The sequence below is a fragment of the Tachyglossus aculeatus genome, chromosome 4 (assembly GCF_015852505.1).
Source record: "Tachyglossus aculeatus isolate mTacAcu1 chromosome 4, mTacAcu1.pri, whole genome shotgun sequence".
NCBI classification, from domain to species: domain Eukaryota; kingdom Metazoa; phylum Chordata; class Mammalia; order Monotremata; family Tachyglossidae; genus Tachyglossus; species Tachyglossus aculeatus.
The window spans coordinates 74,355,491-74,427,579 of record NC_052069.1 but is presented as its reverse complement, the minus strand read 5'-3'; the positions used below and the strand labels follow the sequence as shown (position 1 = coordinate 74,427,579).

At 42.3% G+C, this 72,089-nt stretch overlaps 1 protein-coding gene across 1 annotated transcript; it reads right to left on the bottom strand.

Annotated features, from left to right (window-relative positions):
- Positions 1-35,785: 35,785 nt before the first annotated feature.
- Positions 35,786-50,187, bottom strand: LOC119927091 (protein S100-A6-like). The gene is given in 5 exon segments (XM_038745632.1): positions 35,786-35,914; positions 37,478-37,542; positions 37,545-37,614; positions 46,567-46,683; positions 50,143-50,187. Coding segments are annotated over 5 exon segments (426 nt in total).
- Positions 50,188-72,089: the final 21,902 nt, after the last annotated feature.

Here is a 72,089-nt window from a genome sequence, read left to right as displayed (position 1 = left end):
GGGACAACCTGATTACCTTGTAACCTCCCCAGCACTTAGAACAGTGCTTTGCACATAGTAAGCACTTAATAAATGCCATTATTATTATTATATTATTATTATTATCATCTTTTAGATTTTGAATTCCGGGTGGAACAGAGGCTGTGTCCAATCTTCCCCAGCAGAAAAAGGACTTAAATACCATGATTACGTTAAAAAAAAATACATTGAGAGAGTAAAATAAAATGAGACACAGTCCTTTCCCTAAAAGTAATTTGCAATTTAATAGTGGAGCAGATAGACATAAACTGCAAACGAGACCATTGGTAAGAGCAGGAGTATGAGAAAATGAATAAATAAATAGACTACATGTAGAAATCAATATATTAAGTGTAAAGGGTGCCAGTATAAATAGTATTGCTATTGGGTGCCTGTTTGAAATGGATGATCAGAAGTGATGGGTTACTTCGTAGGGGAAGAGGTTTTACTTGGTAGAGGAAAAGGTTTTTCATCCCCGAGTTCCCTCGCTAATGGTGATGGGCTTTTCCCAAACTATTATTAAAATTTGTTACAAGTGCTTGTCTTTGAAATTTGGATAAGAAAGTGTGTCAATTTTCAGAAAGAAAATTGCAAAGACATAGGTGTGTGGCTTTGGAGCACTCTTTTTCATTTCAATTCTGGAAATAAAGGCTTTAAGGAAGAAAAATGAATAGTTGATAGGATTTTCATTATTAGCTTAATCACAGGCACTAAAGGTGCCTCTTGGGTTTAAGCCCCAAGTGTAATAAAATTAAGAGTACATTGTTCCACTTGAATGGATTCTAATCTGGGCTATTTGTTCCCTTAGTCCATACACTGAAGTAGAATCATTTTCTTAGCCCAGTAATTGCTATTATTGTTTCATCTACAAAGGTGTCCATTTCACCTGCACAGTGGGGACAGTCACCCTAACAGCTTTCAGAGCTGGTCTCAGTCTTCCTCTTCCCTCATCTTTCACAAGAAGTGATTGTTTCCCGTCAGGGCTGAAAAGACCCAAAATGGTGTCCCCTAACAGTTCTCAGCCCTTCCTGAAATGCCTGGCCCCTAAACACCACTAATTTCAAAATGAAATATTGGCATCTCCATTTAACTCTAAATAATATCAAGTCATTTGTTCCTACAGTGAAATATTAGGGAATGTTCTTCCGATAACATGACTCAATGGCAATTCAGTCATTTCTGCTACAATGTACATTGGATAATAATAATAATAATAACAATAATAATAATAATAAAAATAATAATAATAGCATTTATTAAATACTTACTATCTTCTAAACCCTGTACTACATGCTGGGGTACTTACAAGATAATCAGGTGTGACACAGTTCCAGACCCACATGAGGCTCACCATCTATCAAGCGCTTAGTACAGTGTTTTGCACACAGTAAGCACTCAATAAGTACAATTGAATGAATGAATGAATAAAAAGAAGGGACAACAGTGCAATGCACTGCACACAGTAATTGCTCAATAAAACCACTGATTGATCACACTTAATTCTTACTGAGTCAGTGATTACAATGAACATATTTTTCCCCATAACATGAAATTCTTCAATAATGCACCCCCTTATTATAGCAGAAATGACTGAATTTAATAACAATGATGATAATTATGGTACTTGTTAAGTTCTTACTATGTTATATAATCATTCATTCAATTGTATTTATTGAGTGCTTACTGTGTGCAGAGCACTGTACTAAGCACTTGGGAAGTACAAGCTGGCAACATATAAAGATGGTCCCTACCCAAAAACGGGCTCACAGGCTAGAAGGGGGAGACAGACAACAAAACATGTAGACAAGTGTCAAAGTCATCAGAATAAACAGACTTAAAGCTATATGCACATTATTAAAAAAAAATAGAATAGTAAATATGTGCCAATAAAATAGAGTAATAAATCTGTACAAATATCTATACCAGTGCTGTGGGGAGGGGAAGGAGGTAGGGTGTGGGGTGGGGAGGAGGATAGGAAAAAGGGGGCTTAGTCTGGGAAGGCCTCTTGGAGGAGGTGAGCTCTCAGTAGGGCTTTGAAGGAAGGAAGAAAGCTAGCTTGGTGGATGTGTGGAGAGCAGGCATTCCAGGCCAGGGGAAGGATGTGGGCCGGGGCTCGACAGTGGGACAGGTGAGAGCAAGGTACAGTGAGGAGGTTAGCGGCAGAGGAGTGGAGGGTGCGGGCTGGGCTGTAGAAGGAGAGAAGGGAGGTGAGGTAGGAGGGGGGGCAAGGTGATGAACAGCCTTGAAGCCGAGAGTGAGGAGTTTTTGCTTGATGCGTAGGTTGACAGGCAGCCACTGGAGATTTTTGAGGAGGGGAGTAGCATGCCCAGAGCGTTTCTGCACAAAGATGATCTGGGCAGCAGCGTGAAGTATAGACTGAAGTGGGGAGAGACAGGAGGATGGGAGATCAGAGAGGAGGATGATACAGTAATCCATTCAGGATAGGATGAGAGATTGAACCAGTAAGGTAGCGGTTTGGATGGCGAGGAAAGGGCGGATCTTGGCAATGTTGTGGAGGTGAGATAGGCAGGTTTTGGTGACGGATTGGATGTGTGGGGTGAACGAGAGAGTGGAGTTGAGGATGACACCAAGGTTGCGGGCTTGTGAGACGGGAAGGATGGTAGTGCCGTCTACAATGATGGGGAAAGTCAGGGAGGGGGCAGGGTTTGGGAGGGAAGATAAGGAGTTCAGTCTTGGACATATTGAGTTTTTAGATGGCGGGCAGACATCCAGATGGAGATGTCCTGAAGGCAGGAGGAAACACGAGCCTGAAGGGAGGGAGAGAGAGCAGGGGCAGAGATGTAGATTTGGATATGATTATGATTTATATAATAAATCATTTGATTTATTTGTATCATAGAGTTATGATACTTGTTAAGTGCTCAATACGATGGAAAGAATGAATGAATAAGAAGAAGGGAGAACAGGTATTAATCCCCATTTTACAGGTGAGGAAACAGAGGCACAGAGTTAAGTGACTTGCCCAACGTCACATAACACGGGAGTGTGACAACAACAGAAGTCAAGTGTTCTGACTCCAAGGTCTACGCTCTATCCACTAAGCAATGCTGCTTATATAGGACAATATGGATGTGATAACAATGGAAGTGTTGGGCAACACTCTTGTTGGCACACCAGTGGGTTGTGGAATAACAATTTACAAACTGGTGAAAGTAGATTCAACGTAGGATGAAATGATTGTGTAGATGTGCCTGGCTTGGTCAGGACGTAAAAGGGCTACATTTTCCGGATTCTGCCTTGATCACACTGTACGAAATCATGTAATGTGTTCGTGTTTTTGCAACTTTACATTATTATAATCAAATAAGAATGTGTGGGAAGGATGTAAAGCTTAAAATAGGAATTTGTATTGAAAAAATGTCAGTCATGGTGGTATGTTTGTACTGTCTACCTCAAAACATGTTCCGGATGAGCTTCCCACTGTACTCTTCCTCTTGTTCCTCAACCCCAACTTCTCCACCCCATCTCGCCCACTCATCACCTTGGGCACATGCTTGATCTCATCATCTCTAGTTACTGTAGTACATCTAACCTCACCGGCTCTGAAATCTCTCTGTCCGACCACAAACTTCTCACCTGTCTTGTCTCCCGCACACCCCCTCCATGAAATCTCTCCTGTTCCCCCACAGAGACCTCTGATCTTTTGACCCCTTCCAATATTCCAACTCCCTCTCGGGGTTCCACCTGGTGAGTTTCCAGTACTCTACCAGTCTTGACTATCGGAGGGAGAATCAAGCAGAGGCCTGCCTATTCCTAGCTTGGGCAGTGGCTAATGAGTGGAAGACAATCTGCTACAAGTCAAAATGCACCCATGCTGGGCAGCAGTGGCATGGGAGAGAGTCGAGGGCAGAGATCGAGTTTACTGTGCGGAAGTAAGGAACTGTAAACCATTTCCATATTTTTACCAAGAAAACTCTATGGATACACTACCAGAATGATTGCAGATGGAGCTGGTGTGTGTCGCTATGGATCGGAGATGACTCGGCGGCATAAGACGACAGTGTTCTAACTCAATCATGTCCCATTTGGTCTCCATGTCGAACCTATCACCTCTTGAAAAATCCATGCTCTTTCCACCTTTAAAACCCCCCTAAAATTCTACCTCCTCCAAAAGACCTTCTCTAACTAAACCCTCATTTTCTCTATCTGCCCTACCCTATCAACTATGCACTTGGCTGTCTACCCTGTAAACACTCTGATTCTCACCCCAAACCCAGTGTAAATATCCTTATACTTAACTGTTTCCCCTGTTTGTAATTTATTTTAATGCCTGTTTCCTCTCATAGACTTAGTTTCTTATGGGCCAGAATCGTGTCTATAATTTCTACTACATTGTACTCTCCAAATTGTTTAGTACAGTGCACTACACATAGTAATTGTTCAATAAAACCATTGATTTTGATATTAATTCTTACTGAGTCAACAAATACTATTAACATGTTTCCCCATAACATGAAGTTCTTCAAGAATACACCCCCTTCATTATAGCAGAAACTGCTGTAGTGAATTTAATAATAATAATAATAATAATTGTGGTATTTTTAAGCTCTTACTATGTGCTAAGCACTGGGGGTAGATACAGGCTGAGCAAATTGTATTAAGTCCCTGTCCCACATGAGGCTCACAGTCTTAATTCCCAATTTACAGAGAGGTAACTGAGGCCCAGAGAACTTGAGTGACTTGCCCAAGGTCACACAGCAGACATGTGGTGGAGTCAAGATTAGAACTCATGTCCATCTGACTCCCAAGCCTGTTCTCTATCCACTTAGCCACGCTGCTTCTTACCAGATGAATGATTCTAAACAGTAAAAAAAAAAAAAAAAGCTATTAGGTGATGTTAAAATCTGGGTTCTCAATAAAGATTTTAAAGACCAGGATAGCTGGAAATGAGTTCTGTGCATTTAAGGATGAAAACCAAAAATTTGAAAGAAAGTCAACAGTACATGCCTCGAGTGACAATTCAGCAAAAGGCAGGGATAATGCAAATTGCTGCATTTGAAGAGAGAAATCATCTAAATGTGCTAAGTCATTATAAAAGAACACATAAAGGTCAGGCCATTTTACAGCCCAGTGTTTATGGCTGAATGGAAGGAGCCTAGTCCTGAAGCTTTCATTTCAGAATTATTCAACCCTTTGAAACAATAAGTTTCCTAGTATGAATAATCTCCTGGTTCTGGCAAACTCCATGATGAAACCCCATTGCTATGAACCATTCTGCTGAGGGGAAGCATCAACAATATGGCAGCAGAATGGTTTCCTCACTCATGTAAAATAAATGAAGCATCTTTCAACATTTCCTTATTGTGAAAGATCTGCTTGACCTCCACCCAAATCCCCACTGCCAGAATCCAACAGCCTGGAACCTGGAAATACAGCCTGGAAATACAGGCCAAGGATTATCTCAGAATAAATCGCAAAGAATTCTGGCAAGTATAAGTGTTTCACATTTGTAGCCAGGAGAAAAAAAAAACCTCACATAGACAATATAAATGTAAAGTTAGTGACCTGCTATAAGGCATCATTCCTTCCTGTCTCTTTTGCTTGACAGAGATGCATGGAGATGAATAAAGTGATTTCTCTATTCTACCAATAATAGCTGCAGTTTGGGTAAGTTTGAATTTGATCAAGGCAACCATGCTACTCATGCTGTGTACTGGAAAAGTATTTATTTGCAGAAGGAGAGATAATATTATTTCTGAAGACCGAGCCTCCCCTGACAAAATTATGTGCATTATCGAAGCAATTTTCATTCAAGGGCTTTGAATCCTTTCCCTATCAGAGGGAAAGATGGAGAGGTGAGCTGAGCAAAGGAAAGTGAAGAATGGTAGAATGGAGTTGGGTAGATTTGCCTTCAAGGTCCAGAATTAATAAGAAAATCCTTTCATTTAGATTACTCTTTGTGGAACAGTGCCAGGACATCCACATTTCCTTAGTAGTCACGAAAATATAGGGAAATGCAAGCCCATTCCAAAGCAAAACCAATCATTTTGTAGCAGGATGCCATTGTGTGTCCCACTAAGAGGAGGATCACATAAAGTACTAATTTTGTACCAACCCCAGCCATGAAACCAGAGAAGTGTATGAAGGTTTTTCAAGAATAGCATTGAACTTAATACCCTGTCGTGACAATATGTGGTCTTGCAGAGAAGCTAAAAAAATCTACAGCCCCTCAACATGATTTACCTGCTGCTAAATTTATTTCAGCTCTTCTCAGACTCATCACTGCCAGAGAAAAGACTTCTGATACAAATGGCTATCAGTAATTTTTAAAAGTGACATTGTTACTCAGCTTCCATGGAGAGAGAGAAAGATGTCCCATATCTGTATTTTGTTGGCTCATCATATAAAACCAGATATCTCTAGGAATGAAGTATCACAGTATTTCTTTCTCAGCATGTACAAAGACAGGGAGAAAAAGACTTTAAAAGCAGAGGTTTCAAAGAAGCAAATATACACTGGTGCTGTTAGCATTTGGTGACTCAGATGTCTGCAGACTCTCCCACTAGTGCTGCTGTGATAGACTAAACCGGTGGAATCGAAGAAAAGGTAAGCAACATTGCCCTATGAAAAGACCACTAGACTGGGAATCAGAGAACCTGGGGTCCAATCCTACCTCTGCCACTTGCCTGCTGTGGGTAAGTCACTTAACTTCTCTGAGATAATAATAATAATGATAATGATAATGATGGCATTTGTTAAGCACTTACTATGTGCAAAGCACTGTTCTAAGTGCAGGGGAGGATACAAGGTGATCAAGTTGTCCCACTTGGGACTCACAGTCTTCATCCCCATTTTACAGATGAGGGAACTGAGGTACAGAGAAGTGAAGTGACTTGCCCAAAGCCACACAGATGACAAGCCGCATAGCCGGGATTTGAACCCGTGACCTCTAACACCCAAGTCCGTGCTCTTTCCACTGAGCCACACTGCTTCTCTGTAGTAATGGTATTTGTTATGTGCTTACTATGTGCCAAGCACTGTTCTAAGCACTAGGGGAGATACAAGGTAATCAAGTTGTCCCATGTGGGGTTCACCATCTTAATCCCCATTTTACAGATGAGGTAACTGAGGCACAGCAAAGTTAAGTGACTTGCCCAAGGTCACACAGCAGATATGTGACAGAGCGGGATTAGAACCCATGACCTTCTGACTCCCAGGCCTGTGCTCTATCCACTATGCCATGCTGCTTGTCTTATAATAATGATGGTATTTGTTGAGCACTTACTATATGCCAAGCACTGTTCTAAACGCTGGGGTAGATACAAGATCATCCGGTTGTCCCACATGGGGGTCTTCATCCCCATTTTACAGATGTGGGAACTGAGGCACAGAGAAGTAAAGTGGCTTGCCCAGAATCACACAGCTGACAAGTGGTGGCAGCAGGGTTAGAACCCACGACCTCTGACTCCCAAGCCTGGGCTCTTTCCACTGAGCCACGCTACTTCTCTAAGAGTTTCCTCTTTTGTTAAGTGGGGATAAAATACCTTTCTTTCTCTCCCTTAGACTGTGAAATCTATGTTGGACAGGGATTATGTCTGACCTAATTATCCTGCACTTCCCCCAGTGATTAGCACAGTACTTGGTATTAAGTAAATTCCTAAGTATTATTGTAAGTTATATCATTATCATAATTGTCACCAATAATAATGATAACAAAGCCTTTGTGCTGTCAATGATAGGACTAAATGTGGCTTAACCTGATTTCAGTCAAGAAAAACAAAACCCATTGACTTTCAGAAACTGGGCATTACTATAATCCACCACAAATCTCTTTTCCGATTCTCAGTGTACAACCTATTCCTAGACCTCCTGAAAAGGAAAGCAATTGACCACAACTTCAAAGAAGTGGTGCTTAGTGGGACAGCCAAGTCTAAGATTCTGCTGTCCCTCTTTGAAGTGTGGCCTTGGTCTTGGTGAGACTGGAGTCCATCAGCACCTGCCCCAGGGTTAATCTGGAGCTGAATCAGGTGATTTTTCTGCAAATGCTCATCACACTTCAAGGACAGGGGGTTGGAGGGTGAGGGTAGTCTTGACCACCCTCTAGATTGTAAACGCCTTACATGCGGGCATGTGTCTGCCAACTCTGTTGTACTCTCCCAAACACTTAGAACAGTGCTTTGCACACAGTAAATGCTCAGTAAATACCATTAATTGATTGATTGATTTCTCCTTGGAGTTTTAAGAGCATGGCATTATTCTCTGACTACAGTTCTATGGTAATGCAGTTTCAATTGGGAGCGGGACATGGGAGCTCATCTTAACCTCTAGGGTCTTCTAGACTGTGTTTTCCCTAATGTATCTTGTTTCATCATAATTTTGGTCACCGTGGGTGACTCAGTCTCCAAAAATGAGCTATCGTGCTTCCAGGGGTAGTAGTAGGAATAGCAGCTGCAGTGGCATTAACTGAGTGTCCACTTGGTGTAGTGCCCTGGCTTAGTGGCAAGAGCATAGGCTTGGGAGTTAGAGGATGTAGGTTCTAATTCTGTCTCTGTCACTTGTCTGCTGTGTGACCTTGGGCAAGTTACTTAACTTCTCTGTGCCTCGGTTCCCTCATCTGTAAAATGGGGATTAAGACTGTGAGCCTCATGTGGTACAACCTGATTACTTTGTATGTACCCAAGTGTGTAGAACAGTGCTTGGAAAATAGTAAGTGCTTAACAAGTGCCATAACTATTATTATTACTAGGTGCTTGGAAAATGCAAATCCAAGGGACACGTTTCCAGTCTTCAAGATGTTCATCTGTATACAATTGATGCCTGCCAGGCTCCTATATTAGATTGCAAATTCCTTGAGAGCAGGTACCAAGTCTTTTACTCTCTTTCAAATGCCTAGCACAGTTCACTGGACCCAGTAGGTACTCAACATGTATTATTGAATTCACTACTGAGTGGTTAAACTATCATATCTTAAATTCTAACCTTCCCAGCTAATCACTGTTGTAGATGGCAGAGTCTGATTATGCCAGACCTTCTTTGCCAACAAGAAGTCAGCTTGGACAGGGTTGTGCGATGTTTTCTTGTTCATTGAATAAAAGAACAAGTTTCCCTGCATTCCTGTGAGTGACACTTTCATGACATCAGTTAAATATGTCAGTGGAAGGTAGGGTGGTCCTGCAAATTCTTGGCAAGCTCTGTTCATGAAAATAGCCTGTGAATCTGCAGAGTCAAAGTGTTATTTTCCTTAATGGAAATGGGAAGAGTACCACAGTTCTAATACTGGTCCTCCACTTGCCTGCTGGGTGACCTTGGAAATTTATTTAATTTCTCTGTGCCTCAGCTTTTTCACTGTAAAATGGGGATTCATTACCTGTTCTCCCTCCTACTTAGATGCTTTAGCCCCATATGATGTATGACCTCATTATCTTGTACCTGAACACTGGTACATTAATAATAATAATAATAATAATGGTATTTGTTAAGTGCTTACTATGTGCAAAGCACTGTTCTAAGCGCTGGGGCAGGTACAAGGTGATCAGGTTGTCTCACGTGGGGCTCACAGTCTTAATCCCCATTTTACAGATGAGGTAACTGAGGCTCGGAGAAGTTAAGTGACTTGCCCAAGGTCACACAGCAGACATGTGGCAGAGCTGGGATTAGAACTCGTGACCTCTGACTCCCAAGCCCGTGCTCTTTACACTGAGCCACGGTTAGTATTATTATTGCTATCAGTGCTAGATACTGTCACTCATGGATCTTTAGAATGGCAGCTCTGTCAGCTGTCTTTCTTTGTAGCTCAAAAGTATTAATAGACTTCTGTACTGCATTTCAGAAATACAAAGTGAGTTGTGGTGAATTTTTCCAGTACCTTTTATAACTAACTCAAATACATATTTGCATTAACAGAAGGGATTTTCAGTTTTACAAACAAAACATCTCTCAATTTGTTTATGCACATATGATTAATCCAAGTAAAACTTGCTATTTTCATAAATGTTGTTTGCTTCTACGACTTCATAACCTGGGTAAAAAATGAACTGCAGGCATTTCAATTAAAATCATTTCAATAAAATAATTATTATAGTAACATGTTTCATGAAGGAAAGGAAAAAGACAGGCATTCCTTGGAGAGATAATGTGCATATTATGCATTAAAGATACTCTTGCTAATAACCATAGGGAAAGAGGAGGTGAAACATAGGCAATAAAGGAGACAGTAATTACCTATTTCATTATTCAAGCAGTTCCTTGCTCTGATCACAGGAGAGCACTGTTTATCTATGAAACAAGGTTTAAAGCTGTAGACTTTGTGATACAGAAGAGGTTTGATATAGCAAATTATTTAGAATCTATTACAGAATCATGTCCATAAAAGACTATAATGCATTATCGTTACAGAAAAATTGATATACATGTATAAAATATTGTAAATCTTACAGGTACTGCAATCCATGTTAATCTGTATATATTGATGAAAAGACTTTGACAATCTCAAGAAAGTATCATGTTTTGTATTTGCTTTCTTTCTTGGGAAGGACATGAAATAATGTAGACATATTGGAACAATAAATTTTTATGTAAAAACTGATCACAGTAAGTTTCAATCTAGTGAAGATTAACGTACGATAAGAAAATAGGAAACACTTCCATGGGCATCAGCGTGTTTCTAATTTAGTGAGGACAAATTGTTTAAATGCAAATAGCCCTATGTATTACAGAGACAAAGGGATTGAATGGAGTCATGGTAATGTACTACTCAAATATGTGTAGTGCTTTATCTAAACTCGAGAAACTCAGAGAAGGGAATTTATAAGTTTCATTCATGTAATTTATATGTAACCAGTCATATATTTGTTTTTCATTTTCCAAACTGCAGATTGTGTCACAGTAGATAGCAAAAACTTTCTATTAGAGCAGGGCTGGGCAAAATTTTGCATAAAAACAATACAATCATAGATTTTGAATCCTACCTACTGACTGTGTCTCATTCTCATCTCTCACTGCTGACTCCTTACTCACACCTCCCTCCTGCCTAGAGCTCCCTCCGCACTGATCATTCCACTTTTTCTTTGGAATCACACCTCCTCCAAGACAATTTCCTTGATTAATCACTCTTCCCCCCCGTCAACTCTACATCTCAACATATCTCCAGAGAAGCAAAATGGCCTAGTGGATAGAGCACAGACCTGGGAACAGTTTTAATTCCAGCTCTGACACTTCTCTGTGCCTCAGTTATCTCACCTACAAAATGGGGATTAAGGCTATGAGTCCCATCAGCCTCCTCTCTGATCTCCCATCCTCCCATTTCTCCCTACTTCATTCAATACTTCACTATTCTGCTCGGATTATCTCTGTACAGAAACGCTCTGGGCATTTCATTTCCTTCCTCAAAAATCTCTGGTGGTTGCCTGTCAACCTACGAATCAAGCAAAAACTCCTCACTCTCGGCTTCAAGGCTCTCCAACACCTCACCCCCTCCTACCTCACCTCCCTTCTCTCCTTCTACAGCCCAGGCTGCACCCTCTGCTCCTCTGTTGCTAACCTCCTCACTGTGCCTCATTTTCGCCTGTCCCACGTCGACCCCCAGCCCACGTCCTTCCCCTGGCCTGGAATGCCTTCCCTCCACACATCTACCAAGCTAGCTCTCTTCCTCTCTTCAAAGCCTTACTGAGAGCTCACCTCCTCCAGGGGGCCTTCCCAGACTGAGCCTCCTTTTTTCTCTCCTCCTCCCCATCCCCCACTTTGGCCTACCTCCTTCCCCTCCCCACAACACTTGTATATATTTGTACAGATTTATTACCCTATTTATTTGACATACATATTTACTATTCTATTTATTTTGTTAATGATGTGCATCGAGAAGCAGCATGGCTCAGAGGAAAGAGCATGGGCTTGGGAGTCAGAGGTCATGGGTTCTAATCCCGGCTCCACCACATGTCTGCTGCGTGATGTTGGGTAAGTCACTTAACTTCCCTGAGCCTCAGTTACCTCATCTATAAAATGGGGATTAAGACTGTGAGCCCCACATGGGACAACCTGATCACCCTGTATCCCCCCCAGTGCTTAGAACAGTGCTTTGCATGTAGTAAGCACTTAACAAATACCATCATTATTATACAGCTATAATTCTATTTGTTCTGATGATTTGACACCTGTTTACATGTTTTGTTTTGTTGTCTGCCTCCCCCTTCTAGACTGTGAGACCGTTGTTGGGTAGGGACTGTCTCTATATGTTGCCGACTTGTACTTCCCAAGCACTTAGTACAGTGCTCTGCACACAATAAGCGATTTATAAATACAATTGAATAAATGAATGAATATGGGACATGGACTGTGCCCAATATGATTAGCTTGTACCTACCCCAGTACTTAGTACAGTGCTTGGCACATAGTATGCGCTTACCGAGAGAAAACGAAAAGTTCTGTATTGGATATATTGAGTTTTAGGGATTGGTGGGACAATCAAGAGAAAATATCCTCAAGGTAAGGGGGAGTGTGGATAGATTGGAAGATGGGAATGGAAGTGGAAAGGGCCCATATGATCCTTTCTCTATAACAATGTACAGCAGAAATAAAGCAGGACTAGGTATTTTGTACATCTAGTCTGTGAAGCCATTCTTGTAAATGCAACAAGGAATGATGATGACGGTGATGATGATGGTATTTGTTAAGGGCTTACTACGTGCCAAGTATTGTTCTAAGTGCTGGAGTAGATACAAGGTAATCAGGTTGTCCCACATGGGGAAGTTAGTCCCAAAATATGATTCTGATACTCTGAAGGACTTTTTGACAGTTTCAGAGCATCATTAGTAGCTCTTGAATTAATCATACTAGAACTTATATATGCAGCTGAGTCTGCAAAAGAACACCATTCACTCTCAAAGATGCGAATGATTATGAATGTGCCTACCATTGCTTACACTGTACTTTCCCAAGCACTTAGTACAGTGCTCTACACATAATAAGCACTCAATAAATATGATTGACTGATCGATGTGCTCACAGTGCAAAGTTAGCAGATTCTTTTAGATTGATAATCAGCCTGAAGCTGGCAAAGGTCATGAATTACCCTACCCTGGCATACTCTATGCACACTCTTTCTTTTCTTCCCTCTTATATTTGTTAAGCACTTACTATGTGCCAGACACTGTGCTAAGCATTGGGGTAGATGCAAGCTAATCAGCTTGGACAAAGTCTATGTCCTACACAGGGCTCACAGTCTTTATCCCATTTTACAGATGAGGTAACTGAGGCACAGAGAAGTTAAGTGACTTGCCCAAAGTCACACTGCGGACAAGTGGCAGAACCGGCATTAGAACCCTCACACTAGGATATGTCCAGTGCCTAATTGGTTCTCAGTTATCACTCCCACTAGGTAACAGGAGATGTGACTGGCAGAAGCATTATGTGTTCTACACACCACTATTATGACACCAGATACAACCCAGCTTATACATTTTTTCTTCTCACACCAACCTACTTGATCTAATCTCTCTCACTATGGATGCCTTGCTACACCTGCCCTCTCTCCTGCCTGGAACTGCCTCCCCCTTCATAGCTCCATCTTCAAAACCCTAATAAAATCATATTTCCTCCAGGAAACATTCCCTGATTAACTTCTCATTTCCCCATCCCTTTTCCCCTCCAGTCTGCATTGCCTATTCGCATCCATTCATATGCAGAGCTCTTTGATATATCACCCTGTCCCATCTCCAGAGCACTTACACACATATCATACTCTGCTTCATCCCATATCTGTCTGTAATTTGTTGCCTACCTTCCTACATTAGATTGTAAGCTCCTTGAAGACATGGTTCATATCTCAAACACTAAGTATGGTACTCTGCGTACAATAATAGATGACACTGATTGATAAGAAGCACATGTGCAAGCTGATTCATTGTCAACAAGAACTAATAATGACTATTTTCTTATTCCAAGCAGGACGTTCAGCCAGCCATGTTACTCTCACTTATTTTACCTCAGGTCAATATTCTATATCCCTGTCGGAACTGAGAGTCCCTTGAAGGAGATTAGTATGGTTGGAATTGAATAAGCTTAAGAAACCTACTCTGTATTTAAAAAAAAATCACAGCTCTGGGGAACCAATTATTATAAAAGGAAAGGTAAAGAAGAGTGATTCTATTTGTTTTTTTGAAGTTTTTTTTATCTCTAAGATCTACATATGATTTGCAAGAAACACCAGGCTTTCTTTTTCTGCAGTGATAATCATGGATGAAATTATTCCTTTCCAGAGAGACTTATTTAGATGACAAACTATTATGCTGATTCATATTTTGCCTGCATTTCATGCTGGTGAAGAATGTTCTTTACGATACTGACTGCCCTTCTTGAAAATCTGAGCTCTCACATAGAAGTGACTTGACTGTTGACATTTCCTCTATTTTTTTTCCCTCTTTTTGACTTTACCATATCACGATTTTCAAAGGCAACTGAAATAAGGTCTGTTGTTTTTAAATGTAACTGGGAGTTCATAAGAGGTGTCTGAGTGACAGGAGATCCACTAAAATTATTTTTTCCCCCAAAAACTAGAATGGCAAATCTATGCAAGTTTATTTGTTAACCCTACTCTTCTTATTTGGAGTGAGGGGAATACTCCTTTGTCTTGATATTTCTTTCCTGTTCGAGCCTTGTAATAATGTCAAAGATTTCTATGGGCTTTAGGACATATTACCACTGGGCAGAAATCCACTTTTAATCATAATCAGATTGGAATGGCTGGGACCCCCAATTAATCCAAAAATATTTCCAACAATGCTAATCCTTTTATGTTAAAGCATAAGTTACTAAAGTTAAGTTACTAAAACATTCGTCTGGACAAAATGGGCTGAAAAGAGCATATTTCATCTCTGAGGGAAAAAAAAACCAGAAAGGAACTGAAAAATTGAAGAGATTAGAGACTTTGACGACAGACCAGGTTGAAGGGTTTTACAGGGAAAAAAATAGATGTATCATCAGTTGTTTTTGTTCTGTAAAGAAAAATTTAGTAGTCTTTAGATTGACCTAACTAGGTGTTGGAGTAAAGGTAGTTACTGTCCTCCACAGTAAGGATAGTTCACTTTCCTTAGGATTGATTTCTCAGTACTTTAAGCTTTACATCCTCCGTGGGATTTTCAGACACTGGGCCTGAATCTCACCTGTTATTTCTATTATACTTGCATTTACTGAGTGTTTACACTGAGCTGAACTCAGGACTGAACTCAGATATGGTTCCTGTCTCACAGTGGACTCAGAATATTAATGGGAGAGGTTATCCCCTCAGAGAAGAGGAATACATTATAAACAGTAATGCATTATGAAACTTACTAAAATTACAATAAGAAAAAAATGAAACAATTCAGAAGTTATAAAGTCACATTAAGTAGCTAAAATGGGGTTGGGAGGTGTTGACCTCAGGTCTTTCACATGGTCACTGGTCACAAAGTGCCGTGATCATCACAGAATCGAGAAAGTTATGATTGTTTCAGGCTTTACTTCTACAGTCTCAGACAGAAGAGGGAAAGGTTCCCCAGGCATCATGAAACTGCCACCAGAGACCACAGCTTACAGGGGGAGAAGGAAGAAAGAAGTAGTTTGTATAATATCATTCACTATTTACTGAATACCTGCTTTGGGTAGAAGAAGATATTAAGTGCTTGAGAGCATATAATAAAAGTAGTAGTTCCCTCCCTCCAGGAATTTACAATCCAGTGTTCATATTGGCATACCTGCAGCCTTGATGATGGTGCTAGCCATGGACAAATTGAACCTCAGCTAATGAGCATTTTTGGCCCAATATTTACACTAGTTCAGTCATAAAATACTCAGTTCTAAGGAACACATAGCTGGGGAACTTGGGGTGGGAAAAGTGCAGGAGGGAGTTAGGATTAAACTTGTATCCGTGTATAAACTCTACACTTATTGAATCGATCAGCAAGTCTGTGGACCACCGCAAGTGCTGACAGAAGACTGAGCACACCATGAGTAACTTGAACAGTAAATTCTGATAAACTGAAACTCCATTTACCAATAATGGGTTTGACTCATAGATTCTCTCAGAAAATCAATGTAATACTGATTTATCAGACAAAATGCGTTTTGCAGGCTGTCCTGAGTATGTCAGCATGGACCAGTTCTCTCTTCTCAGCTGGGCTTTAAAAACTTGTGGTAGATTCTTTGCTGAATCAAACATTTTTGAGCTGTGGAATGAGAATCTCTAACCTTGCTTTCCCTTGCAGCAAATGATTCAAAAAAGGCTCCAGTATCTATTTGAAACATCTAGGCTGTTTCCTTTTGTCTTTTTCAGCATGCTATTTTTAGTACTAGCCTTTCAAACAAATAGCTGTGGAATGCTTTCAGATTCAGGACTTAAACTTTCACAGATCACTACAGTAACACTCCATGCTCTGCACACAGTAAGCTCGCAATAAATGCGATTGAATGAATATAGATAACATCTCATATTCTGAATAGACAGACAGAAAAATGTCAACACTCATGCTTATATAGCCACCCTTAGCACTTAGGTGAACACTACATTAGATTCATTTATTTTATTTTTTCATACTCTTCCTCCTATCCTAATAGATTTCCTCCTGTTCATACTGCATATTCACCACTTACTATGTCTGCCTGTCTCTCCCGACAGCTAGTAATGGATACTGATTTATATTCAGATATGTTTAAGAATTAGCTTAGTACACAGTAAGCACTCAATAAATACGATTGAATGAATTAGCGTACAGCCTATCTCACAATTTGCCTTCTGCCATTTTTAGATATGGCTGCTCTGTCTTCACTGTGCCTTAGAAACTTGATTTTGCATAAAGAATAACTGGATCCACTGTATGGATGGCATCCAAATGAGATAAAATTTGTCAGATAATTTTAATTATGGTATTGAGCATTTATGATGTGCCAAGCACTGTGGGGTTGACACAAGATAATCAGATCAGATATAGTCCCTGTCCCACATGGAGCTCAGGGAGAGAGATGAACTGGATATGTAGTGTAGGCCATGGTTTAAATTGATTGTTTACTAGGTTTACTCTTAATCACTGTCATTTTCTCCAATGATCTGTGAATCTATTTAAATCTGTAGCTGAGATATATTCAAATATATACTTAAAAATCTATTTTTAAAATAATCAAATCATCAATTATCAAATTTGATGATTGTGTTGATTGAACAGATTTAGTTTCCCCTTACAGTTGTTTGGAGAGTGTCTACTTTTATTGTCTTAAATTATTTGACTGCACTCTTTCCAAATAAATCATTTTCTGGTCCATGCAATTCCTATGCATGTTCAATTGTTCTCAGATGAACTTAAAAGCTCTTCTAGCATTACCCTGCCTTTTAATGGTTTTTCCAGGTCTCAATCACAGGTCTTTTTCCTATTTATTTTTTATGGCATTTGTTAAGTACTTACTAGGTGGCATGTACAATCCTAAATGCTGGGAGAAATAATAATAATAATAATGATGACATTTGAGTAGGAGCAAGCTAATCAGGTTAGACACAGTCCATGTCTCACATGGAGCTCAGTCTTAATCCCCATTTTACAGATGAGGTAAGTGAGCACAGAGAAGTTAAATGACTTGCCCAAGGTCATATAGCAGGCAAGTGGCGGAGCAGGGATTAGAAGCAAGGTCCTTCTGACTCCCTGGAACATGCTCTATCCACTAGGATACACTGCTTCCTAGTTATTTCAATACAATCACTTCCCCCGCAGTGTGCCTTGTGGAAAGAGCATGGTCTGGGGAGTCAGAGGACATGGGTTCTAATCCCAGCTCCATCACTTGTTGCTGTGTGACCTTGAGCAAGCCGCTTAACTTCTATGTGCCTCAGTTACCTCATCTGTAAAATGGGGATTAAGACTGTGAACCTCAGGACTTGTATTCATTCATTCATTCAATCGTACTTATTGAGCACTTACTGTGTGCAGAGCACTGTACTAAGCGCTCAGGAAGTACGAGTCGGCAACATATAGAGACGGTCACTACCCAACAACCGGCTCACAGTCTAGAAGGGGGAGACAGACAACAAAACAAAACATGTAGACTTCATCCCTCCCACAAAGCACTGAAACGTTCACCCCACATCAATCAGTTATAAATTTTACTCAGAATCTTCTCTTACTCTACCACGGTGCTTAGAACAGTGCTTGGCACGTAGTAAGTGCCTAACAAAATACCACAATTGTTATTATTATTAACTACAGATTTGGGGCAGAACACTCTTGGGAATTAGGAATTCTTCCTCCAGGCACAAATATTTAATCCATCTGGGAAGATTATAATACCAGGTCAGAAGAAAGAATAGTGTACATGTGTGAAGGCTGGGTCAAGGCATGCATTCTGTAAAGGGATTGTTCCTCTATTTGGGGTTATTCAGGCATATAAATCCCGTCACTGTATATGACAGGCGTATCCCGTCACTGTAAACGGCACTACAATCCTTCCCGTCTCACAAGCCTACAACCGTGGTGTCATCCTCGACTCTGCTCCCTCGTTCACCCCACACATCCAATCGGTGACCAAAATCTGCCGGTCTCACCTCTGCAACATCGCCAAGATCTGCCCTTTCCTGTCCATCCAAACCACTACCTTGCTGGTTCAATCTCTCATCCTATCCCGACTGCATCAGCCTCCTCTCTGATCTCCCATCCTCCTGTCTCTCCCCGCTTCAGTCTATACTTCATGCTGCTGCCCAGATCATCTTTGTGCAGAAATGCTCTGGGCATGTCATTTCCTGCCTCAAAAATCTCCAGTGTTTTCCTGTCAACCTACAAATCAAGCAAAAACTCCTCATTCTCAGCTTCAAGGCTCTCCATCACCTCGCCCCCTCCTACCTCACCTCCCTTCTCTCCTTCTTCAGCCCAGCCCACACCCTCCACTCCTCTGCCACTAACCTCCTCACTGTACCTCATTCTCACCTGTTCCACTGTCAACCCCCGGCCCTGTCCAACTGTCAACCCCCGGCCCACGTCCTCCGCACATCCGCCAAGCTAGCTCTCTTCCTCCCTTCAAAGCCCTACTGAGAGCTCACCTCCTCCAGAAGCCCTTCCCAGACTGAGCCCCCTTTTCCCTCTCCTCCTCCCCATCCCCCCATCCTACCTCCTTCCCCTCCCCACAGTACCTGCATATGTGTTTGTACAGATTTTTTTATTACTCTATTTATTTTATTTGTACATATTTACTATTCTATTTATTTTGTTAATGATGTGCATCTAGCTTTACTTCTGTTCATTCTGATGACTTGACACCTGTCCACATGTTTTTGTTTGTTGTCTGTCTTCTCCTTCTAGACTGTGAGCCCGTTGTTGGGTAGGGACCATCTCTATATGTTGCCAACTTGTACTTCCCAAGCGCTTAGTACAGTGCTCTGCACACAGTAAGCGCTCAATAAATACGATTGAATGAATGAATGAATATAAATCCTTGTTATCTGAAAACTGGCTACTACATAACACTCAGTTTCTGGACATGAGCACATGCACATAAATGCTTCTTTGAGTCAACACTAGCTATTTCCCCAGCAAATCACTCTGTTCCCTCACTAGGCTTATATCCTTTGCAATCACTTATCCCAGCAAATTGTGTTATTTATCTTTGAAATTTGCTTGTGATCTGTCTGATATAGAGAGTATATTCGTTGGCCCCATGATATTGAAAAGGCTATCTAAGTCACTAGAACTCTTACTTAGTTTTCATATATTTTTGACATGCCCTTGATTAACCCCCACTTTCACAATATTCTCATCCCATTATCACTGTCACCATTGGCATTGTTATCATTTATTGATAGCCATTTTAGCAGCACCCATGCTTTTATATTTTCGTTATTTAATTGCTTCTTTATTTTTGTATCACATATCTGTCCTCTTAGTTTCTTACCTTATATGATATTTATGTCCACTTGTCTCTCTTATTAAATTGTAAGACTCTGGGGAGGGGACCCTACTCTGTGCCTCAGTTTCCTCATCTGTAAAATGGGGGTGAAATGCCTAATCTCTGTGCCACTTAATCTTTTGAATAATAATGATGGCATTTATTAAGCGCTTACTATGTGCAAAGCACTGTTCTAAGCGCTAGGGTGGTTACAAGGTGATCAGGCTGTCCCACAGGGGGCTCACAGTCTTAATCCCCATTTTACAGATGAGGTAACTGAGGCCCACAGAAGTTAAGTGACTTGCCCAAAGTCACACAGCTGACAATTGGCAGAGTCGGGATTTGAACCCATGAACTCTGACTCCAAAGCCCGGGCTCTTTCCACTGACTCACGCTGCTTTTGAAGCCCTTGTGGAAAAAGAAGCATCTTTATCTAATTGCTGTCATACTATCTCAGGGTTTATCACAGTGGTTGGCATATTCTTAATGCTTAATCATTAAATCAATCATATTTATTGAGCCCTTCTGTCCAGACCACTATACTAAGTATTCGGGAGAGTAGAGAAGCAGTGTGGCTCAGTGGAAAGAGCACGGGCTTTGGAGTCAGAGGTCAGGGGTTCAAATCCTGGCTCCACCAATTGTCAGCTGTGTGACTTTGGGCAAGTCACTTCACTTCTCTGTGCCTCAGTTCCCTCATCTGTAGTATGGGGATTAAAACCGTGAGCCCCCCGTGGGACAACCTGATCACCTTGTATCCCCTCAGCACTTAGAACAGTGCTTTGTACATAGTAAGTGCTTAACAAATACCATCATTATTATTATAATATAACAGAGTTGGTAGACACATTCCCTGCCCACAGTGAGCTTAGAGGAAGAGACAGACACTGATACAAATAAATAAATTACTGATATGTACATAAGTGCTATGGAGCTGAGGGTGGGCTGAATAAAGGATGCAAATCCAAGTGCAAGGGTGATAGAGAAGGGAATGAGAGACGAGGAAATTAGGGCTTAGTTGAGGAAGGCTTCTTTTAGGAGATGTGCTATTAAGAAGGCTTTGAAGGTAAGGAGAGTGATCATCTGTTGACTATGAAGGGGGAAGGAGTTCCAGGTCAGAGTCAAAATGTGGGCAAGGGATTGGCAGTGAAGATAGATGAGATCAAGGTCCAGTGAGTAGGTTGGTGTTAGACAACTTGGGGATTCCCCTCTACATCTGGAAGCTACTGAGTCATCCCTTACAAGAAGAACTTGCCACAGCTCACTGAGTCAGCAGATGAGCTGCTGCAACTCAGGACTTTCTTTCTCTTAAACCCTAGCCCCACCATGTGCCTTCAGTCCCCTTCTTCTGATCTCCCCTTCCCTGTCCCTCATGCCCAGAACCCCTGCTTAACCTCCTCCCTATAGGCCAGCTCTCCTTAGGGCACTCCCACCCTACCACTGAGGCACCCCCATCTCTCTCTCCTGCCCCACCCCTGTCATCCTGTACCAGTGCCTTTCCTCATCCACCTCCCCCTGCGGCCTCCACCAGCTGACCTCCATTCAACCTCTTCCTACCCCACGCACCCTCCGCACCCCATCTAAATCTACCCACTCTGCTTGTGATTCTAACCCCATCCCTTCATGGCTTTTTAAAATGCTCACCCCTTCCTTCTTCCCTCCTTGACTGCCATCATAAACTGTTCAGTATCTTCCCCACTAGTTTCAAACATTTTCCGCCAGATATTCGCCCATCTCCCTCCTACCGTTTTTCTCCAAACTCCTTGAGAGAGTTGTTTACACCTGTTGTCTCCACTTCTTACCCTCCAGTTGTCTCCTAGATCCCCTGCAATCTAGCTTTTGCCCGCTTCACTCTACAGAAACAGCCCTCTCTAAGGTAACTAGTGACCTTCTTGTCACCAAATCTGACAGACTCTTCTCCTTCCTAATCCTCCTAGACCTCTCAGCCTCCTTTGACACTGTAGACCACCCCCTTCTTCTTGAAACATTATCCAACTTTGAATTCACTGACCTTGTTTTCTTTTGTTTCTCCTCCTATCTCTCTATCCTATCTCGCTGACAATAGAGGTCTCTCAGGGCTCAGTTCTAGGTCCCCTTTTAGTCTTCCTTTACACCCATTCCCTTGGAGAATTCATTTGCTCCCATGGCTTCAATTGCCATGTTTCTGCAGATGATTTCCAAATCTACATCTCCACTTCTGAGCTCTCTCCTGCCCTGCAATCTCACATTTCGTCCTGCCATCAAGACATATCTACTTGGATGTCCCACATATCTGATAAGAATGCTGATGTCTTCCTCATCCATTAAAGTAAATCCAAAGATACTTGATAATCATTTGATAAATGGATTTATTAAATGGGGCCCACGATTCAGGTGTGCATTGGCTTTGCTACGTATGAGGGGATTAAGGGCATTCCTGGGAACACATATCATTCTCTACCTAGTTGAAGAGGGTGATTCATTGATTGCTCATGAGCCATGTTGTCTGATTGATTCCTACAGACAGGATCTGTTTGATTGTAAGATCTGTCAATCTTCTGATGCAGTAAAAGCGTAGTGGAACACACTGAGAAAGAGACTGAGAGAATATGTCTTAAAAAGCAAAATCAGTCTCCTTCTCAATCTCCATCCCTGCCACATTCTTTTCCTCCTACCCAGGAGAGAGTCAAAATTGCCAGTGAGCCTCAAGGAGACAGAGTGGAGATGTTAGTGGGGCCCTTGGGGTGTCATGTCCCTGCCACCACTTCAGAAGATAGAGTGGAGGTATAAGAGGGCTCTAGGGGTGTCATGACAGAGGGGGGCACTCCAAAAGGTGTGGTGTCTGTGCAGGGGGACAGAGAGGGCATTCCACAAGTGAGAAGCAGTGTGGCTTAGTGGAAAGAGACCAGGCTTTGGAGTCAGAGGTCATGGGTTCAAATCCCAGCTTTACCACTTGTCAGTAAAATGGGGATGAAGACTGTGAGCCCCCGTGGGACAACCTGATCACCTTGTAGCCTCCCCAGCACTTAGAACAGTGCTTTGCACATAGTAAGCATTTAATAAATGCTATCATTATTATTCCAGGAGGGGTAGAAGCTGGGTTCACCAAATGTCTTATCTCCCTCTTCCCCAGTTCCACAACCTTATCACTAGGCCGGCTGCTAATGTAGTTTAAACGATTTAGAAAATGAATGAGGTGACAAGGTATGGCAGCAGTTTATCTGCTCATCTTGAAGGACTTCACCAGATGAACAGGTTACAGTTCAAAATGATTATGTTTCAGGGAACCATTGAGAGCTTTCGGTGTGCAGAATTGCCCTTTCTCCCTTCTACCATTCCTCTCCTAACAGCTTAAGATAGTTGTCAACACCCACTGCCTCCAACTCCTCTCGTCCAATTCCATCCTTCAATTTGGCTTCCACGTTCTTTACTCCCTAGAAATTGCTTTCTCTAAAATCACCCATGATTTCCTTCTTGCCAAATCCAGCAGTCTTCACTCCATCCTAATTCTTTTCAGCTATCTTTAATACTGTGGACCACTCTCTTCTCCTGGAAACATTATCTGATCTTGACTTCACTGAAACTGCCCACTCCTGTTTCTACTATCTCTCTGGCTACCCCTTCTCAGTCTCCTCTTATGCCTCCCACACTCTAACTCTGGGCATCCCTTAAGGCTCAATTCTGGTTTCCCTTCTATTCTCCTTCTACACATACTCACTTGGGAAACTCATTCACTCCCATGGTTTCCACTACCATTTCTATGTAGATGAATTCCAAATCTACCTCTCCGGTGCTGACCTCTTTCCTCTGCAGTCTCATATTTCATCTGCAAATATGAACATTTTTGCACCTCCTTCAAAGAGACCCTCATCTTTCCACCCAAATCCTGTCCTCCTATAGACTTCCCCATTAGAGAAGACAACACCCTGTCTGTTTTACAAGCTTGAAACTTTGGCATTAATCTCAACTCATCTATTTTTTAATGGCATTTATTAAGCACTTACTACGTGCAAAGCACTGTTCTAAGGGCTAGGGAGGATACAAGGTGATCAGGTTGTCCCACGGGTGGCTCACAATCTTACTCCCCATTTTACAGATGAGGTAACTGAGGCCCATAGAAGTTGTGACTTCCCAAAGTCACACAGCTGACAAGTGGTGGAGCTGGAATTTGAACCCATGACCTCTGACTTCCAAGCCCAGGCTCTTTCCACTGAGCCACACTACTGCTTCATCTCTCTCATTCAACCCACATATTCAATTTGTCGCCTAATCTTGTCACAACATTGCTAAAATTGGTCCTTTCCTCTCTATCCAAACTACTATTACATGATTCAAGCACTTAACACGTCCCTACTTGATTATTGCATCAGCCTCCTTGTTGACCTGCTTCACTCTGGTCTTTCCCCCCTTCCAGTCCTTACTTCAATCTGCTGCTTGGATCATTTTTCTAAAAAAAATTCAGATCTTGTCTCTCCACTCCTCAAGAAACTCCAGTAGGAGCCGATCTACTCTTGCATCAAACAGAAATTCTTTACCATCAGTTTTAAAGCCCTCAATCAGTTAATTTCAGTCCTTTAACACCAACTTACTAAGCTCATGCACCTCACCATAAACCCCTTGCCCATTTCCTCCCTCTGGCATTGAACTCCCTGCCCTTTCATATTTATTTATTTATTCATTCATTCACTTAATCATATTTATGAGTGCTTACTGTATGAAGAGCCCTGTACTAAGCACTTGAAAAGTATACTACCATAAAGAAGAGAGGCAATCCCTGCCCACAATGGGCTTACACTCTAGAGAGGGGGAAACAGACATCAATACAAGTAAACAGGTATCAATATAAATAAATATAATTATAGCTATATACATATATGAATCAGTGCTATGGGGTTGGGGGAGGAGCAAATGGAGCAAGTTGAAGCGACATGGAAGGGAGGGGGATCTGAGGGAAAGGGGGCTTAGTATGGGAAGGCCTCTTGAAAGAGGTGCACCTTCAGTAGAGCTTTGAAGTGGGGAAGAGTGATTACCGGATTTGAGGAAGGAGAGTGTTCCAGGCCAGAGGTAGGACGTGGGCCAATGGTCGGTAGCAAGGCAGGTGAGATCAAGGCACAGTGAGAAGGTTAGCACCAGAGAAGTGGAGTGTGTAGGCTGGGATTTAGAAGGAGAGAAGGGAGGTTAGGTAGGAAATGGCAAGGTGATGGAGAGCTTTAAAGCCAGTAGTGAGGAGTTTTTGCTTGACATGGAGGTTGATACCCACTGGAGATTTTTGAGGAGTGGGTTGACATGCCCTGAGCATTTCTGTAAAAAGATAACCTGGGCAGAGGAGTGAAATATGGACTGAAGTGGGGAGAGGCAGGAGGTTGGGAGGTCAGAAAGGAGGTTGATGCAGTAATCCAGTCAGGATGGGATGAGTGATTGTAATAATAATAATAATAATAATAATGGCATTTATTAAGCACTTACTATGTGCAAAGCACTGTTCTAAGCGCTGGGGAGGTGACAAGGTGATCAGGTTGTCCCACGGGGGGCTCACAGTCTTCATCCCCATTTTACAGATTAGGGAACTGAGGCCCAGAGAAGTGAAGTGACTTGCCCAGCGTCACACAGTTTACGATTGGTGGAGCTGGGATTTGAACCCATAACCTCTGACTCCAAATCCTGTACTCCTTCCACTGAGCCATGCTGCTTCTCTAATACTCTTGTACTAATATGGTAGCAGTTTCAATGTAGAGAAAAGGGCAGATCTTGGTGATCTTGTGAAGGTGAGACAGACAGGATTTGGTGATGGATTGGATATGTGGGGTGAATGAGAGAGCAAAGTCAAGGATGACGCCAAGGCTCGTGAGACAGGAAGGATGGTTGTACCATCTACAGTGACAGGAAAGTTTGGGAGAGGACAGGGTTTGGGAGAGAAGATAAGGAGCTCTATCTTGGAAATGTTGAATTTTAGGTGGTGGGCAGACATCCAAGTAGAGATGTCCTGAAGGCAGGAGGAGATGCAAGCCTGGATGGAGGGAGAAAGAACATGGGAAGAAATACAGATTTGGGTATCATCTGCATAGAGATGATAGTTGAAGCCGTGGAAGCAAATGAGTTCTCCAAGGGAGTGAGTGTAGATGGAGAATAGAAGGGGACCAAGAACTGAACCTTGAGGGATTTCTACACTTAGGGGATGGGAGGGGGAGGATCCCACAAAGGAGACTGAGAATAAATGGCCAGGGAGATGAGGAGAATGAGGAGAGGATGGAGTCAGTAAGGCCAAGGTTGGATAATGTATAGAGGAGAAGAGGACGGTCCACGGTGTCAAAGGCAGCTGAGAGGTAGAGGAGGATAAGGATGGAGTAGGAGCCATTTGATTTGGCTAGAAGGAGGTCATCGATGACCTTTGAGAGGGTGGTTTCAGTGGAGTGGAGGGGGTGGAAGCCAAATTGGAGGGGGTCCAGGAGACAGTTGGAGAGAGGAATTTGAAGCAGCGAGTGGTCTTTCGTATCTAAAAGACCACCACTATCCCCATGTTCCCGGCCTTATTAAAATCTCATCTCCTCCAAATGGCCTTCTCCAACTAAGCCCTCATTTCCCCTACTCCATCTCCTCTCTGTGTTGCCTGTGCATTTGAGTCTATACCCTTTAAAAACTTGATATTTAATGTATTCTCAGCACCACAACACTGATGTACCTATCCATAATATATTTTAATGTCTGTCTCCCTCTCTGGACTGTAAACTCATTTTAAGCAGGGAATATGTCTACTAATTCTGTTGCATTGTACTCACTCAAGTGTTTACTACGGCGCTCTGCAGACAGTCAGCACACAGTAAATATTATTGATTGCTTGATTTCTACCTAATAATGGATAAAGGAAGCATTAGAGAAGTAGCATGGCCTAATGGAAATAGCACAGGCCTGGGAGTCCTAGAACCTGGGTTCTAATTCCAGCTCTGCCACTTACCTGATGTGTGATCATGGGCAAGCCATCTAACTTCTCTCTGCCTCAGTTTCCTGACTTGTAAAATGGAGATTCAGTGTTTGTTGTCCATCCTACCTCGACTGTGAGTTCCATGTGAGAGTGACCTGATCATCTTGCTTTCATTAGTACAGTGCTTGGCACGCAGTGAATTCTTAACAATACCAAAATGTATTTATTATCATTATTACTAGTATAATCACCACCATTATTATTATCATCATTCAGCGTGATCACATGGAGCTTACAAGTTAGCAAGGGACACAAACATTAAAATACATTTTGGGTAGGAGGAAATAATCAAGAGTAAAAATATGTACATAAGTGCATCTGGTTGGAAGTGAGTAGCCAAGTGTTTAGGTGATGTGCAAATGCTGCAGTGGCAGATGGAGGGTAAATCAGGTGGGGAGATGAGAGTTTGTCAGGGAAGGCCTTCTGGAGGAGATGTGATTCAGAAAGGCTTTGAAGATAGGGAGGGCAGTGGTCTGCCAGATATGAAGAGGGAACAGTTCCAGGCAGGAGGAAGGTAGTGATTAAGAGGTGAGCATTAAGGGAGTACAGTGGGATGGGTGAGAGTGTGAATGGCTCAGCATGGCCTATAGCTCGTGTGCATCCTGCTGACCATGAGCCTAAAGCTGCCCCCAAGAGATCAGCATGGAGGGAGATGGGAACCTGTGACTAGAAAGGTGTTTAACAAATACTATTGAAGTGAAATATGACTAGAAGTGAAATTCAGACTATGTAACCTTTGTGTTCTTCTCATCTGCAAACTCCAAATACGAACCATGGTGACTTCAGAAAATTCCTGGGAGAATAATTTGAATAACTTTAAAGTGTTCTGAGATTCCTTTACTAGAAACAATGGCTACATTCATATTAATAGATGATTCATCACAGTGTCTCCAAGATGATGGACAACTCAAATCTATAAAAAAAAATAGTGACTAGACACAGGGAACCACAGGTGATTACTAATTGATCCCTGAAGACCCTTTGGCAGTTTCCTTTTTCCCTTCAACGACTGCTCCAGTCTCCCATAAATCCAGCAATCTGAAAATTGTGTGATAAAACTCATGCTAATTTACATAGGATGGTTGCCATAGCAACCTTTGAAACCATTTCTCGAGGCAAACTACTAAATGTAACCTTTATCTTTATGAGAGCAATGCACTTTATAGGTTCATGGGAATTATGGATGACTCATTTCTTCAAGCTGTTTAGACATATAATGAAGTCAAACTAATTTAAGTTTTATATCACAATCTTTTGTTAAGGGAATTCTGTTTTTTTTAGTATTGAGAAGGATGACATTTCACAGGGTCTAATCAAGAAGGATACAGTTAGTTATTAGAGAACTCAACGCAATGTGCAATCGGTGATATTCTCTATGGGATCAAGACTCAAGGTATCTTTACTACACTTAAAATTATTCCATTTCTTATTCATCTTGAGTGGCTGAAATAGATTTAGCCTACTCCTTAGGACTTTGATGGACTATGTCATGTAATTGACCAGTAATTGCACTTTCTGATAGCCTGTCTCTTTCCTAAAACTTTCCTGATCAAATGCAATCACTTGATTTTTACCTTCTCTGAGATCTAGAAGTGTCGTGTAGTGGAATTTTAAAAACCTACTAATTAAGTAAATATTTATGTTATAAGCTCTTGTTGCATTTGTGTTTCTTTTCATTTATTTGCCGATTGGGTATTTTGTTTTGGAATGCAAATTCCTACAAAAGGACATTTAGCTCATATTCAAACATACACAAATGCACACAAACATAGACATACCCTTCAAAGCCCTACTAAGAGCTCACCTCCTCCAGGAGGCCTTCCCAGACTGAGCCCCCTCCTTCCTCTCCCCCTCCTCATCCCCCCACCCTACCTCCTTCCTCTCCCCACAGCACCTGTATATATGTTTGTACAGATTTATTACTCTATTTTACTTGTACATATTTACTATTCTATTTATTTTATTTTGTTAATATGTTTTGTCTTGTTGTCTGCCTCCCCTTTCTAGACTGTGAGCCTGCTGTTGGGTAGGGACTGTCTCTATATGTTGCCAACTTGTACTTCCCAGGCGCTTAGTACAGTGCTCTGCACACAGTAAGCACTCAATAAATACGATTGAATGAATGAATGAATACCCTTCCTTAGCACATATGTAAACAGTCACACACAGGTCACATCCATTTCATGTTACAATCATTCCGGATATACAGCCAATATTTTTCTGTAAACTAGGCCTAAATTGTTTTAGGGTTTTGTTAAGCGTTTACAATGTGCCAAGCACTGTACTAAGTACTGGGATAGATACAAGCTAGTCAGGTTGGACACAGCCCATGTCCCACATAGGGCTCACAGTCTTAATCCCCATTTTACAGATGAGGTAATTGAGGCACAGAGAAGTTAAGTGACTTGCCCAAGGTCACACCCATGTCCTCTGACTCCCAGACCTGTGGTCTTTCCACTGGATCACACTGCTTTTCATTCTTCAAAACATTTAGGGATAAAATCTATATTGTTTAAATCAGTGCCATACTCTGTGTAACACTGATAATAATGCTGATGATGATAAAAATTGTGCTATTGGTCAAGCTCTTAGATGCTGGGGTAGTTACAAGACAATCAAGTAAAATAATGATAATTATAATAGTGGTATTTGTTAAGTGCTTACTATGTGCAATGCACTGTACTAAGCACAATGGGTACATTCAAGATAATCAGTTTGGTGAAAATTCCTGTCTCACACGAAGTTTACAACCTAAATGAAAGAACCTTCTAGGTTCATACTCATAATCTTGCCACTAGGACACACTCTATGCCACAGTCTACAACCAACTAGCCCCAATTGGCCAGCTGACAGCTACAGATAAGTACGTACTTACCCATCATCATCCCAGCTGAAATTAAGAAGTCGAGTGATTTATTCTTTGAGGAAGTTCTGCCCACAGTTTCTGTCAGATTTCCAACGCTTTTAAAGATTCCCTTGCAAAGATAAACATGTTATTTGCCCCCTGCTCCCCTCCATTTCCTAACTGAGGGTATCTCTCAAGGGTCAGTTTTGGGTTCCCTTTTATTCTACTGCCTTTCCCTTGGTGATCTCATCGACTCTCACAGCTTCAACTGCCACTTCTGTATGGATGTTTCAAATGTTATCCGGTAGATCCAAACTGTCCCTCTGCAATCCTGCATCACTTTTCCCCCCAACATCTTTAGTCAATCAGTGGTATTTGAGTGCTTACTGTGTGCAATGTACAGATGTCCTGTGATGGTTAAAGCTGATATCTGAAATTCCTTTGACCTCCCCATACTGCCCTCCTTCATTCATTCATTCATTCATTCATTCATTCAGTCGTATTTATTGAGCACTTACTGTGTGCAGAGCACTGTACTAAGTGCTTGGGAAAGTACAATACAACAATAAGCAGCCATATTCCCTACTCACAACAAGCTTACATTCTAGAGAAGGGAGACAGACATCAATACAAATAAATAAATTATGTATACTTACATAAGTGCTTTGGGGCTGGGCAGGGGGGAAGAACAAAGGGAGCAAATCAGGGTAATGCAAAAGGGAGTGGAAGAAGCGGAAAGAGGGGGCTAGTCTGGGAAAGCCTCCTGAAGGAGATGTGCCTTCAATAAGGATTTGAAGGAGGGAAGAGTAATTGTCAGATTTGAAGAGGGAGAGAATTCCAGGCCAGAGGCAGGATGTGGCTCCGGGTTGGGGGTGAGACAGGTGAAATCAAGGCAGAGTGAGAAGGTTAGTACTAGAGGAGCAAAGTGTGCAGGCTGGGTTGTAGAAGGAGAGAAGCAAGGTGAGGTAAGAGGAGGCAAGGTGATAGAGTGCTTTAAAACCTATGGTGGGGAGTTTTTGTTTGATATGGAGGTGGGTGGGCAACCACTGGAGGTTTTTTGAGGAAAGGGTTGACATGTCTTGCGTGTTTTTGTAGAAAAATGATCCAGGCAGCAGAGTGAGGTATGGACTGGAGTAGGGAGAGACAGGAGGCTGGGAGGTCAGCAAGGAAGCTGATACCGTAATCCAGGCAGGATAGGATGAGTGTGTATATTAACATGGTAGCAATATGGATCGAGAGGAAAGGTAGGATTTTAGTGATGTTGTGAAGGTGGGACCGACAGGATTCGGAGACAGATTTACAGTGACGGTGAAGGGTGATGGTGGTGATTACCACTGTTATCCTTCCAGGGGGCAGAAAGGAGGTAGAGGGGGCACTCCAAGAGGGATGGTGTCAGTGGAGCGGGATAGAGAGGGCATTCCAGGAGAGGTAGACACCGGGTTTACCAAATAAATGTCCTACCTCCCTCTTCCCCAGTTCCACCCCCTTATCACTAGGCCGGCTTTTGATGTAGTTTAAACAACTTAGAAAATGGATGAGGTGACAAGATATGGCAGCAGCTTCTCGGCTCACTTTGAAGGACTTCACCAGACAGGTTACAGTTCAAAATGATAATGTTTCAGGGGACCATTGAGAGCTTCCAGTGTGCAGAACACTGTACTAAGCACTTGGGAGAGAACATACAATATAGTAGGGTTGGTAGACATGTTCCCAATGCTATCATCTCCAATGAACTCATTTCCTTGTTCCCTTATCCCTCTGCCAATCTTGTGCCACTAACTTGAAGACCTGGATCACTGTATTATGCTTCCTCTACTGCTGAGCATGAGCTGTGGAGCACTGCTGGAAGAAATCCAGACAGTAGACCAGCCTCATCCATCTCTCTCCTTCAACTGTCATGATCACTTTTTTCTATCTGTATCGACTCCCATACCCATTTTCTGTGCCAGCTGTTTCAGACGTTTAATTCCCTCCTCAAACACACTTTTCTACCCAGTCCCTCCACCCCTAGTTTTTGTTTTTTCCCCTAATGACCTGGTCACATATTTTATTGATTAAATTGAAACTATTATGCATGATCTCCTAAAACCTCCCCTGATCCTTTCCAGTCCTGCTCTCCTCCAACTCTGTCATTTTTCCTGGCAGTATTTCAAGAGAAGAGCCCCTTTCTCAATCAAAATCTACCCTCTCCACCTACACCTCCAGCTCCATCCCTTCACCCCTCCCTGACAGCCATCTTCAACCACACACTCTGCAGTAGTTCCTTTCCCACTGCTTTCAGACCCATGTACCCCTTACCCTAAAAAATCCTCCCTTTCCTCTATCCATTTATTGCCCTCTCTCCCTTCTACCATTCCAGGGTGAGTAAATGCTTCAAAGCCAATGGTTAAGAGTTTCTGTTTGGTACAGAGTTGAATGGGCAGCCTCTAGAGATTCTTGAGGAGGGGGGAAGCATGGACTGAATAGTTTTGTAGAAAATTCATTTGGACAGAAGAATGAAGTACCTTGCCTTTACCCTTCATATCTAGCAGACCACTACTCTGTACATTATTCTCAACTTTCCCATTCCTGACCCCTTGCTCACACTCTTCTCTCAGATTAGAACTCCTTTCTTCCATATCAAACGAACCATAGCTCTCCTAGTCAAAGATCTCCTAAAATACCTCTTCCAGCCAGTCTTTCCAAATGAGTATCTGACACTCTAAACCATATAAACCCATCTAGTACCTCTAACACATATTAATTTATTTTACTCATCTTCAGCATTTTTCTATAGGTCTTTAATTTTATATTCAGTGATGTATCTTTCATACTCTATTAATAAATGACTTTGATCTTGAGCTGGTGGGTTGGCCCAAGTTGAGTTTGAATTTGATCCCTGCTCAATTTAGGGTCACACTCCTTCTGTCCCACCTCCTCTTACCTTTCAGGACTAGAGAAAAGGTGACTTTTTTCCTGGGGGGTGGGAGGGGGGAATGAGGCAGCTATAATGAGTTCCCTAATCTTAAAGTTATAATGTTGTGTAAGAACCCCAACTTGTACTTCTCAAGCGCTTAGTACAGTGCTCTGAACACAGTAAGCGCTCAATAAATACGATTGATTGATTGATTGATTATGCCAGTCTCCCCCATTAGAAGATGAAAGGAAGGGAAGGGAATATGGTGGTATTTTGTTTTATTCTACCATGTTTTTAGTATAGTATATTGGCACTGAATAAATACCACTACTGTTATAGCTATTGCTGCTACATTAACAACTCTGGGATTAGGTAGGATAAAGGAGAGGGAATGAAAGACAAATCAGCCAATTTTGTAGTTAGAAGCTTTGGTAAAATTTGTAGTATGTGAGAGATAAAATTTTTAACTTGTGAGATATTTTACCCTGCTTAAAAGGATTACTCTTCCCCTCCTGATTTTGAAACCACTCTTCTCTCCCCCACACCTCACTCTTTCTGCCTTTACCTAATTTTGAAACACATTCTAGTCACATGTGATCTGTAAGATACATTTGTTCTGATGATTTGATTTTATTTAACGATGGCAGAATAATTAGGAAAGGATTGTGGACATCTTTGAGTTTGGTGCCAAAATTCATTGTTGGGCAATATAAAATGCTTTTGAAAGTATTCAATTAGCAAATCATCAGGTCAAAGTCTAATATCAAGGTAGAGATTAAGTGTATGTGTGGACTTTTGCTAGATTAAAAAATGCTAAAGTTTAAAAACAATAGATCTAATGGATAAGATAATCAAATACTTATATAAAATAAGCTGTGCTGTTTTACTTGATATAATAAGTTTAAAGTAAGCGTGACAGCTTCATAAAGCATGAAGACATTAGTAAATAGAGTATGCAGAAGAAATACTTTAAAGCATGGAGTGAAAGCTCAAACCAGACCAGCTGGACAAAGAGAAGCAGCATGGCTCAGTGGAAAGAGCACGGGCTTTGGAGTCAGAGGTCATGGGTTCAAATTCCAGCTCCACCAGCTGTCAGCTGTGTGACTTTGGGCAAGTCACTTAACATCTCTGGGCCTCAGTTCCCTCATCTGTAAAATGGGGATTAAGACTGAGAGCCCCCCGTGGGACAACCTGATCACCTTGGAACCTCCTCAGTGCTTAGAACAGTGCTTTGCACATAGTAAGCACTTAATAAATGCCATTATTTATTATTATTATTATTATCAGAAACAAAAGATAGCTCAAGCTGCCTTTTATCATCACTCTTCTTCTTTCACTTTCTCACTTTCTATGTGTGTAAAATGTAGTAATAGTAATAATAATAATGGTATTTAATAAACATTTATTTGTTAATCAGGTCATATACTGTTCCTGTCCCACATGGTGCTCACAGTCTAAAGTAGGAAGGAGAACAGGTATTGAATCCCTATTTTGAAAATGAAGGAAACTGAGGCACAGAGACTTGCTGGACTTGCCTCAGATCACGAACAGCTGGGATTTTTCTCAGTGCAGTGTAGTTACAATTCCTGAGGTGTCTTTGGCTTTCCCTATCTGTTAACTTCAGTATAAAGTTGACATAAAATTAGTAGGTCCCATGTCAATCCCTAGTGCTATATATATATACATGCACTTCCCAAGCACTTAGTACAGTGTTCTGCACACAGTAAGTGTTCAATAAAGCAGCGTGGCTCAGTAGGAAAGAGCACGGGCTTTGGAGTCAGAGGTCATGGGTTCAAATCACGGCTCCACCAATTGTCAGCTGTGTGACTTTGGGCAAGTCACTTAACTTCTCTGGGCCTCAGTTACCTCATCTGGAAAATGGGGATTAAATCTGTGAGCCCCACGAGGGACAACCTGATCAACTTGTAACCTCCCCAGTGCTTAGAACAGTGCTTTGCACATAGTAAGTGCTTAATAAATGCCATTATTATTATTATTATTATTATTAATAAATACAATTGAATGAATGAATGAATACACACACATACAAATATATGTATATATGCACATAGATGTATGAGTGTATATGATTAATTCATTCATTCATATTTATTGAGCACTTACTGTGGGCAGAGAACTATACTAAGTGCTTGGAAAGTACAATTCAGCAATAGAGAGAGACAATCCCTGCCCATACTGGGTTTACAGTCTAGAAGAGGGGAGACAGACATCAAAACAAGTAATCACCAACGATGAAGCTCCAGAATATAGGCTTGTGTAAGTAATCAATGGAATGGCCAGTCCTGGGAGTCAGAAGGTCATGGGTTCAAGTCCTACCTCTGCCACTTGTCCTCTTTGTGACCTTTGGCAGGTCACTTCACTTCCTCAATGCCTCAGTTACCTCATCTGAAAAATGGGGCTTGATAGTGGGAGCCCCATCTTGGACAGGGAGCGTGGCTTAGTGGAAAGAGCACGGGCTTGGGTGACAGAGGATAAGAATAATAATAATAATGGTGGCATTTATTAAGCACTCACTATGTGCAAAGCACTGTTCTAAGCGCTTGGGAAGATTACAAGGTGATCAGGTTGTCCCATGGGGGGCTCACAGTCTTCATCCCCATTTTACAGCTGAGGTAACTGAGGCTCAGAGAAGTTAAATGACTTGCCCAAGGTCACACAGCAGACATGTGGTGGAGCCGGGATTCAAACCCATGACCTCTGACTCCTAATCCCAGCTCTGCCACTCGTCTGATGTGTGACCGTGGGCAAGCCACTTAACTTCTCTGGGCCTCAGTTCCCTCATATGTAGAATGGGGATTGGGGCTGTGAACCCCACGTGGGACAACTGATTACCTTGTGTCTACCCCAGAGCCTGGAGCAGTGCTTGGCACATCGTAAGTGCTTATCAAATGCCATAATAATAATAATAATTATTATTATTAACCTGATTTGTTTGTATCCACCCCAGCACTTAGTACAGTGCCTGACACCTATTAAGCACTTCACAAATACCATTCTTCTTCCTCTTCTCCCACCTCCCCTAGGTCAGGGGAAGGAAAGGGAGACACAGAAAGCGGGGTCAACTTTTAAAAAAAAATCTTTAATGTTAGCATTTCTGCACATACACACACACACACACATACACAGGTGTGCGCACACTTAAATGGCTGGAAGGGGGGAGTGGATTAGCCTCCCAACACCTACCTCTCTCTCTTTGACAGCCTCATAGAACACCTTTCAGGGCATCATTGTAAATCATGGCCAAGGTGACATACTCCAGGAAGTTCACTTCCTGGTCCTTGTTCTGGTCCAAGTCATTCATTAGCTTTACAATCTCCACATCACTGAGCTTCTGCAGGGAAAGAGGAAATGGATTCAGACCCTAAACCCAGCCCTCCCCGGGACCCCCCAGTGTCAGCTCCTTATGGGCAGGGAATGTGTCTGTTTATTGCTGCTTTGCACTCTCCCAAGAGCTTAGTACAGTGCTCTGCACATAGCAAGTGCTCAATAAAGACGATTGAATGAATGAATGAATGAGGGGGACAAGGGGCTTTCAGAGGAATATTGGGGGTTTGGATTATCCACTATTCAGGATAATGGAAAGCTGTTTCCCAGCAGCATTTTATGGTAATAATAATAATAATAATAATAATAATAATAATAATAATAATAGCATTTGTTGGGCACTTGCTATGTGTGAATCACTGTTCTGGGCGCTGGGGGGGTACTTAATTGTATTTATTGAGCGCTTACTGTGTGCAGAGCACTGTACCAAGCGCTTGGGAAGTACAAGTTGGCAACATATAGACAGTCCCTACCCAACAGCGGGCTCACAGTCTAGAAGGGGGAGACAGACAACAAAACAAAACACATTAAAATGAAATATATAGAATAAATATGTACAAGTAAAATAAATACATAAATAGAGTATTAAATATGTACAAACATATATACGAGTGCTGTGGGGAGGGGAAGGAGGTAAGGTGGGGGGATGGGAAGGGGGAGGAGGGGGAGAGGAAGGAAGGGGCTCAGTCTGGGAAGGCCTCCTGGAGGAGGTGAGCACTCAGTAGGGCTTTGAAGGGAAGAAAAGGGGGATACAGGGTGATCGGGTTGTTCCACGTTGGGCTCACAGTTTTGATCCCCATTTTGCAGATGGGGGAACTGAGGCTCAGAGTGAAGGAGCTGCATGGCCTAGGGGATAGAGCTTGGACCTGGGATCAGAAGGACCTGAGTTCTAATCCCCATTCTGCCACCTGTCTGTGTGTGACCTTGGGCAAGTCACTTCGCTTCTCTGGCCTCAGTACCCTCCTCTGTGAAATGGAGGCTGAGACTGTGAGCCCCCATGTGGGACAGGGACTGTGTCCCATTTGATTGGCTTGCATCTACCCCAGCGCTTGGTACCGTACTTGGCACAGAGTAAACACTTAACAAATATTAAAAATTAATAAATCCCAAAGAGTTGGGGGGTGGGGGAGAGACAGAAGCAGTATGGCATGATAGATAGAGCATGAGCCTGGGGGTCAATGATTTGCTTGTATCCACTCCAGCGCTTGACACATACTATGTGCTTAACAAATACCAAAATGATTATTATGATTGTCAGAAAGTCGTGGGTATTAATCCTGGCTCCGCCACTCATCTGCTGTGTGGCCTTGGGTAGGTCACTTCCTTTCTCTGGGACTCAGTTCCCTCATCTGTGGAATGGGGGTGAAGACTGAGAGCCCCGCCTGGGAAAGGGACTGTGTCCACCCCGATTTGCTTGTATCCAGGCGCGGTGCCTGGAACATAGTAAGCGCTTAGCAAATACCACAGTTATTAATGGACTGGTGGAAGGAGGTTGGTCGGGGGTTGTGGGGGGAAGGAAGAAGTAGGCAAATTGACATCCAGTGGGTGGTCTGGGGGGTCAGGGGCTTACCCGCTCAATGGTGAGCTCGTTCTCCATCAGCTCCTTGAGCTCCTCCTTGCTGAGGGAATTCTTTCGCCCTTTTTGCCCGGGTATTTGTGGAAGATGCAAACCAGGAGGCAGAAGACATGGAGTGGACTGCAAGGCACCTGGGGGTCAGGGTTGGGAGGGGGTTAAATGAGTCCAACCTCAACTTCTTCCAGCCGGCCCTGGCACCATCTGTCCCCACCCTGCCTGCATCCCTGTCGGAGCCACCCACAAGGCACGCAAACATGCACACACAACTATGTGCATACCACACAGGGCACACACAGCGACCCACAGCACGCAACACCCGTACAGACGGGAAATACCCAGATCTGTGACGCATCCCCACCCAAAACTCATAACTCGGGGGCACACCCAAATCATATCACACAAAGAGACACACCCCCATTATCCCCCCCATTCATTCATTCAGTCATATTTATTGAGCACTTACTGTGTGCAGAGCACTGTACTAAGCGCTTGGTTACACCCCCACACTGAGGTTCCCACTCAGAGGTCATGGGTTCAAATCCCGACTCTGCCACTTGTCAGCTGTGTGACTTTGGGCAAATCATTCAACTACTCTGGGACTCAGTTACCTCATCTGTAAAATGGGGATTAAGACTGTGAGCCCCCCATGGGACAACCTGATCACCTTGTGACCTCCCCAGTGCTTAGAACAGTGCTTTGCACATAGTAAGCGCTTAATAAATGCCATTATTATGTATTTATCTCTGTCTCTCTCACACTCACCCCCTCAACTATTTCAACTATTTCTCCCCTCCCCGACCTCCAAACCCCCCTGTTTTTCCCCCTTCCCAAACTCCTTCTATCCCCCCATCCCAGTCTTCCCTGACTCCCCCCACCTTCTCCCCGAACCCCCTTTTTCTGTCCCCCACCCTGCCAACGATGGGATGGCAGGGTAGGAGGGGAAGCAGGATGGGGAGAGAGAGGGAGGTCCAAAGACTGCAGACCCCCCTCCCCTTAAAAATAGTGGTGGTATTTGTTAAGTGCTTGCTATGTGCTAAGCACTGTTATAAGCGCTGCAGGGGATACAAGGTGATCAAGGTTGTCCCGTGTGGGGCTCACAGTCTTAGTCCCCATTTTACAGATGAGGGAACTGAGGCCCACAGAAGTTAAGTGACTTGCCCAAGGTCACACAGCTGACAAGTGGCGGGGTCGACATTCGAACCCATGACCTCTGACTCCCAAGCCCGTGCTCTTTCCACTGAGCCACACTGCTTCTCTGGAGACTGAATGTCCCCCTACCCAGTCCCCCTAACTCAACCTCAGCGGCAGAAAAGGTTGGATGGGGCTGGTAGGATAGGGGCACTGGCGCAGTCGATTATTTTTTGTAGAGCTGGGGGGATAATAATAATAATAATAATGGTATTTGTTAAGTGCTTACTATGTGCAAAGCACTGTTCTAAGCGCTGGGGAGTTATATGGTGATCAGGTTGTCCCACGGGGGGCTCACAGTTTTAATCCCCATTTTACAGATGAGGTAACTGAGGCCCAGAGAAGTTAAGTGACTTGCCCAAAGTGACACAGCGGACAGTTGGCAGACCTGGGATTTGAACCCATGACCCCAAAGCCCGTGCTCTTCCCATTGAGCCACGCTGCTGGGGATGGGGGGGAGGCAGACCCAAGATTACACAATTTAGCAAACAATCCCCCTCCCCACCCCAGCCCCTTCCAGCTCCTCCTCAGCTCAGGCCTCATGGAACTCCGGGAGGGACAGGTAGCCGCCTCGGGGAACGGCGTTTAGCGCTGCAGCGGGAGGGATTGTGGGCAGACTGAATCAGGACCTTCCACTCAGCCGCGAAGCAGCACGGCAGAGCGGTTGGAGCCCGGGCCTGGGAGCTAGAAAGTCGTGAGTCCCGATCTGCCATTTGTCTGCTGGGTGACCTTGGGCGTGTCACTTCACTTCCCTGGGCCTCACCTGTAAAATGGGGATTGAGAAGTGGGACGGGGACTGTGTCCAGCTTGATTTGCTTGTGTTCCCCACCTCACCCAGCATTTATGCATTCATTCATTCATTCGTATTTATTGAGCGCTTTCTGTGTGCAGAGCACTGTACTAAGTGCATAAGTACAGTGCCCGGAGCACGGTAAGTGCTTGAAAAATACCACAATTATTACTATTATTAGGGCGATAAGGGGGAGATTCTTGGCTGCAGCTAGAGGACGTGTGGTAAGACTTAAGGGAGGACTTGCCTAGAGGATGAGTTGGGGGGAGTTGATATTCAACACTAAATAATAATAATAATGGCATTTGTTAAGCGCTTACTATGTGCAAAGCACTGTTCTAAGCGCTGGGGGGGATACAAGGTGATCAGGTTGTCCCACATGGGGCTCAGGCTCTCTCTGAGCAAAAGCTTCCCATGTGAAGAGAGAACGGGAGGCGAAAAAGAAAACAGCCCCAGCTGCCACAAACATTGAGTACAACACAAGGGACAACTTTTTTTGTGCCTAGTCAGTCAGTCATATTTATTGAGCGCTTACTGTGTGCAGAGCACTGTACTAAGTAAGCACTTGGGTTTGTACAATATCAAGAGTTGGTGGATGTGTTCCCTGCTCACAAGGAGTTTGCAGTCTAAAGGGAAAGGCAGATATCAAAATAAATTATGACTATATGGATTCGGTGGTTTCCATGGGCAGTAATGGATCTAAATTCCTCATATTTTATTTGTGTGCCTCATGTGGTGCTCTGGAGCAGCTTTTATGTTTTTTTTCCCATGGTATTTGTTAAGCCCTTCCTAGGTGTCAAGCACTGTCCTAAACTGTGGGGTAGATGCAAGAAAATCAGGTTGGGCACAGTCCCTATCCCATATAAGGCTCTCAGACATTGTGGAGGGAAAATGATTCAATCTCCATTTTACAAATGAGGTAACTGAGGCACAGAGAAGTTAAGTGACTTGCCAGTGGTCACGCAGCAGAAAAGTGGTGGTTACGGGATTAGAACCCAGGTCCAGGCCCATGTTCTTTCCACTAGGCTACACTGCTTCTCAAACTGCTTTTCAGAGTAGTTGCTTTGATCATTCATTCTACTTTCACTGGCTATTGCTGCTGACTTGTTGTAGATTAAATCGCCCTGTGGTGGTTATATAACTGGTGTTTACCTATATGACTTGTGTCTCTGAATATGGAATATTGAAACCCAAGTTCCTCCCAGTGGGTTTTTAAAGGCAGGTAACATCACCATTATGCGGGCCCCTTCAGAGGTAAACTTGAAAAACTCAATAACACGAGCAAGATTGTAAGTATACCCTTTGCTTTGAAATTAGGAGCCATACTTTAGTACTAAAAGTTCAAAGAAAAGTCCAAGTGCATTTGGGACAATTAAAACAATGAACTAGTCTACACCCAAATTCCATTTTATTTATTTGACCCTTGCCAAATACTTAAAATGCACAAAGCATTATATATAATGTCCTTGGTACTCACAAAACAATTGCTGGTATCGATGATGGAATTCACTTATGGGTGCATTGGTGGCTGAAAAGATCAGTGTAGACTTACTCTGAGCTACACTGCACAAACACAGATTGTCCTTACTGGGTTGCTCTGTTGGTTGTTTGAAGCAAGTGGCGTTGTTGGTCTTTGCCTTCTTGAGTTTTCTGTGCAAAATGAATGGCTTCTTCCTTTTGGTGGTGATTGGCTGCCAGTTGTCGTCTGGGATGCAGCATTGTCTGGGACTGTTTATTGCTGAATCTAGCATCTCCAGTTTCTGCTCACCACACAGCAGCTGTTTCATATCATTCAGTGATATTCATTTAGTGGTTACACTATGTAGAGTGCTCTACTAAGTGATTGGGAGTGCACAGTACAATAGAGTTAGTAGGCATGTTCCCTGCCCACAAGGAGTTTACAGTCTAGAGGGGGGAGTAAAACATTTAAATCAATTATGGATATGTACATAATTCTGTGAAGCTGAGGGTAGAGTGAATATCAAGTGTTTAAAGGGTACAGATTAAACTTCATAGGTGACACAGTGAAAGGGGAAATAAGGGGTTAGTTAGGGAAAGACCTTTGAAGAAGGTGTGATTGCAGGAGGGATTTGAGGGAAGGGAGAGTCTGTCATATGTGATGGGAGATAGAATCCCATGCCAGACAGAGGATGTGGACAAGGGTTCAGAGATGAGAGGTTTAATAGATGAGATTGAGGTACAGTAAGTAGTTGGCATTAGAGGAACAAATCTAATGCAGGTTGGATTGTAGTAGAAAATCAGTAAGGTACAGTACAAGGAATTAAAGCTGATTATAGGAGTTTCTTTTGATGTGAAAGTGGATGGGCAACTACTGGAGGTTCTTGAAGAATGGGGAGACATGGACATGTTTTTTATTTTAATGATCCAGACAGCAGAGTGAAGTATGAACTAGAATTGGGAGAGACATGAGGCAGGGTGGTCAGCGAGGTGGCTTACAGTGGTCCAGGTGGACTATAAGTGCTTGTTTTGGTGTGGAAGCAGTTTGGATGGAGAGGAAAGGGCAGATTTTAGCAAAGCTGTGAAGGTGGAATTTACAGATTTGTGTAACAAATTGAATGTGTAGCCTGAATGAGAGAGATGAGACAAGGGCATTGCCGAAGTTATGGACTTGTGAGAGAGGGAAGTTGGTGGTGCTGTCTTCAGTGACTGGAAAGAGATGGAGCTCAGGTTTGGGGTAGGAATATGAAAACTTATGTTTTGAACAGTCCACTACTGTTGTCCATTCTTCTCTCATGTCTCACCCAGTCAGCACAGCCATGTGGAGTTGAGCTATATAACGGGATGCTTACTTCACCTAGAAGTTCTCCATTTATAATCCTGTCTTGGAATTGAATTTATAAATCTCTCATGAGTGACTGTGATATAACTACTCAAGGAGTTGGTTGGATGTGGCACCTTCTGGTCAAGCTTATCTAGAGCTTTGGAGAGGGGAGGCCAAGCACCACAGCTTGAGAAAAGGTGGGCTGGTACTGCCGCTTTGGACACTGGAGGTCTGGAGCCTGATACCATGTACTGTGCTGCAACTCCATGACTGTGTTGGCCTTCCTGATTAGATGTTCTACTTCTTTGTCTATCACTTCTGTTTAGGTCCAATAATTTAATAATAGCATTCAGTTTTTCTGTCCATATATTATCTGATTTTACATACAGCTACCCTGGCATTGACTAATCCATGATACACACTGTACTGCTGTGGAAAAATATAGGGCTATCTATTCAGGCATGTCTCCTGGCCCTGAAGGGGCTTACAATGTAACAGGCTAGGGGAAGGATGGACACACAGGGATAGAAATTGTGGGGTAAATTGAACAAAATTATAACATTAATAACAACAGGGAATCCTTTTTGGGAGGGGCTATTTTCCTGCATCACCATTCCAGGCAGGAGCAGCCTTGGTTCTGTCATAGTTTACCAGTGTTTCATAGCTTTACCAGTGTTGGGAAGACTTCTTCTGTTATCCCACTCTACTGGGAGGAGATTCCTCTCCAGAGATGGTGGAAGTAGAGGTCTGAAGTGTGACCTTGGGCAAGTCACTTAACTTCCCTGTGCCTCAGTTATCTCATCTGTAAAATGGGGACCAATAATAATAATAATTACGGTATTTGTTCAGCACTTACTATGTGCCAAGCACTGTTCTAAGCTCTGAAGTACATGCAAGGTAATCAGGTTGTCCCACGTGGGGCTCACAGTCTTAATCCCCATTTTACAGATGAGGTAACTGAGGCCCAGAGAAGTGAAGTGACTTGCTCGAGGTCACGCAGCTGACAAGTGGCAGAGCGAAATTAGAACCCATGACCTCCCAAACCCGTGCTCTTCTGCTAAGTCGTGCTGCTTCTCAAAACTGTGATCCTCAAATGGGACAGGGGCTGTGTCCAACCTGATTATCTTGTATCTATCCTAGTGCTTGTTACAGTGTCTGGCACATAGTAAGGGCTTCACAAATGCCATAAAAAGAGGTGACAGGATGGGAAAGGGATGCCCCAATCATTAGATGGAATAAAGTCATTAGAGGAATGAGGGGCTTAGTCTGGGAAGGCCTCTTGGAGGAGATGTACCTTCAATAAGGCTTTGAAGGGAAGGATGACAATAATAATGATGACAATAATAATAATGATATTGGTAATTGCTTACTTTGTGCCAAGTTAATCAGGTGGAATAAAGTCCCTGTCCCTCTCCTTCCCTTCAAAGCCTTATTGAAGGTACATCTCCTCCAAGAGGCCTTCCCAGACTAAGCCCCTCATTCCTCTTCTCCCACCCTTCTGCATCCCCCTGATTTGCTCTCTTTGTTCTTTCCCCCTCACAGCCCCACAGAGCTTATATTCATATCTGTAATTTATCTATTTATATTGATGTCTCCCTCAATCTAGACTGTAAGCTCTTTGTGGGCAGTTAATATGTCTGTTTATTTCTGTTTTACTCTCCCAAGGGCATAGTACCATGCTCTGCACAGAGTAACTGCTCAGTAAATACAATTGAATGAATTAACGATTGAAAAAAAGAGCCAGAAAAAAATCAAACATTCTCAGTCCAAAGCCCATATGAGAAATTATAAGGCTAGATTAGCATCTTTTACACCACTTGGAATCAGAACCAGACAATAGGAGTGAGGTATCATTAAACTAGTGACTCCTGGAAGCATGGGTGGCAGGTATTGCTTTTCCGGTTGAGGGCCAGATTGGATTGGGATAAGGAAAGAGCAGGAGCAAGGGAGAGGTGGAAGACCTTGAAACTTTATCCTCTCTGTTCTCTTCCCTCCAACACCTTTCTCTTCTTACACTATCATTACCTCCCTTCCTCCCACTCCACCTTCGCCTGGCTCTAAGCTCCCTAACTCTGCATCCCCATAAAATAAAAGTAGCTGTAAAAGTATGCTCTCTTGAGTGCCCATTGGGTACAACACACCAAACTAATACTTGTAGAGTATAAAATATGCGAGTGCGCATCTTCGGGTCACGAGGAGGTTACACTCTAATGGGGTAGTCAGACATTAAAATATTTATAGAGTAACTAAGGAGTCATTGAATATCATTAAGTTGAATATCACATATACAAAGCGTTCAGAGTGGATCAGTCAATCAATGCATGACATTTATTAAGTGTAAGCAGAGAGTAAGCTCTGTGCAGAACATGTACTAAGCATTTTGGAGAGTGTGAATAGGGAGAGTGTGACTAGGGACATAAATGCTGGTGATCGCTGGTGCGCCCAGCAGCAAAGCAGGGTTCTGGGAATGAACTGGAGAAGGAACTGGTGGCTTTGTATATGGGAAGAGCTGTGTTTAATGGATTTAGAGAGGGAGGGAATTCTAGCACAGGAAAGCCAAGAGAGACCGCTAGCCAGGGAAATGGGCAGAAATGCAGAAGCGGAAACTGCAGTGAGGTTTCATATGGGAGCCAGAAACACTGAAGCTTTGGAAGAAATAAATGAATGATAAAAGAAGAAATGAAATAGATTAGAGAGCTGGATTCCTGGAATAAGGAAGTGGGGTAGGGTTTCTGTCTTGGCTAATGGGAAAACTCAAAGTGCAGTCATTTCAAAGGAAGGAATTTCCTTTGGGTTGACATGGACTGGACATTACATCTTTAATAATAATTATAATAATGATTATGGTATTTCTTAAGTGCTTAATATGTGCCAAGGACTGTTCTAAGCACTGGGATAGATACAAGGTGATCAGGTTGTCCCATGTAGGGCTCACAGTCTCAATCCCCATTTTACAGATGTGGTAACTGAGGTACAGAGAAGTTAAATTCATTCATTCCTTCATTCAATCATATTTATTGAGCACTTACTGTGTGCAGAGCACTGTACTAAGCGCTTGGGAAGAACAAGTTGGCAACATATAGAGATGGTCCCTACCCAACAACGGGCTCACAGTCTAGAAGGGGGAGACAGACAACAAAACAAAACATATTAACAAAATAAAATAAATAGAATATGTACAAGCAAAATAAATAAATAAATAAATAGAGTAATAAATATGTACAAACATATATACATATATACAGGTACTGTGGGGAAGGGAAGGAGGTAAGGCGAGGGGAGAGGGGGAGGAGGGGGAGAGGAAGGAGGGGGCTCAGTCTAGGAAGGCCTCCTGGATGAGGTGAGCTCTCAGTAGGGCCTTGAAGGGAGGAAGAGAGCTAGCTTGGCGGATTGGCAGAGGGAGGGCATTCCAGGCCCGGGGGATGACGTGGGCCGGGGGTCGATGGTGGGACAGGTGAGAACGAGGTACGGTGAGCAGATTAGTGGCAAAGTAGTGGAGGGTGCGGGCTGGGCTGTAGAAGGAGAGAAGGGAGGTGAGGTAGGAGGGGGCGAGGTGATGGAGATTCTTGAAGCCGAGGGTGAAGAGTTTTTGCTTGATGCGTAGGTTGACAGGCAGCCACTGCAGATTTTTGAGGAGGGGAGTAACTTGCCCAGAGCGTTTCTGGACAAAGACAATCTGGGCAGTGGCGTGAAGTATTGATTGAAGAGGGGAGAGACAGGAGAATGGGAGATCGGAGAGGAGGCTGATACAGTAGTCCAGACAAGATAGGATGAGAGCTTGAACGAGCAGGGTAGCGGTTTGGATGGAGAGGAAAGGGCGGATCTTGGCAATGTTGCGGAGGTGAGACCGGCAGGTTTTGGTGACGGCTTGGATGTGAGGGGTGAATGATAGAGCGGAGTCGAGGTTGACACCAAGATTGTGGGCTTGTGAGATGGGAAGGATGGTAGTGCTGTCAACAGTAATGGAAAGTCAGGGAGAGGGCAGGGTTTGGGAGGGAAGACAAGGAGTTCAGTCTTGGACATGTTGAGTTTTATGTGGCAGACAGACATCCAGATGGAGATGTCCTGAAGGCAGGAGGAGATGCGAGCCCGGAGGGAGGGAGAGAGAGCAGGGGCGGAGATGTAGATTTGGGTGTCATCAGCATAGAGATGATAGTTGAAGCCGTGGGAGCGAATGAGGTCACCAAGGGAGTGAGTGTAGACTCACTTAAATTACTTGCCCAATGTCACACCGCAGACAAGTGGCAGAAGTGAGATTAGAACCCATGAGCTCTGACTCCCAAGCCTGTGCTCTTGCCACTAGGCCATGCTGCTTCTCTTTACAATGTTCTTTTCTCTCCTAGCATGGTAAAGCATAGGGTTATTATCTTTCATGACTGAAATCAGTGTTTTGGGGGTGTTATTCCATCTTGCTGTATCATTTGGAGGCTTAAGAAATTTCTATGATTTTTTAAAATTGAAAAACAATAAATTCATCTTTGTTGTGTACAGTCTACAATGATTCCTCCATGTCCTGAAGCCTAATACAGGTGTAATAATCCAATAAATATGTGAGGAACAAATTCAGATGGAATCCTAAATGACAAATTATTAATCATGTTTATTGAGCGCTTACTGTGTGCAAAGCACTGTCTGTCTAGGATGCCTGCATTGTCTTAATCTTAGTCTTTGCATTCCTGTGGTATTTTGCTTTTGACCACAGAGAATGATGAAAAAATGTTGAGATTCTAAAGCATTTCTGACACATTAAGCCAAAATTTTGTATAACTGTGCTTATGCAGATGCTATTTTTTTGGCCAGTTTCAAGCTACAGTATTTTTTATTGGGCTCCAGGCACCTTGTTTTTCAATACATTTTTAATAAAATAATTTTTTGTACAGGATGTTATCTCAATGGTGTAGAGACTGTAGAGTGTCTTGAAGCAAATACTAAAATGCTTGAGCTCATTGAGTTAATGAAGAGTTCAAAATAGAGAGATAATGGAGATTGAAGGATCAAGGACTAAAGGCCTCTGAGTCTCCCAATTTTTTCAGCTCAGTACAAAAAGAAAAAAATGTTTTCCTTGAGACTTCACAAACTGAGATGAGCACAGGTGATACCACAGTACTATTTTACAGCGACTTTGAGTTTGCTTCATGATATGCAAAACTGCTTAGGGTTTGTGTGCTGCTTAGGAGTGTCATTCTAAATGAAACAATTTAGCTGAACAACATGTAGACTTGACCACATCTTGTTCCTATTCAGAAGTGCAATAGAAATCATCAGCGTATCCCATAAATAGGGATAATTAGTTGTGATTGTCAAATGGGTGTGGTATGCCCAGTTCACAGGATAACATGCTGGAAACCTAGCCTCTGAGTGAGTTTTGTTCAGCTCCTTTAAGTAAAGAGAGGTAGAGTTATTGTACTATAGTCTGCTTTCTTGTTAAATTGTTCAACACTCCACAAAGCCTACCAGCCTCATTTTAACTTGAAGTTCCTGGGCCATTCAAGAGGGGAAAGTAGTACCGTTCCTGCCATAGACACAGTAAAGATGTAGTCTCAATGATCATATTTCTCTTTTTGGATGGAATGCAAAGAAATGATTCTGTAATTCATGTTAAGATGTTTGGCAGTGGGCCAGCTCCAGGGCTTTAAGTATGCTCTAACACTAAGGAAATATTATGGAAGGCATCTTAGCAATGCCTAAAGTAATAGAAATTGTTCCAAACTTGGGAGAGGTCAAACATACTTAGTAGTGAGTGAAATGGATTTGCTGAATTGAGTCTTTAACAGAATTAAATGCTTTGGGCATACCTTATGTTAGGCACTGAATCATTTTTTCTTTCCTCTGGGACCTCTGTGACATCTCTTCAGCCTCTGACTAGTTTAAGATAGAAAGTGTTCCCAGAATTCCTTCTTTTTAAGTGCACCATCAATAAAGCAAAGTTAGGCTGCAGGATTACAATCTAACTGGAAAAGGCATTTAAGATTGGGACATAACAAAACATTTTGTTTCTAGATATGGGATATAATGGGGTGTTTGTGTGTGTGTCTGTGTGTGTGTGTATCTATCGTATTTTCTTCCACTCTATGTCATGTCTAGAACACCCCTTGTTTTATTATTGCATTTATTACCTCACTTTCTGGTGCTGTTTTTATTTTTTCCTCCTGCTGTCTTAATCTTTCCCAAGTCTTTGTTCTAAGACATTTGCCTCTAGACTATAAGCTCTTTATGGTCGGAGAACATGTCTACCAACTCTGTGGTATTGTACTCTCCCAAGCAGCGTGGCTCAGAGGAAAGAGCACGGGCTTTGGAGTCAGAGGTCATGGGTTCAAATTCTGACTCCACCTCAGTTATCTCATCTGTAAATTGGGGATTGACTGTGAGCCCCCCATGGGACAACCTGATCAGTTTGTATCCCCCCCAGTGCTTAGAACAGTGCTTTGCACTTAGTAAGCGCTTAATAAATGCCATCATTATTATTATTATGGTGCTCTGCCATAATAAATACCACTGAATGAATTGCCCCATTTCTACTTGTTGTATACCAGGACCATCTGTCTGCTGCTGCTGTCTTGCAACTGATCATTGTTATGCCACATTGTTTCATTGGGTCTATTAGTCTCCCAAGGATGCACTACTTTATTTTATTTAGTTTTGTAAATCTGTGCATCTTGGAATAATATTGCTGAAGGACATATTGTTTTGTTGTCTGTCTCCCCCTTCTAGACTGTGAGCCCGCTTTTGGATAGGGACTGTCTCTATATGTTGCCAACTTGTACTTCCCAAGCGCTTAGTACAGTGTTCTGCACACAGTAAGCGCTCAATAAATACGATTGAATGAATGAATGAATGAATGATGATAGCTAGGTGCAGGCTAGTATATAATAGATAAGTCTGTGGCTCTAAGTACTCATAACTGAAACACAAAAGCTTAGTTTAACAACCAAGGAAAGAAAAAGATAAGAGCTAAACCAGAGCCACTCCTTTCATTCATTCATTCAATTGTATTTATTGAGCGCTTACTGTGTGCAGAGCACTGTGCTAAGCACTTCGGAAGTACAAGTTGGCAACATATAGAGACAGTCCCTACCCAACAACAGGCTCACAGTCTAGAAGAGGGAGACAGACAATAAAACAAAACATATAGACAGGTGTCAAGTCATCAGAACAAATAGAAATAAAGTTAGATGCACATCATTAGCAAAATAAATAGAATAGTATTCTATTTATTTATTTATGAATACCCCTTCATATACAGTCCTTATTAGAAACACAAATTAGTATCCATATTCAAGAAAACCTCCTTAGATACAGAGCAAGAACCAAAACTTGGGAACTCAAATGTTTTCGAGACTGTCAGATTGGATTCTAACGGTCAGGAAGTGAGAGAAAGCCGGTGAAGGTCCTTCTGTGTTTACAATTCTGCATTTAGAGAAACAGCGTTGCTCAATGGAAAAAGCATGGGCTTGGGAGTCAGAGGTCATGGGTTCTAATCCTGCTCCGCTAATTGTCAGCTGTGTGACTTTGGGCAAGTCACTTAACTTCTCTGTGACTCAGTTACCTCATCTGTAAAATGGGGATGAAGACTGTGAGCCCCACATGGGACAATCTGATCCCCTTGTATCCTCCCCAGTGCTTAGAACAGTGCTTTGCATATAGTAAGCGCTTAACTAATGCAAACATTATTATTATTACAAAGCTTGCTAATTGGATTCCATAATACTGGGAAATATAGTTCCCTGGTAACAGAGTGCTTCAAGACTAAGAGCCTGCTTTCCCTTTAGCCCTTGACCTCAGGTCCATCTCCAATAATCATCCAAAATATAGTCACAAGTAGGATCTGCCAACAGTTCCATATGTTGAGTAAGGGCTTATGAAGGCGACAAGCAATCTATCTCCTCCCTACTAGGATACCTCAAATGGTGTGCCATAAGATCTGGGAACTTTGCCATTCTTCATTACTCTGAATATAGTGGTGATGTCATCAAATGTTGGAGCAAATGCCGAGTCTTCACATATTGGCAGACAAACTTATCTTCACGGAGTGTCATCCTCCAGTAGTGGAAGTTATAAGGAGCTTATCAAAGTGTCACTGCCATTTCCTCATTGTAAGGAAACCATTTTTACTCATCTTTATTATTCAGGGATTCATAGGGAAGTTCTTAATTGGATTTTTCACACTCACCCGAAATGTTTACACATTTTCATTTATAGTAGCCTACAGTTCCCAGGATTATACCTGAAATCTTTTCATGGATTACGTTTAAATGATGTTATCTCCCAGTTCTCAGCTAGTTACCTCAGGCAAAGGCAGGTAACATAGTCATATCTGGAGTTACTCTAGTATTTAGTATTTAGTGTATTCTAGTATTTAGTCCATCTGTGTCTGGGCTTATTTTTGTGATCTTTTTATAATATGGTAGTTGTTAAGTGCTTAAATTAAATACTTTTCTAAGCATTTGGACATATATATGAGTTAATCAGGTTGAATACAGTCCCTGTCCCACATGGGACTCACAGTCTAAATAGGTGGAGAACAGATATCAAATCCCCATTTTACAGATGAAGGAAAAAGAGGTTCATTGAAGTGAAGTGACTTCCCTAAGGTCATGCACGTAGGCTGGCAGTGCCAGGCTTGCAACATAGGCTTTCTGAATCCCAGGTTTATGCTCTTTCCACTAGGATATGCTGTTTTCTTAGCAGTCCATCACTCTTCCCACTTCAAAACCCTCCTAAAATCACAACAATCAGTCCTATTTATTGAGCTCTTACAGTGTGCAGAGCTCAATATTAAGCACTTGGAGAAGCAAAATATAACAGAGTAAGTAACATGTTCCCTGCCCACAGTGAGCTTATGTTCTAGAGGGAGAGACAGGCATTAGTATAAATGATTAAATTATAGATGTATACATAAGTGCTCCGGGGCTGAGGGAGGGGTGAATAAAGGGTACAAATCCAAATGCAAGAGTGATGTCGAAGAAAGGGGGAGAAGACGAAATGAGGGCTTAGTCAGGGAAGACCTCTTTGGGGAGATGTGATTTTGAAGGTGTGGAGAGTAATTGTCTATCACATATAAAGAGGCAGGGTGTTCCAGGCCAGAGGCAGGATGGGGCAAGAAGTCCATGATGAGATAGATGAGATGGAGATACAGTGAGTAGATTCATTCATTCAATCGTATTTATTGAGCGCTTACTGTGTGCAGAGCACTGTAATGTGTGGGCTGGATTGTAGTAGGAAAGGTAAAGTTGGACGAGGCAAGATGATTGCCTGGAAACCTATGGTAAGGAGTTTCTGTTTGATGTGGAGTTTGATGGGCAACCACTGGACCTTCTTGAGGAGTGGGGAAACATAGACTGAGAGTTTTGTAGAAAAATGACCTGGGAAGCTGAGTGAAGTATTGACTAAAGTGGGAAGAGACAGAAGGCAAGGAGGTCTGTAAGGAAGATGATGTACTAATCAAGGTGGGGGAGGATAAGCACATCTCTTCCTAGGAGCTTTCCCAGAGTAAGCCTTTTATTTCCCCTCTCTGTCTCCCCTCTCTGTCAACTGTGCACTGGACTGTGTACCGTTGGGCTGTGGGGCCGTGGTGAGCATGGAAGTGTTTAAAGGGTACACAGATCCACAACACTTATGTAATTACTCTAACAATCTAATATTTTCTCTATCCCTAATATATTTTAATGTCTAGACTGTAAAAAGCAGCAGGGCATAGTGGATAGAACATGGGCCTAGGAGTTAGAAGGTCATCCCACTGTCGGGTAGGGACTGTCTCTATATGTTGCCAACTTGTACTGCCCAAGCGCTTAGTACAGTGCTCTGCACACAGTAAGCACTCAATAAATACGATTGATTGATTGATTGATCCTCCCCTTGTCTGCTGTGTAACCTTGAGTAAGTCACTTCAGTTCTCTGTGCCTCAGATCCCTCATCTGCAAAATGGGGATTGAGACAATGAGCTCTATGTGGGACAGGGACTGTGTTCAACCCGATCTACCCCAAGGCTTGGCACATAGTGAGCGTTTAACAAATACCACAATTATTATTATTATAAGCTCCTCGTGGGCAGGGAATGGGTCTACCAACTCCTTTATATGGTACTCTCCAAAGCTCTTAGTACAGTTGTCTGGACACGGTAAGCACTCAGTAAATAGGATTGATTGATCAGTATCTCTCCCTGTCGACTGTTAGCTCCCTGTGGGCAGGAATTGTACCAACTCTGTTGTATCATATTGTCCCAAACAGTTCAGTGATCTGCACACCGTAAATACTCAGTAAATTAATTGAACTAGTTTAGAGAGGGCGAAAAGGCATTTTATCCCCATTTTATGGTTAAGCAAACTGAAGTTCAAAGAAATTATTTGACTTGCTCAAAGTCACAAAGCAGGCAAATTGTAGAGTTAGGACTAGAATCTGGGCCTCCTGATTCCTGATCCAGTGCTCTTTCCATTAGGACACTCGTGTTCATGTTTTGAGTTCAAGGATTTAAGAAAAGCAGTCATTATTTTCCTAGCCATTTGTTTCCCTTATACTTGAAGCAAAAATACATTGGCACAAATACTTTCATTGCCATAGTGTGTGTCCTAAACTTCTAGAAAAGCCTTAAACCTGGGATTCACATCCAACAGGAGATCATTGGTGTGGAAAAGGAGAGTGGTTAGGTGGAGGAAAAATATTTGATTCACTACAGAGCATAAGTATGAAAAGTCACAGAGAAAGTATGATTCATGCTGCTTTACACTTCCCCAGTGTCCTTTTATCTTCTACTTTGCAACTCTTCTCATTCGGATCCAACCTTTTTCCTCATCTGAACATTCTTCCATTCCCAGTCACCTTCTGCCTTCACCCCTTCCCTATTTCAAATTTTCCATTCTAATAATAATAATAATTATGGTATTTGTTAAGTGTTTACTATGTGCCGAGCATTGTTCTATGCACTGGGGTGGGTACAAGGTAATCAGGTTGTCTCATGGGGGTGCTCCTAGTTTTAATCACCATTTTACAGATGAGGTAACTGAGGCATAGAGAAGTTAAGTGGCTTGCCCAAGGGCACACAGCAGACAAGTGGCAGATGTGGGATTAAAACCCATGGTCTCTGATTCCCAAGCCCGTGCTCTTTCCACTAAGCCACACTGCTTCCTGAGCTTTTCACCTTTTCTTCCATTTATTGTTGCAGAGATTGACAGTAATTAACTGCCTGCATTTAAGTTATAAGTGTTTTCCTGACACATCACTTTCAAGCTCATGTAGTAAAATAGAGATCTTAACTCCAGTAATTATACAGACAGAAAACAGGAGAAACAGCATGGCCTAGTGGAAAGAACTCAGTCACGGGAGCCAGAAGACCTAGATTCTAATCCCAGTTCTGCCAGTTGTCTGCTATGTGACATTGTGTAAATCATGTAATTTCTCTGTCCCTCAGTTTCCTCATCTGTAAAAAGGGGATTAAATCCTATTTGCTCCTATCTAGACTGTGAGCCACATGCAAGACAGGAACTCTGTCCATCCTGATAACCTTGTATCTATCCCACTGCTTACAGCAGTGCTTGTCACATACCAAGTGCTTAACAAATACCATAAAAAATGTTAAATTGTGAGTAGCCTGTGTAATTGGAGCAGCTGGTTATAAAATGCCCATTCTTTCTGCCTAAACACTTGACTGAACACTTTACCTTGAAGGCTCAGCCACGCAATCACTTGCTAAAGGAAAACGTAAATAATTTGATAATAAATACTGTTAGAATGAAGGGATTTGACCCTGAAGAATTTGGTGTTAGAAACTCTCAATACATCTTTTTGAGCTTTACTCTAAATCCTTTACTGGAAATATAACGGAGGTCTGACTATCTGTATCCAATTTATTTTTCACCTATCCTTTTCATTTATCATACCAATCATACCAAACAGGTAAGGCAATTGGATAGCTGTCCTGTGGGAATGTAGTTTCTATTTACTGCATTTTGAGCTTCTGTTTACTTTGATGTTTCTAAGCGTTCTAATAAAATGCATTTAATGTCTTTGTCATTTAATGTCATTTAATGATCCACCCTTTTCTCTCCATCCAAACCGCTACCCTGCTCGTTCAAGCTCTCATCCTATCCCGTCTGGACTAGTGTATCAGCCTCCTCTCTGATCTCCCATCCTCCTGTCTCTCCCCTCTTCATACTTCATGCCGCTGCCCAGATTGTCTTTGTCCAGAAACGCCCTGGGCAAGTTACTCCCCTCCTCAAAAATCTGCAGTGGCTGCCTGTCAACCTATGCATCAAGCAAAAACTCCTCACCCTCGGCTTTAATGATCTCCATCACCTCACCCCTTCCTACCTCACCTCCCTTCTCTCCTTCTGCAGCCCAGCCCGCAGCCTCCGCTCCTCTGCCGCTAATCTCCCCACCGTGCCTCATTCTCGCCTGTCCCGCCATCGACCCCCTGCCCATGTCATCCCCCAAGCCTGGAATGCCCTCCCTCTGCCCATCCACCAAGCTAGCTCTTTTCCTCCCTTTAAGGCCCTACTGAGAGCTCACCTCTTCCAGAAGGCCTTCCCAGATGGAGCCCCCTCCTTCATCTCCCCCTCCTCCTCCTCTCCATCCCCGCCACCTTACCTCCTTCCCCTCCCCACAGTACCTGTATATATGTTTGTATGTATTTATTACTCTATTTATTTATTTGTACATATTTATTCTATTTATTTTATTTTGTTAATATGTTTTGTTTTGTTCTCTGTCTCCCCGTTCTAGACTGTGAGCCCACTGTTGGGTAGGGACTGTCTCTATATGTTGCCAACTTGTACTTCCCAAGCACTTAGTACAGTGCTCTGCACACAGTAAGCGCTCAATAAATATGAATGAATGAATGAATGACTCCAGAGCCCATGCTCTTTCCACTGAGCCATGCTGCTTCTCATGTCTCCATGCCCACCCTGGAATCCCTATGATGATGATAAGAATACTAATTAATAATAATAATACTAATAGTATTTGTTAAGTGCTTACTATGTGCTAAACAGCTCAGGTTAATCAGGTTGGACACAGTCCCTGTCCCATGTGAGGCTCACACTCCTAATCCCCATTTTACAGATGAGGTAACTGAGGCCCAGAGAAGTTAAGTGACTTGCCCTAGGTCACACAGCAAAGTGGCAGAGCATTCATTCATTCAACCGTATTTATTGAGCGCTTACTGTTTTCAGAGCACTGTACTAAGCACTTGGGAAGTACAAGTTGGCAACATATAGAGACGGTCCCTACCCAACAATGGGCTCACAGTCTAGAAGAGGGATTTGAACCCAGTTCCTTATGACTCGCAGGCCTGTACTCTATCCATTGTCACATTGCTTCTCACCTCTTATTCTGCATGCAGGTTGCATTTCAGATTTACCCCCATTCCATGGGAAACTGAGAAAACTGAGATTCCTTCAAATTGAAAATGCAAGCAGATTTACAGGTAAAGGTATTTGCCCACAACCTTATTTTCATGAATGATGCTTGAATACAGCTTTCTAAAACCGTGAGAGGGAGCTGAAGGATCACTCTGGGGAGAACATATTTCTGCCTAGAAAAATTAAAGCTTCTGTCCCCTTTTACATCCAGTAGAGAACAAGTATGAGATAGGGTACATAAGAAGATCTGAAATCAAATCAGATAAGTCCTCTGGCAAGACTAGTTAGCTTGGCAGAATCTTGTGCCAGTCAAAAGTCAGGCCCCAGGATATACTCTCACAGGAAACAAAAAAAAAAAACCCAATCATTTTTGAACATATAACAGAGTTCATCTGATTAGCACAAGTTACAACAAAAAACAGAGTGCAAACACTCTTTTGATAAAATTGAAAACAAGTTTCTTTCTGTTCATGCTGTTTAGAAGCATTTGAGCTTGTGATGGATTTTTTTCTAATAAGCATTGGTTTTGCCCCATGCAGAGTTGGCTAGCAAAATATTGTGATTGATCAACTGCCATTTTGTTATCTTCGATAGTCAAGATTATTTCATATTTAAATAAACCATAAGTAAATTTTACCAAAGTGGGGAAGCGACATTTATACCATCAGCATGAAAAGTAGTATACCGTAGTGGAAAGGCCTGGGAATCAGAGGACCTGGGTTCTAATCCCTGCTCCACCACTTGTATGCTGTGTAACCTTTGGCAGGTCACTTTTCTGTGCCTCAGTTCCCCTTTTTTATAGTATTTTTAAGTGCTTATTATGTTCCAGGAACTATACTAAGTGCTGGGCAAGATATAACCTAATTAGGTTGGACATACTCCCTGTCCTGCATAGGGTTTATAGTCTCAATACCCTTTTTATGGATGAGGTAACTGAGGCACAGAGAAGTTAAGTGACTTGTCCAAGGTCACACAGCAGGTAAGTGGCAGAGTCATGATTAGAACCCTCATCTGTAAAATAGGGATTAAGACTATAAGTCCCATGAGGGACAGAAACTGTGTCCAACCTGTTTAGCTTGCAGCTACACCAGTGCGTAGAACAGTGCTTGACCCACAGTAAGTGCTGAACAAATACCATCATTATTATTATTATTATCAGCAGCAGCATGAGAGCAGACCAAAAGAAGTTGATACATTACCACTAGTGCGAAGTCTAAACATTCCTTATATATGGCATTGTCCTTCATTTTATTTCATTTTCCTCAAATGTTTCATTGGCTGTGGAAACATAATTGCTTGGTATTATAGGGCATAGGGGGATAGGAGGAGTGACCTGGGAAGACGAGTGTTTTGGGATCTATTACATGTACATCCCTCAGACATTTGCAAAAATTTCCCATCGATTTAGTCTTAAAATGTTGGTGCAATTCTCAGTTATGGTTGAACCCAAGGTGTCAGGACTTTGTCCCCAGAAGACTACTCCAATGACTTTTTACACTGATCAAAAATTGCTGCCCAATATTGACAGATAGGTCCCATTACATCAATAATTACAGGAGAAACTAGAATGAATAATCATTGAGCCCCTCTAAACCCACCCTAATAATGAATAATAAGTAGTATTTAATAAATGCCTCCTTTGTGCTAAAGCACTGGGCTAAGCACTGGAATAGGTATAATTAATTATGACATAGTTTGTTGTCCCTTCCATGGTTCCCAATCTGTGACCTAATATAAAACCCACTCATCAGAGGCCCTGAAATTCTAAATGCTCAAGAAAACCTAGTTCATGAATTTTCTCTCCCTAGAATCACACCCAAGCCTAACCCAAAGGTTCTTAGACTCTTTTCCCAACCCCTGACCTACCCATTCTTGGAGAGGGTCTGAGGGTTAACACAAGGTGCCAACCCAAGAGCCTCACCTTCTCTCAGGCATACAATCCTCCACCCATTAGGTCAGTTAGTCTACAGAGTATACTGTGTTCTTGGGAAGGACTGTCATAAGGAGTCTTTCAAGATTGGAAACCCAGGTGGTCTTCACCAAGACATGTGACACCCCTGGCTGGCCTGTTTGGAAAGAATGGGAATTGACCTCATGAACACAACCCAACTAGGAACAAGGTAAAGAATGGTGTCACACCAGGATACTACCCTCCTTCTAATTGAACCAGGGAGAAGCTATGATACCCAGAAATTACCCGCTTGGCGATCTTCTCAAGTTAGCATGGCAAATTTAATTAAAGGAGTATGATTCCTGGCAGCAAAGGGGAATTGATAGTCTTCTCCTGATAGCTCAGTCCCTAACCACTGCATGGATACTGGTGGAAAACCATGATGTCACCAAGTGAACCCTCAGGGAATTCCTTCAAGATGACAGCTTGCAGTAAGTGCTCAATAAATACCATTGATATTATGAATTATAATTTTTAATGGGGGCTTAAATTGCCATTCTTCTTATTTGATACTCACCCCCCCACATTCCCAGACATAGCCTTATAGACAGTTGGTTTTCTTACTATATGTTATCCTCTCTCTCCTACTTAATTGTAAGCTCCTTGTGGATAGAAATTGAGTCCATCAACTCTATTGTACTCTTCAAGAGCTTAAAAAAGTGCTCTGCATATAGTAAGCCCTCGGTAAATACCACTGATTGATTCTGATAGCAATTTCATAGTACTGAATGTTCACAGATCATAAACTAGTCTTTTCTAGGGTAGAGAACATGTGTTGGTCAAGCTTCTTCTATAGGTGTCATGTTGGGTAGGGACCGTTTCTATGTGTTGCCGACTTGTACTTCCCAAGCACTTAGTACAGTGCTCTGCACACAGTAAGTGTTCAATAAATATGATTGAATGAATGAATGAATGAATCTTGAGTCCTCTTGTTTTCCCCTGGATTTCGTCTCCTACAACAGATTGCTTTAAAGGAATTGCATGAAGGAACTGTGTCATTCAAACAAATCAAGGACACCGTTCACAGTTGGCAGCTATCATATATCCTGCTTTGATTCATTTTCTGTTCCCTGTTTCCCTTGCCAATTATCCATGCATTAGGGAACATAGGTTCTGCTTGTCGGGGTTCCATGTCTGGGTGGCACTCTTTGCTCTACCAAACTTATTCCAGCTAAATCCTTCAAGATGATATTACAGTCGAGCACCTATTCATGGCTAATATTTGATTTTCTCAGAGTTTGAATTACTAGGTTGCCCATTATGGTGATCAGGGGATGGTCCCGGGGAAGAGGGAGGTGGGATTTCCTGTGACACCTGGGAGGAAGGAACCTAGGCTGACTACAGGGGCACATGAACTTTTCTCCAAAACCAAAGCACGTGTAGGTGAACCTGAAGCTGATCCAAAGGGCACGGGGGGACCCCAGTCTGAATCACTGCAAGTCAGGTTCTACCAGCTCTTTGGGAGCTCTCATGCTACCTGAGGACCATCTCCTCAGGAGAGGTCTGAGATACGGTTGACCCCCACCCAGGCAGCACTGGGGCCACACAAAGCCTTGTGATTGTTTTCTTTTTATTTGAAAATAAATAGAAAAAATTCCTTGAGGCCCACAGTCGGAGGCAGGTGTGATCTGGTGCACTAGGGAGGTGGGTACCAGGCCAAAGTCACAATGCATCATATTACTGGAAGGGGGAGGCAGTACCATGATAGACCCTTCACTTTGGGATTAATGGGATTTCCAGATTTCTTTATAAACCAACCAAATGCCATGTATGCATATCACACCGCAATGCAAAGCTCCTCTTGCTGTGACTTATGGTTTTAAATTTGCCATAGAATTCAATCAAGGTAGCATAAGTACTGTGCCTTGTTCATAATAATTTAATAATATAATATAATATAAAATATAGTATAATATAATATAATTCATATGATATAATTAATATAATATAATATAATAATAATATATAATTATATACTATAATATTATTATAGTATTTGCTAAGCGCTTACTATGTGCCAGGTATTGGCCTAAGTGCTGGATTAGATACATGCAAATCAGATTGGGCACAGTCCCTGTCGCATGTGGGGCTCACAGCCTCAATCCCCATTTTCCAGATGGGGTAACTGAGGCACAGAGAAGTAAAGTGACTTGCCCTAGGTCACACAGCAGACAAGTGGCAGAGCTGGAATTAGAATCCATGACCTTCTGACTCCCGGGCCCATGCTCTATCCACTGAACCACGCTGTTCATGCTTCTCTGGGTGCCAAACTCTTGTTAACGCCCTCCCTTTGCCTGTACTCCCACTTCCTTCACATCTGGCAGTTCATCACTCAGCCTCTCTTCATAGTTTTTTCAAAATCACAATTCCTCCAGGAGACCTTTCCTAATTCATTGCTCATTTCCCAGCCTACATAATAATAATAATTATGATGGTATTTGTTAAGCGCTTACTATGTGCAAAGCACTATTCTAAGCGCTGGGGGGGATACAAGGTAATCAGGTTGTCCCACAGGGGGTTCACAGTTTTAATCCCCACTTTACAGATGAGGGAACTGAGGCACAGAGAAGTTAAGTGACTTGCCCAAAGTCACACAGCTGACAATTGGCAGAGCCGGGATTTAAACCCCTGACCTCTGACTCCAAAGCCCGTGCTCTTTCCACTGAGCCACGCTGCCATGTCCTGCTTCTGCACTTCCATTTCACATGAACGTTTGGGTATTCTCACTCCTAACTTTGCACTTAGATATCTATATTTCTGCTATATCATTTCCTCTGTCTGGAATTTGTTAGTGTCTGTATTCTTCAATCTGTTGTAAGCTCCTTGAGGAGCTCCTTACTCTATTGTACTCTCCCAAGAATTTAGTATAGTGTTTTGCACTCAATAAGACCTCTGTAAATAAACACTGATTGGTTGAATGATTATTTGGAAATTTTTATGCACAAATAGAGTGTCCATCAACGTATTCCTGGTACATAAAGTAACTGATGAGTGACTAGGTGAAAAAAGTTTGGCAGATTAGGCCCCAACAAGGGTTGGAGGTGAAGTTCATCTGAGCTTCCTATATTCTCAAAGCTGGAATTAAACAATTCTGACAGGAACTAACTAGAATATTTTCTGCATCAAATAGGCTTAAAATAAATTAGGGTTACGAAGTGAGCTTTTGGCAGACAAAAATGTATTCTCTTCTAATCTGCAATTTGAATATATGCATAATCATCTTGCCTATCAATCTTCAGGAGTAGCAAAATAAAGATCATGAAGAGGCTGTGATAGAACTATGCAATTTGTGGGTATAGAAGGAACTGTATCCTGGTAGAATGAATTTTTGAAGTCAGAAGAGGTGAAGTCAAGATTTGTTCTCTGATGAAATAAGAGCAAACATTTCCTTCTGTATTAATAGAAGTGTATTATGTGTATGGAGCAAAAGGTGGGTTTAAGATTCCATTTTAGCCCGTCCCAAAGTAAGTAGGCACACACAATAAGCACTCAAATGAACTGCTACTGATTAATTCCCAAAGAACCTCAATTCCAGTTTTTCTCACCTTCTTCCCCTTAGGGCACTTTTCCACTCAACCCATTCCTGTTCTTAACTCTCCCATCTCTGTTGACAAAATCACTAACTGCTTTTGTCTCAGGAGCCCATATAACCTTGGTGGTGGTGTGAATTCCTCACTGTCTTTCAATTCTTTTTTCAATCTACTGCCAAGTCCTTACGATTCTTGCTACATAAAATCTCAGATCCAGGTCTTTCTCTCCAGCCAAAGAACTGCAGAGAGGTAGTGTGGCCTAGTGAAAAGAGTATGGACCCGAGAGTCAGAGGAATTGGGTTTTAATCCCAGGTCAGCCAGTTATCTGCTGTGTGACCTTGGCCAAATCACTTAACATGTCCCAGTTATCTGTAAAATGGGGACTAAGACTTTGAGCCCTATGTGGGACAGAGACTGTGTCCAATCAGACTATGTAGCATCTACCCCAACACTTAGTACAGTGTTTTACTTGGCACAAAGTAAGCATTAACCAATGACATTTAAAAAACCCTGTTATTGTTATTATTATTGCATTTGTGAAGCATTTACTATGAATCAACCACTGTTCTAAGCACTGGGGTAGATACAAATACGCCAGATTGGCTATGGTCCCTGTGTCACAGGGGGCTTCACAGTCTGAGCATTGAATCCCCATTTTGCAGATGAGGAAAATAAGTTACAGAGAAGTTAAGTGACTTGCGCAAAGTCACCCAGAAGGCAATTGGCAGAGTCTGGATTAGAACTCAGACCTTCTGACTGCCAGTTTCATGCTCTTTCCACTAGGCTATCTAGTCATATATTTTAAAAAATTGGTATTTGTTAAGTACTTACTTAGCAGGGCCAGACACTGTACTAAGGACTGGGGTAGAATCAAGATCATCAGTTTGGACACAGTCCATGTCCCACGTTCATTCATTCATTCAATCGTATTTATTGAGTGCTTACTGTGTGCAGAGCACTGTACTAAGCGCTTGGGAAGTACAAGTTGACAACATATAGAGAGGGTCCTTACCCAACAACGGGCTCACAGTCTAGAAGGGGGAGACAGACAACAAAAGAAAACATGTGGACAGGTGTCAAGTCATCAGAATAAATAGAAGTAAAGCTAGATGCACATCATTAAAAAAATAAATAGAATAGTAAATATGTACAAGTAAAATAAATAGAGTAATAAATCTGTACAAACATATGTACAGGTGCTGTGGGGAGGGGAAGGAGGTAGGGCAGGGGGGATGGGGAGGAGGAGAGAAAAAAGGGGGCTCAGTCTGGGAAGGCCTCCTGTAGGAGGTGAGGTCTCAGTAGGGCTTTGAAGGGAGGAAGAGAGCTAGCTTGGTGGATGTGCAGAGGGAGGGCATTCCAGGCCAGGGGGAGGATGTGGGCCGGGGGTCGATGGTGGGACAGGCAAGAACAAGGTATAGTGAGGAGGTTAGTGGCAGAGGAGCGGAGGGTGCAGGCTGGGCTACAGAAGGAGAGGAGGGAGGTGAGGTAGGAGGTGGCGAGGTGATGGACAGCCTTGAAGCTGAGAGTGAGGAGTTTTTGCTTGATGCATAGGTTGGCTGGTAGCCACTGGAGATTTTTGAGGAGGGGAGTAACATGCCCAGTGCATTTCCTCACAAAGATGATCTGGGCAGCAGTGTGAAGTATAGACTGAAGTGGGGAGAGACAGGAGGATGGAAGAAGGGGCTCCCAGTCTTAATGTCATTTAGGGAAGGAGCATGGCTTAGTGGAAAGAGCATGGGTTTGGGAGTCAGAGGTTGTAGGTTCTAATCCCGGCTCCACCACTTGTCGTGTGACCTTGGGCAAGCCATTTAACTTCTCTGTGACTCAGTTACCTCATCTGTAAAATGGAGATTAACACTGTGAGCCCCACATGGGAGAAGCAGCGTGGCTCAGTGGAAAGAGCACGGGCTTTGGAGTCAGAGGTCATGGGTTTGAATCCCGGCTCCACCACAAGTCTACTGTGTGACCTTGGGCAAGTCACTTAACTTCTCTGAGCCTCAGTTACCTCATCTGTAAAATGGTGATTAAGACTGTGAGCCCCACATGGGACAACTTGATCACACTGTATCCCCCCCAGCACTTAGAACAGTGCTTTGCACATAGTAAGCGCTTAACAAATGCCATCATTATTATTATTACCCCAGCTCTTAGAACAGTCCTTGACACATAGTAAGCGCTTAACAAATACCATTATTGTTATTATTATTATTATTGCAAATGAGGCAACTGAGGCACAGAGAAGTTATGTGACTTGCCCAGTGTCATGCAACAGACAAATGGCTAAGTCAAGATTAGAACCCAGGTCCTCTGACTCTGCGGCCCATGGTCTTTCCACTAGGCATACTGCTTCTCCACTGTGGCTAGACTGTTCCCTAAAAGCCTCCTTGCTGAAGTCCCTGCCTCCAGCCTCTTCTCACTCTGATCTTTACCTCATGCTGCTGCCCTGATTGGAGTTTCCCTTGATCCATATCTCTCCTCATATCCCTCCATTAGATTCCAGTGTCCCTGTGCAAGAAACAAAAACTCCTCAAACTCAGCTTCAAGATTCTCATCTTACTCTGCTCTTCAACTGCTACTTCCCAGATAGTTATCTTTGTTCCGTTTTGCTAACCTAATTTTTCCTTTCTCTCTCTCTCTTTCTCTCTCTCCCTGCTCCCTTTATCATATTCCCCAGTCTGAACTCTCCAGGTCCACAAATCTGACAGAACACAGGCACTCCACCTTTGAGGCCCCTTGTAAAGTGCCAACTCCTCCACGAAGCCTTCCTACCACTCTAAGTCTAAAAACCCACCAGCAATCTCATTCATTCATTTAATCGTATTAATTGAGGACTTACCGTGTGCAGAACACTGTACTAAGCACTTGGGAAGTAGAAATTGGCAACATATAGAGACGGTTCCTACCCAACAATGAGCTCATAGTCTAGAAGGGGGAGACAGACAACAAAACAAAACAAGTAAACAGGTGTCAATGCCATCAGAATAAATAGAATTATAGCTATATAATAATAATGGCATTTATTAAGCACTTACTATATGCAAAGCACTGTTCTAAGTGCTGGGGAGGTTACAAGGTGATCAGGTTGCCCCACGATGGGCTCACAGTCTTAATACCCATTTTACAGATGAGGTAACTGAGGCCTAGAGAAGTTAAGTGACTTGCCCAAAGTCACACAGCTGACAATTGACAGAGCCGGAGTTTGAACCCATGCCCTCCGACTACAAAACCCGTGCTCTTTCCACTGAGCCACACTGCTTCTCCCTGAGCCACGCTGCACGATACACATCCTTAATAAAATAGAGTAATAAATATGTACAAATATACACAAGTGCTGTGGGGAGGGGAAGAGGGTAGGATAGAGGGAGGGGGTGATGGAAGGGAGGAGGAGGAGAGGAAAAAGGGAGGGCTTAGTCTGGGAAGGCCTTCTGGAGGAGGTGAGCTCTCAGTAGGGTTTAGAAGGGAGGAAGAGAGCTAGTTTGGCAGATGTGTGGAGGGAGGGCATTCCAGGCCAGAGGTAGGACATAGGTCAGGGGTCGATGGTGGGACAGATGCGAACGAGGTACAGTGAGGAGGTTAGCTGCAGAGGAGTGGAGTGAGCAGGCTGGGCTGTAGAAGGAGAGAAGGGAGGTGAGGTAGGAGGGGGCAAGGTGATGGAGAGCTTTGAAGCCGAGAGTGAGGAGTTTTTTCTTGATTCAAAGGTTGATAGGCAGCCACTGGAGATTTTTGAGGAGGGGAGTGACATGCCCAGAACGTTTCTGTACAAAGATAATCCGGGCATCAGAGTGAGGTATAGATTGAAGTGTGGAGAAACAAGAGGATGGGAGATCAGAAAGGAGGCTGATGCAGTAATCCAGTCAGGTTAGGATGAGAGATTGAACCAGCAAGGTAGCGGTTTGGATGGAGAGGAAAGGGAGGATCTTGGCGATGTTGTGGAGGTGAGACTGGAAGGTTTTGGTGACGGATTGGATGTGTGGTATGAATGGGCTTTTGAGACGGGAAGGATGGTAGTACCGTCTACAATGATGGGAAAGTCTGGGAGAGGACATGGTTTGGGAGGGAACATAAGGAGCTTACTCTTGGACATGTTGAGTTTTAGATGGCAGGCAGACATCCAGATGGATATGTCCTGAAGGCAGGAGGAGATACGATCCTGGAAGGAGGGAGAGAAAGTGGGTAGAGATGTAGATTTGGGTGTCATCAGCGTAGAGATGATAGTTGAAGACGTGGGAGCGAATGAGTTCACCAAGGGAGTGAGTATAGATGGGGAACCGAAGGGGACCAAGAACTGACCCTTGAGGAATCCCTACAGTAAGGGGATGGAAGGGGGAGGAGGAGCCCGCGAAGGAGACTGAAAATGAATGGCTGGAGAAATAAGAGGAGAGCCAGGAGAGGACAGAGTCTGTGAAGCCAAGGTTGGATAGTGTGTGGAGGAGAAGGGGATTGTCCACAGTGTCAAAGGCAGCTGAGAGGTCAAGGAGGATTAAGATAGAGTAGGAGCCATTGGATTTGGCAAGAAGGAAGTCACTGGTGACCTTTGAGAGGGCAGTTTCGATCTAGGAGAGAGTTGGAGTTGATCTCCATCATTTGTGCACTTATTGATACTAATTCTTTGTACCACTGTGTAAGCCAAAAGCGGAATTAAAAGGTATATAGAAATAGGGTAACTCTATGCATTGCATGAATAAAAAATGTTGAAGAGATGCCATCTCTCTAGTGTTACCTGTTCATGGTTCTTGGTCATTGTACTGCTTCTTTCAGCGTGGGCTATTACCTACGCTGCTTTCCAATTTAAATGTTCCCAAGACTGCAAGTGCTTTCTTTTTAAATAATGCATGGTCATCTCCCTCAAACAGAAAAATACTGGATGCTAATCTCCTGGCAAGCGTCAGTTCTACTGAGGAGTTTATTTTGTTTGAGACCCACTGAACAGTCTATTCTAAACACATGGTGTTCATGTTTTGTTTACTTGTCCTCAGAGGCATTTTTTAATTAATGTTCATTTCATATGCAATTTTTAATAAAAATAAATTATGGCAGTAGTTCCAGTATGAATGTTCATCATTAAGGGGCTTAGCTCCTCATTTTGCATTGCATCCTGTTAACTCAGGGCCCTGATCTTCCAGAATGTGTGAATAAATATTTAAAAGGCTAGTGGGCCTTAGTCTTCCTTGCCCAGCATACAAGGAGTTAGAGTTGTGTCAATTCAACATTCTCCCTCCCCCACAAGAATGTTCTTTGCTCACCAAGCTAACTGCTTGCAGGAGGCAAGGGATATCTAGGAAAGGATGCTTTCCCTGCTCTCTATGGTTATACCACTAAAGGAAAATGGCAGGGAGAGCCCACCCCAACAACACTATCTTTGGCTCATCCTAACCCAGTCTCCTCATTTAGGATTGCATCACCTCATTTCTAGTGGGATTGAGCAGTGAATAGAAGGAATTAAATCAGAGTCATCTCTTAAGGCAAATCTATTTTTTAATCTGTATATTTTGCATTCGTTCCCATCTCTTCAAGGTAGATTTCAGTGTTTCTTTGGCCTTATTTATGTCACCTGTTTTGTTACCCAGCACAGTGAAGTTGGGGTGTGATAAATAGTGTATTAATTTTGGCAAGATAATTTACTGCATTGTATAATCTCTGTGTGTTTGATTCTGTCAAATCAATGAACTAGTTATTGGTATTTTTTGAGCACTAGGTGTATGCAGAGCACTGTCCTAAGTACTTAGGAGAGTACAGTACAACAACGTTGGTGGATACATTCCCGGACCTACAAGGAGCAAGAAGGAGAAGACAGAATTAATATAGATTTGGATTGTACATAATAGTAATAATTATGGTAGTCATTAAGCACTTACTAGGTGCCAAGTTCTGTTCTAAGCACCGAGGTAGATACAAGGTAATCAAGTTGTCCCACGTGGGCCTCACAGTCTTAGTTCCCATTTTACAGATGAGGTCACCGAGGCACAGAGAAGTTCAGCGGCTTGCCCAAGTTCACACAGCAGAGAAGTGGAGGAGCCAGGATTAGAACCCACATCCTCTGACTCCCAAGCACACGATCTTTCCACTAAGCCATGCTGCTGGGTTAAGGGTGGGGTGAATATAAAATGCTCAAAGGGTATAGAAGCAGCGTGGTGTAGTGGATAGAGCATGAGCCTGGGATTCATTCATTCATTCATTCAATTGTATTTATTGAATGCTTACTGTGCAGAGCACTGTACTAAGCCCTTGAAAAGTACAATTCAGCAATAGTGACAATAATAATAATAATAATGATAATTTTGGTATTTGTTAAGCACTTACTATTTGCAAATCAATCAATCAATCAATTGTATTTATTGAGCGCTTACTGTGTGCAGAGCACTGTACTAAGTGCTTGGGAAGTACAAGTTGGCAACATATAGAGACGGTCCCTGCCCAACAGTGGGCTCACAGTCTAGAAGGGGGAGACAGAGAACAAAACATATTAACAAAATAAAATAAATAGAATAGATATGTACAAGTAAAATAAATAAATAAATAATAAACAGAGCAAAGCACTGTTCTAAGCGCTGGGGAGGATACAAAGTGATCAGGTTGTCCCATGTGGGGCTCACAATCTTAATCCCCATTTTACAGATGAGGTCACTGAGGCACAGAGAAGTTAAGTGACTTGCCCAAAGTCACACAGCTGACAATTGGCAGAGCTGGGATTTGAACCCATGACCTCTGACTCCAAAGCCCGTGCTGTTTCCACTGAGCCACGCTGACAATCCCTGCCCATGCCGGGCTTACAGTTTAGAAGGGGAGAGACGGACATCAAAACAAGTAAACGGGCATCAATATAAATAAATAGAATTATAAATATATACATATCAAAACAAATTAACAGGCATCAATATAAATAGAATTATAGATATATACATATTAAAACAAGTTAACAGGCATCAATATAAATAAATAGAATTATAGATATATACATATATACGTAAGTGCTGTGGGGCTGGGTTGGGAAGAGCAAAGCGAGCTAGTCGAGGTGACGCGGAAGGGATGGGGAGCTAAATCATGGTTCTAATCCCGTCTCTGCCACTTGTCTGCAGTGTTACTTTGGGCAAGTCACTTCATTTCTCTGTGCTTCAGTGGCATCATCTGTAAAATGGATGGGACAAGAGACTGTGTCCAACCCAATTTGCCTGTATCCATCCCAGAGCTTAGTATAGTATACATACTAAGTATATATAGTATAGTATTATTATTATTATTATTATTATTATTATCCAAGTGTATTGGAGATGGAGAAAGAGTTGGAGAAAAGAGGGCTTAACTGGGGAAGGCCTCTTGAAGGAGATATGATCTTATTGAGGCTTTGAAGGTGGAGTGGTGGTCTGGCACATATGGAGGGGGAATGAATTCCATGACAGAGGAAGAACGTTGGAAAAGGGTTAGCAGAGCGATAGATGAGGCCGAGGCACAGTGAGCAAGCTGGTGCTAGAGAAGCAAAGCGTTCTTTAATCCTTCAGTCATATAGAAGTTGGACCGATAACAGCTGACATGATGCCATCTTGATACACCACGCTGCTGTTCTCCTGCAGAATCTAGTGATCTGTTCAGTTCAATTTTCTATATCTTTGTCTATCTATCCAGGTTTGAAGGCCTAAGTCAAATGCAAGGTGATTACATTCTTGCTCTTGATGAGATATTCCAGAAATATAAGTCAAAATAATAAAATAAGGGATAATGCTATTTATGTGCATGGTTGGGCGGTGTGCTGCCAGATCGCATTCTTTCTCGATTATTGGAAATCATTTTTTTGGTAAGGATTCTTAAGTTCAGAGGAACATGTTAATCTCTCTTTCTAAGTTTGATGTTCAGTCAATATGCTTAGCTGATTCTGCAAAGTAACTTAAAATTATTTCTCTGTGGGATTGGAAATACCCTCTTCCCTTTTTCACCCCACCCTCAGCCCTACAGGACTTATTTCATGCCCATAATTACTTTATTTACATATACTGATGCCTTCCTAGCCCTCCAGACTCCAAACTCCTTATGGGCAAAGAATGTCTACCAACTCTGTTAGACTGTACTCTCCCAGGTATTAAGTACAGTGCTCTTGCATACAGTAAGCACCCACTAAATATGACTGGTTGATTGATTACATAAAAAGGATGATTATGAAAAGGAAGCTAGCAAGCTACTTTTCATATCCACTGAAAACAGAGTTAGAGAACTGATATTGAATTACAGTTTGGAAAAAGATGAGTTTAATGAGAATCTGATAATACTTTATTATTTATTGCACTCATTCAGTGTGTAGGAATTGTGCTTAGGAGCATTCAAAAAGAGTACCAGCCAGTATAGTTCAATGGAGTTAATTTCAGACAGACCAACATTCTCCCTATCTACAAAGAAGCAGCGTGGCCTAGTGAAAAGAGCACGGGCTTTGGAGTCAGAAGTCATGGGTTCGAATCCTGGCTCTGCCAATTGTCAGCTGTGTGACTTTGGGCAAGTCACTTAACTTCTCTGTGCCTCAGTTCCTTCATCTGTAAACTTGGGATTTAGACTGTGAGCCCCACGTGGGACAACCTGATCACCTTGTAACCTCCCCACTGCTTAGAACAGTGCTTTGCACATAGTAAGCGCTTAATAAATGCCATTAAAAAAAACCCTCCTAAATCTCAGCTCTTCCAGGAAGCCTTTCCTTTAATAGTTTTCCCTTACTACTTACTGCATTGCATATACACCTGAATTGATACTCCCAAACGTGTGTACTAAGGACACCACACTTCCACATCACTTATATACATGTCCTTAAGCACTTCTGCTTCCCTTACTTGTAATTCATTTTAATGTCTCTCGACCTGTGAGATTGTATGCTTCTTGAAGGCAAGGGTCATGTCTACTTAATCTATTATACTTTCCCAAGTGCTTTGTATCATGCTTTGCATATAGTTGATGCTCAATAAATATCACTGATTGATTTTCAACATTGTCAATTGGAGTCTGCTAAGTAAAGAATCATCAGCAGCTTTGGGTAGATAGTTGGGACACTTCTGGTGTTAATGGTGTCCAAAGTTAAATTCAATAAAGGGCATTTGCTGGGCAATTCAGGAGTTTTAAGGCTATTTCCCTAAGGTTGTAAATGTTCAAAGGCATTAGTGAAATTTTTAGTTATGTGAATTTTTGGCTGTTCTCCCCTTATTAAATAGGAATGAAACATATTAGTTCCACCAACATTGATATTAATAACACCTATTGGGCTGCTTGAGTGGTTGCAAGGCCAAAATAGCCTCTCTCAAATTGAATGTTAAGGAGCTGTGCTGGAGCAGCATCACACGGCCAGTTTCTGAGAATGAAAACCATCAATGGGGTCTGTGGCACCTGAGCCTGGGCCTCCAGTCAAGTCCTTTCCTTAAAAATATACTTAATTCTAATTTTAACTTTGCTGCTCAAAAAATGACCTAAGTGGTGTTCCAACTTGGTGGCATGTTTAACTTCTGAGCTGTCAGATTTCTTATTGGTGTCTGGGAATCAAAATCCTTAACTAAGCAGTAGCCAGATCTAAAATATTTTTCTGGATTTCAGCAGAGCCTAATAGTCAACCTTGACCAAAAATTCTGTTGATATAATGGTGAGTTAAATATATCCTTTTTGAAATATTTAATAAAGAGTCATCTTCCACATTACTAACTCAGCATGGAAACATTATCATTTCCTTTTATTCATTCATTTATTATAACAAATTCTAGCTATGTGCCAAACACTGTGCTAAGTGCCGGGATATAGACAAATATATATATATATAATAATTTGACCCCATGAATCGAAAAGTTCAATGCAAAGAAGAGAAAGGATAGAATGACTTATTCAGAATATCTGGCAGGAGAGAGAAGTTACCATCTTGTTTTTCTTCATTATTTCTCCTATTGTTTAACTTTGCATATATATCAATTAGAGTAGGCATCATGCCTATTCTACACTAGGGTCAAAATCTAGGAGAGCAGGAGCTTATTATACTGATTTTGCATATAAGGAAACTGGAACACAGGGACATTAAAGGAGCTCTCCAGAGTTACAAAATAGGTCAGTGGCAGAGCTAGATTCATAGGTCTCCTGACTGCCAGGGCCAAGCAATCAGTCCATCATATTTATTGATTGCTTATTGTGTGCAGAGTACTGTAGTAAGCACGTAGGAGAGTACAATATAACAGAGTTATACCATGTCCATGTCCTTTCCATTACTCATGGTGCCTTCAGGAATAGAAAAAAAAATCTGGCCATTTATAATTTCATGGAATATTTGGGAGGGGTACCTACCAAGTCAGAACTGGAAGAAGATATTGATATACTATGAACGCATAATTTATATTGAATTGAAGTACCCAGAAGGTAGGAACAGTAGTTACCTGCAATCTCCTGTGGCAGTAATGATTGTAGTATTTTTTATGGGCTTATTCATTCATTCATTCATTGTCCTAATTTGCTGAGTGCTTACTGTGTGCAAAGCACAGTACTAAGCACATGGAAAGTGCAATTCGGCTTACTATGACAATCTAAAAGGAACACTAGATGTCAAGGAAGAATTGTGATGCTATTAGGTGGCTGAAAGTTTTGTAAAATTGAGTGTGTTTTCTCATTGACATTTAAAAGTTTTGGAAGCTACTTGTGAATACGCAGCTAAACAATAGGGATTATAATTGGAGAAATAATGAAGGAAAACAAGATGGTAACTTCTCTCTCCTGCCAGATATTTCAAATAAGGCATTCTATCCTTTCTCTTCTTTGCATTAAACTTTTCAATTCAGGAGGTCAAATTATAAAGAAAGAAGGGAATTGTTGGGCTGATTTCACCACAAGGATACATGCATTTAAACATTCATCAATTGTCTTCTGAAGTCCTGTGATTACTGTCAAGGAGATTTTTGCAATCATTTCGGTTTATTGTCAACCACTGATGATATTTTGGTTACGACCTGAATATTAATTTTGTGTTTAAAAATTTAAAGGCAGTTTTCGTCCATCCACATGCAGTTTCTATGG